Source organism: Lygodium microphyllum, chromosome 12 (assembly GCF_053477565.2).
Source record: "Lygodium microphyllum isolate KBCC chromosome 12, Lygodium_microphyllum_v1.1.10, whole genome shotgun sequence".
Classification (NCBI taxonomy): Eukaryota; Viridiplantae; Streptophyta; class Polypodiopsida; order Schizaeales; family Lygodiaceae; genus Lygodium; species Lygodium microphyllum.
The window spans coordinates 37,230,888-37,302,976 of NC_141146.1; the positions used below are offsets into that span (position 1 = coordinate 37,230,888).

Below are 72,089 nucleotides of genomic sequence, written 5' to 3' on the forward strand. Positions count from 1 at the left end.
TGTAGTAATACACGGGCGGCTAGGCGGAGGTGCCTTTACCCCCAACAACCTCCCACTTAAAGTCTAATCTGCCCTAGTGAGAAGTGAAAAGAAAAAGAAAAAAGATAGCACAACATGTACACATGTACAACAGGATGAGGAAAGTCGTCATCTCATCCCACACCCATCAACCTCCTGAGGAAGGCAAAGCGCTCTATAGAGAGGCTTTTCGTGAGCAGGTTTGCAGGATTTTGGCCAATTAGAATGTCTCATGCACCACCATAAGGACACTCAAGTAGTGCATTGCCTTATTGCCAACATAAAAAGGATGGAAACCATGACAATCCAAAATATGATCCATATCATGATGACAACACAAGACACATCCCAATTGGTCTCATGCTACACCACATGTCATGCTACTTATTGTGGGAACAAATATTGTGAACATTCCAAGTGGCAATCTACATATTTGAAACTAAAAATAGTAAGGATGGGGCTACTCATGCCTTGCTTGAACTTTCTATGCCAATGCCTAAAAAATCCCGTCATCTAGGAAATTTTCCAAAATTGCAAAAACATTCTATCTTGGATGAGTAGAGTTCAAAGAGAAGGCTTAATTCCATACATCAAGCCCAAATGAGGGTATTCACAATCCCATGGGTGTGATCATCTTGCCTTTACGATCAAAAGCAAGACATGATAATGGGTCCTTGGGACGATCTTCAGAACACTCAACATTTGTTTGCAACTTTGTGGGTTGCTTTGAACTAGAAGGATCCATGACAAGCACATGTGGCACATTCGATGATTTTATCCTTTCTATGTATGTATGTATGGAAGGAATCCTAGGTGCCTAACAATGGAGACACAAGCCATCGAATTTCAACCTTCTTACCCTTTTTATATTGAACATCAATCGTCCAAAATCATCAGGATCTAAAGATGGCATTGGCTACTTATCTTGAACCAAATCTTTTTGCAAAGTTCATTTCCCAATGGTTGATGCATTAACCATCATATTAATATCCATACTATGAGAACCAGTATCATCTTTTTTTCTGGACACAGCCATGAAGCGAAATAGCTTGCCGCAAGAGAAGCAGTGGCCAATGGTTGATGCATTAACCATCATATTAATATCCATACTATGAGAAGCAGTATCATCTTTTTTTTTGGACACTTAGCCATGAAGCGACCTAGCTTGCCACAAGAGAAGCAGTGGCCATCAAAGTGCTACCATTTAAGTCTAAACCATAGTGGATACATACTAATACAATTAAGATGCAACCAATTGGATCTTTTTCTTGTGGTATCCCACAACATGCACAATTGATTCATGTTGTGTGCCCTCATACTTGGAGGCACCAAAACAATATGGATGGTTGCCATTGCATCCCTTAGTAGATGCTAATAAACTGTAGGATAAATTTCCACCTCAACACACATTTGACATTCTTGTTTGAGAAAGTGTTGGAAATCAACCATGGGTCTCCATAGCACCACATGCACCAATTGTCTATCAAAGAAGAGTGGTAGCTTGCCCAAAAGCTCATCTCTATTTGTGAGTAACATAAGCAAGACCTCATAGAAGCCTTTGGGGCCCACAAAAACACACCTTGGAAGTCAACCACCAATGGATCTAAGGTATCACCATGATCTTGCTCATGAAAAAAGGATGAACCCATGCTCATAAAAAGCTAAGAAGAGCAAAGCACTTTTTGTTTGTCAACATGAGCATCCACAATTTCTTCTTCATCACAATTTGGAAGATTGCTATGATTATGAACATGTTCACCTAGAAAAGAGTTAGCAAATTCTAGCAAGTGTTCCTAATCCAAGTCAGGGGAATCATCTGAGTGATAAGCAACCTACACATACAAGCATGGTAGAGACTTTGAAGGGATAGAACTCTAAGGGATCATCATGGAAGCATTTGTATTAGGTTTGTTGTGCTTCACACAAAGCTGTGTATCAGAGCATGGAGCCATTTCCTCATCCATCTCCTTAGTACATGGGACCATCTCATCTTTTGCCTCTAAATCTAACCCCAAGGCTTCAACCACCTAATCTATGAAAGTTGTTTGGGCTTAGACATGGTGACAAAAGGGTGGGTTGCATATCTATCCTCAGGGTTCTTACCCTTTGCCCCTTAATGATTTTGTCCTAGATTGTGTTTGTTGTAAAAATGAAACCCTTAAAAAGCATATACAATTAGAAACACACTGTCCATCTCTCTCTCTCTCTCTCTCTCTTTGTGCTCTTTACTATAGGTCATGCAAGTATGTAGTAAGTTACACAAATCTACATCAAGTCATGCAAGTTTGTTGTGGATCACACGTGTATTGTTGGTCATGTAAGTCACTAAGTCTACTCTAGTTCACCTCTTTCTAATCACAAAGATCTACTCCAAGTCACCTAGATTTGTAAGTTGCACAATTTTGCAAGCCAAGCTTATCCTCCGTAGGTCATGCAGATTAGAGCATTGTAGGTTGCACTATTGTATGTCACCTATCCCACTTGTCTATGTTGTTGTTTCTATTGCTTGTTGAATGCGTTGATCCTTGAGTCATCGGTTGACAATTGACTCCTTTTTGCTAAAATGTAGCACATTTTCCCTATTTGACAACCTGGCCTCCCTCCCTCCCTCCCTCCCTCCTTCCCTCCCTCCCTCCCTCTCTCTCTCTCCCCTCTCTCTCTCTCTCTCTCTCTCTCTCTCTCTCTCTCCTCCCTCCCTTCTCTCCCCCCCTCTCTCATAGTCTTTCTCCTTTCTCTCACCCACTGCCTCCTCCCTCCCTCCCTCCTTGTGTGTGTGTGTGTGTGTCACACTCTCCCTTCTTTCTCTCACCCATGCTCTCTCTCCTCATTTACTCTATCTTCCTCTTTTTTTTTTCGTGAATAAGAGTATACTAATGTATGGAAATATTTACATCAGGCCTTCAGGCCAACCAAACAAAAAGGAAAACAACAGTAATGAAGCCATCAAGCTATCAGAACAGTCTCTCTCTCTCTCTCTCTCTCTCTCTCTCTCTCTCTCTCTCTCTCTCTCTCTCTCTCTACATAAACAACAATGTAGAAAAGAAAGGGGAGGGAAGGAGGAAGGGGCAAAGAAAGGGGAGGGAAGGAGGAAAGGGCTTACCTTGAGGCTTAAAGATGCATGTCGGCTCCTTTGTGGCATTTTTCTTCTCCTTTGCGATTTCTTTAGTGCTCCCCTTAGATCTCTCTTCAAGCTCACACACACGCACACTCTCTCTCTCTCTTTGTGGGTCAAAACTTTTGTGATATTTTGCTACAACTATTTGTGCCCTTTTTGTTTCCATAGTATAGTGTTGCTATATTAGTGATGCTTATAGTGGCACCAATAAAATTGTCGCTACTAAATGAGCATTGTTATAGCTTTGTTTCCTTGTAGTGCAAAAAGTCAAGTAATTGTTGAAGTCTTACTTTCTTTTTATAAAAATAATATCACCTTTTGTCAAAGTTTTGAGGTTATGCCTATGACATCATTGTTTGATGATGTAGATACTACTTCAATACAAATTCTCTAATTATAAAAAAACATGGGTTATAGGTTGGTAATAGTATAATACTCTCTCTATATTTTGGCCAATTGACTTGAATATGTGTTGGGGCAGGGGGACTAAAGTCTCTTGTTCGCACACAAGTGATGACTTGTGATGGACCATGGGTATTGATGTCAAATAATAACTTCATGAATTGGTGTAAGTCAAGTGACCTATACATGCCTTAATAATAGTATATTCTCCTTGTGCCACGTAGGCTTGAGAGCCTTCTAGTTGATTCTAAACCCCTAAAGCAAAGCTCTTAATAATAATAATAATATTAATCTTACTACTATATTATTTTGGTTGTAGGTTTGGAAATCCCCTAACCTTTAGAGGGCTTCTCCAACCTCCCCTTTTTAGTTAAAATGCCCTCTCTCACATATTTAATTGCTCCCTCCCTCTTCCCCCTCCCATTTTTAATTAAACTGCCCTTGTCTCTCACATGTAGGGGCTCTTTCTCTCTCCGGCTCTTCTCTCTCATTTTTAAAGTTAAATCAAACTTTTCACAAACATCTCTTTCTCTCTATTTTTAAATCAAAAGTTTCTCCCTCTCCCCCCCTCTCTCTTTTAGTTAGATTAAACTTTTTATTTTAAACTTCCCTCTTTTTTTTTCTCTTTTTATTCATTTTAGTTAAATATTTTTAAAATATTTTTTAATTAAAAATTATTGACATAGTTTTTCGCGCGCGCGCGCACACACACACACACACACACAGATCTCTTTCTTCCCCTTTTAAAATCAAGTCTCTCTCTCTCTTTTAGTTAGATCAAACTTTTAAATTTAAACTTCTCTTTTTTTCCTATTTTAATTAAATATTTTAAAAGTTTTTAATTTTAAATAAATACTTATAAAAGTATTTTTAATTAAAAATTTTTGACATAGTTTTTCACATGCTTTTAGAGAGAGAGAGAGAGAGAGAAGAAAGAATATGAGCACAAAGGGAGAGATTTATAGAGAGAGGAAAGATAATTAGAGAGAGAGAGAGAGAGAGAGAGAGAGAGAGAGAGAGAGAGAGAGGAAAGAATATGAGCACAAAGGGAGAGAATTATAGAGAGAGGAAAGATAAAATTTAAAAGAGAAAGAAAATAAAAAAATTTAAAGAGAGAATGAAGAGAGAGAGAGAAGAATAGGAAAAAAGAGGAAAGGGAGAGAGAAGGAAAAGAGAGAGAGAGAGATAGAGAGGAAAAAAGAGGAGAGGGAGAGAAGGAAAAGAGTGGAGAGAAGGGGGTAAGGAAAAAAGGGGAGAGAGAGAAGAAAATGAGAATTTTATGTTTAATGAGAGAGAGAGAGGAAATATTAAAAAAGAGAGATAAAAAAAAATGGATTGTAGAACTAAGTTGCTATTTCACGCTTGCACTTTGACAATTGGGAAGTGGGCGGAACGCTATTATACTAATAATAACAATAGACTAAATGGGATGTATACATAATACTATACTAATAATAATAACAATCAAGTAAATGGGATGTATGATCTAAACTATTTACCGTACCAAAAATAACTAATAATAATGGCTAACTTACAGCAATATACATCGGATTGTTTGGGCTTTATACAGCGCACGATAAAGAAAGGCGCAATTCTAAGCAGCCTTTGTGGAGTCATGGCTTCGACAAATTCTTCCCTCATAGCGGTCATTGGAGACGAGGTGTGCTGTCAGCGATCTTGTCTTGCTTATAAGTTCCATGATCTGTATCATGTATATGCTTGTATTCTTGCAGGACACCGTGACCGGCTTCATTCTAGCAGGAGTTGGCCACGTTGACATTAGGAGGAAGACCAACTATCTGATTGTGGATAACAGTGAGTCTCTTTGTAACATTGGCTCTAGTTCATCTAGCTATGGCAGCAGTGTAATCCGATCAGCATGGTGCTGTTCTTAGGGTTCAAATACCTGCTTTTTGATTTTTTGCCAAGAAGATCACAAACCTGTAATTACGTACAGAAAGAGCATGTGAGGACATGGCTTGTATTTGAAGCTTTGACATCCAATACCAGAATTGACTAGGTGATGCAAGTCAAGCAGTTGGAGCCGTGACTAAGTGGGTTTGTCACGCTTGTGTAGTGGCACCTCAATTTTTTTAGTAAACGGACAGTTCTGGTTGATTACATTGCGTGTATAACCCAGTTCAATCACGTCATGGTTGACATCCCTGCCGTCTTATTTACAACGGGAATTAGGCTCAGAGAGCTGCTATCTAGAAGAGTCGATAGCTCTTTAATGTCAAGAGGCTAGAGTAGTGTCAGATCTGTCCGTAGAGGAGTCGACTGCAAATGGCAGAGCAGATTCCAGACCTGTTTATAGCAGATCATGAGATCTACGTTTTTACAAGCAGCAGCACTTTTGGAGTGTTTGCTTTGTAATTGGGTCAGATTCGTGCTTTTACCCACCTTGTCCACATGGTTTTCGGTCCAAATGTACAGCAGATCAATAAGTGCCAAAGCTGAGGACCTCATTTTTTCCCCTTTTCCTCTTCATCTTCAGTGTGTTGGAAGGGATTTTCCTAAGAAAGTAGAAAAATGATGGATGAGCACCCAGCGCAAAGATGGAGGAGGAGCAAGAAGCAGCGGCAATTTAGAGTCCTGTAAAGACAACTTTTAAATGTAAAATTAGAGGGCCTACAAGTTCTATGGTGCCCTCCTTCCACAATTGCTTTATGAAGAATCCCTTGGTGCAACAAGAAGCTAGAAGAGCAGTGACATCTAGAGGGAGTTGCATAGTGGCAACTGCTTTTTCTTGGGTACATCTCTTGTTTCTTGGCTCAGCAAGAAATAGACAACAATTGCTACTTCTAGTTGTCAGGTTGAGCACAAAGTAGAGTTCACAACTATTGTGGAGTGTGTTTGTAGGTTACTTGCAAATCTCCATGTGCACTAGACGGCTCCAATCTCTTTACAAAGGCTCTTTCTTGATCAAAGTTTCAGGCTTTTTTGCAATCCTTGAACTCGATACCATTTGTTTCATGATCTATCATACTTTGTACTTTCATAGATTGCTATATCCACGTGGATGAATTTGTGCAACCATGACCTTCTGCATTTTCTATTAGTCTAGGATTTTGTCATCATTTATAGATTAGTTCGCCCATACTATGGAGGGAAATTTCTAGGCCATCTCATTGGCTCTGCATTGATACCCTTTGTTCCATGTTTGAATTTCATTAGTGTGTTTAAAATGTCGCTTACAATAGTTGTTACCTCTAGTTGTTTAGGACTTAAGTGCCACTAGAGTTAGGGTTCCTTATGATGGCTAAGCCATTGTAGGGGTAGGTTTATCTATAAGGAGACACTTTGTGCAACCCTAGTACATTAAGTGTAGCATCATTCATTGTGGTCTTTTTGAGCATTGTACTTTCATTCATTTATTGGTACATTGGCTTTCACTTGTGATTGAGTATCATTGTGTGTTGATTCTTTTTTTGTTTCATAATCAAGTGGCTACCCTAGTGGTAAGCCACTTATTTTCTTCACCCACTAACTTTCTATACCAATACTAGATGACTATGTGGAATGCAGGAGTTGAACCCAAGACCTCTAGTCATCACACATTTGACTTAGCCAACTGAGCTACATCCATTTGGCCATTGTGCCTTGATTCTCTCTCTCTCTCTCTCTCTCTCTCTCTCTCTCTCTCTCACACACACACACACACACACACACACACACACACACACACACACACACACACGCACGCACACGCACGCACGCACCCATGCACGCATGCACGTGTGCACACATCTATCATACAAAATTACTTCTTGGGCCAAGAATGTGTCCAATGTTGGCTTCCCTAAGCTGTGCAATTTTGAAGCAAGTGATTCCTCTATGGACACTTAACTTTGCTACCATGATGAGCAAGATTTTCTCAAGAGAATAGATTATTGCATTTCAATTTCATGCAGCATTGAAATTGCCTGATTTGTGTTATTGGTCTTTGAAATTAGTAGTTTCTAAGCACTATTTTTCTCAATAAGTGAAAAGGAAGCAATATGAATTTATGCATTTGTGATGTTAAAGTGTTGAAGTATGTAGCTCAGAGTTGCTTCTTGTTCTTACACATACATGTGTATAGAGTTGCTTCTTGTTCTTAGTCCTATATGTGTGTGAAATTATAAGCTTTTATTGATAATGTTTTTAATCTGCTTTATATGAGCTTTTTACATCCCTCAAACATGGAAATGACTTGCAGAGACTACGGTGAAAACAATCGAAGACACCTTTAAGGAGTTCACAGCCAGGGAAGATATTGCAATTGTTCTCATAAATCAACATGTAAGTAATCCTTTTGTATGTTGGAAGAATGAAATCTTGTCTACTTGAATGTAAAAGTTGGGCTGTTCAAGAATATTTGGTGACATTATATTGAACTGGTTTGTTGCGAGCTATTTGGTATTTTACAAATTTTTTATTTCTAGGATGGACTGATTTGCAAGGGCATACATTGAGGATTCAAGGACAAAACAAGGATTGATTTACCATTGTGTATTAGGCTTGATAGGGGTGATTTATTGGGTGCACTACTTGTGATTGCTAAAACTGGTATTTGAGCACATAAACATTGGCGAATACAAGCATTTGTATTTTGAATTGAGAGCTTGAGTGATTAAAAGAAATATTGCTAGGGGTACTACGGTTTGGGGCCAACAAGTGCCATATTTTCAATGTCCGAGCATTCTAGCTCCATTGTTTGTGAGGTATTTGTTTGTTGATTTATGCTGTAGTTTATTGTATTTGTTAGTTAATGGTACTAGTATCCTTTAATACATCTAAAGGCCACTAGCTAGGGTATCCTTGCACTGTTAGCTCATAGTAAAATACAAGCCTAGCATGTAAAAACTAGAAAGATACGTGAGAACTTGAATACCAATCCTTTAATGAGATGCGATTTGGTCCATTATAGGCTGAAGGATAAAAAGGAGGATAAGTCAAATTAGCTAAATCGAAAGAAAGGTCTCACTATTGGAGGGTAGGGAAGCTCAAGATGAGATTGAAGAGAGGAAGTAAGAGCAAGAGAGTGCCACAGAAAATAGGATGGACTTGAGCATGTCATGTGTGGACCTGAAAACACACGGTGGGACTAGGATTTAAGTATTGGACAGTATCAGAATCAATTGAACCAACACTAGGAATCCTTGCCATAGTAGGCTTACTGCACTGGACACCCTCACTTGCAGCCTCTACAAGATAGGGAGATCTTGTAGGATGGTAAGGGAAGGGTGGCAACACTCTGCCCCCATGAGATTGAATGGTTGTAAAAGATGGTGGGTTGCTGTGCTTTTGGTTGCTTACTAGAGTCAAATGGGAGTTGGGAGGTGGATTCATCATGGATTTCCTCAAGTGAGACAAGGTGCACTTGGGGTTGAAGGATAAAAAGGGTAGTTTTGCCACCTTAGGGTTGAGGTTAGAGGAGCGGTTCAAGGACCTTGAGATTGCCTAGCCTTGCATTCATCCTCAATATGGCCTTGGTTCATGAAATGTATTATTTGTAGGAATGTATTGCTAGTGGAGCCGTGATTTGGGATAGTAAAGAAAAGAGGATTCCTTTCCATCTTTAGTGTTCTTCCACTTTTTTATTAGAGATTTAGTCACCTCCAGGATGGCCACAGGCTTGGGCAGGACAGTTTAGGTAGCATCGTCTTGTATAGGAGCAGGTTGGGCAATTTGGGCAGGTTGGACAGGCAGCTGAGCAGCAATTTGAGCAGCCTGAGCAGGAACGGTAGGCAGGCAAGCAGTGCCATGTGGCAGTTAGTCAGTTCCAGCAGATGGTGCATTTATTGCAGCAATCATGCCATTATCTGCTGTAGTTGGCCAATTTTTGACTGGCTGACCTGCATTATTTTATTGCTTTTGGTCTGCTGGTTATAGCAGCTTGCCTGATGGTCATTATTACTTCGTACTTGTGTAGGGTGAGAGAGATCTTGGGCTGTATATACTTCCACAGCCGATTGTACATGTTGTAAAGAAATACTCATCTATAGGATAATAAACACAATCATACAACAAAGCACAGATTGATAAGGAACAAAATTAGGGTTAGGGTAGCTTATAGACAATGAACACTGAAAAATTAAAATGAATGAATGAATGCTGGATATATATGATGCTCGATATAGCAAACACACTATGCAAAGTGAATACCGACTTCCGAACTCCCATATCTCTAGGACTTGTAAAGAAATGCTCTAACATAGAAAACACAATATAATCGTAAGAAAAATGCATAGACTAATAAAGAAACATAGTTACAGTTAGGGTAACTTAGAGACAATGAATATAGTGAATGATAATGAATGAATACTGAATATAATACAATAGTAAATGCAACAAACACACTATGCAATGAAGAATATTGAACATCAAACTTTGGTATCTTAGGAACCAGGGTAGAGAGAATGGGCTAGAGAGTATGTTACACTCTAATGGGATTCTGAAACATGGCTGGCAACCTCCGAAGGTGTTTGGTAGCAGCAAACATAACAGTATAATACTGGGCTGGATGAGTGTTAGACGTGCACGAGGTGCAGACCAACACTTTGAGGGCTATTGATAGTTTTTGAATGGATTTGGCTTTAAGCAAGGATTTTAATCATTGTTCGTCCTATTGACTAATCTGTGCCCCTTTTGGGGAGAATAAAGGGACGGTCGTATCCAAGGCTTTCATAAAACAAACAAGCTATTCTAACCACCACTAGGTGTCAGTGATGAGGAAAAAGTGTGCGAAAAAGCTACGGGGAGTGTGCGAGCTAAGCTAAGCAACCAAGAAAGCAAGTGAGACTGCCCTAAGTATAACCAACCTTTTGTATATCAATTATTATGAAGACATATTGGCTCAGTTATTCAGAATAATTTGATGGTCGTATACTTTGAAAGGCGATTTATATTATTTGAGTGTTTCAAAATATGATTAAATGTTTATCTTTCTATTCAAGGGTGTCCAATGGCTAAAATGCCCTATAATTATACATAGGTGATCATTGACAAGGTGCCCAAGAGAAATTAAAAGTTTAGTTAGGCGGTTGGATTTACCAAAAACCTCAGATGACTAAGACTTTTACACTCAAATAGTCACATTGACTAGAAGCCTATATAATGAGTGGTTTCAAAAAGTGAAACCAAATGCTTGATCAAAGAAACAAACCATGAACCGGTAAACCTATATAATGAAGCTCTTTAGAATCTAAAGTTAGCAACTCCTAAAATTTAGGAGGTTACTATTTTTGGAAGTTTCTCAAATGGAAATTCTACTCGCATTGAAGGCTCTGGAATTTCGCAAGAAACAATTTTGTCTTAAGTTGCTATCTCAAATTCTTAACCAGTTGAGGGATTTAAGAGTAGAAGTTTTAGAAGCTTCTTTCTCTAGGTAAGCGACATGTGGCATCTAGAATAGGATATGTGTCATTTTGAAGAGACAAGTGTCCTTACACTTCTCATTGTTTTTAGCTAAATACTTGTCATTTGTAACCTCTATTTTTCACTTTTGAGCACCTAAGCCCCACACCTATATATTGGAGGTCTCTCTCTTCATTTTGAATAAGCTATTCTGCTGAAATTTCAGCCATATGCTTTGTACTCTCCTACCTCTCTCTCATCCAAGAAGTACGCTCTACTTAGCTTGATCTAATCCAAGTACTATAGGAAATATTTGCAAAAGGTTGAGAAGTAAATGATTGTATACCTGGCTTTTGAGTAGATCTAGGAGGTGAAGAAATGGTAGGTTTATACTTTGTGCTAGTTTCCACCATAGGATGGCCAGTTCAAAGTGGAGCTTATGTTCTCCTTGCAAAATCCATAAACTAATGTGCCGGATCTAAAGGAGAAAACTCAGATTTACTTTCGATTTGTTCATCTCGATGGATAAGAATGAGGTCGTTCTTGGCTTATGTGGTCTTATAAGGTTTGGGGACTCCATGTTAGTCCGATGTCTCTTTGGCCACATTGGATTCTTGTAGAGTAATTTGCGAGATTCACTCTTGCTCGTTTCTCGATGTGTTTGGCTCAAGAGTCTAAAGCGATGAAGAATTGTTTGAAGTCATCTTTCCTTTTGTAATTCTTGCTTTTGAGAAAAGCTTTCCAATCGAGGACATAGGTTTCTTCAGAGAGTACCTAGCTATGATACTATGTAAAGAAATATTTTAACTTCGAAAACACAACACAATTGTATGACAAACGCATAGACTAATAAAGAAACATAGTTAGGTTTAGGGCAACTCAGAGACAATGAACACAATGAATGAATACTGAATATAATACAATGTTTAATTCAATAAACACACTATGTAGTGAAGGATACTGAACCTCAAACTTTCATGTCTCAAAGACCCGGGCATAGAGAATGAGTTGGAGAGTGTTTTCTACTCTAATGGATCTTGAAACGTAGCAGGTAGCCTCCAAAGGTATCTGGCAGTAGTAAACACAGTAGTATGATGCATGATTAGGGTTAGATGGGCAAGAGGAGGTGTAGACCAGTAGAATGCAGCAATCTGATGATGTGGCAGTTGATCGACAAGGTCTGGCAGCAAAATGCAGATGTGGAACACTCGTCTTAGGCAAGGGAGCAACAGTCTGGTCAAAGTGCAATAGTAGGATGCCATGTGGTAGGAGGAGCTCTATGGCAGTGGCTGATGATGAGGTGGTAGTAAATGCAGGCTGGTTAAGTTGCAGCATCTATTGCCTATGTTAGCAGAGTATTTGTCAGCTCATGTGTGAGTCTGAGCTTGATTTGGGCTGGGCATTTTTATTAGGTATTTTAGGTATTTTTCTGGTGTGGCATTTTATGCCATTGGGGCATTTTATGCACCAGTCGGCCAGCATTAAATGCTGTCCGACTAGCATTATTGCTCCCCACTTTTTCAGCCTATTTATACTTAGTGGCTCCTCCTCAGTCAGTTACTTCATTTCACCATCTGCAGACTCTGTGGAGAGAGGAGCCAGTGCCAGTGCCCACGCAGCCAGTGACTCACTGTTGTATGCGACTGTCTCGTGTTCAGATATATGGATTCCATTTCCCGTGCATACATCTGAGTTCTCATCTGTATCGTGTTCTTTTCTTTTCTCTTTTTGTCTTGTGTTTCAGCAGTTTATTTCAGCACATGTTTATGCTTCCACCGCTGCTCCACTTCTGACATGGTATCAGTTTTTAGGATTTGTGTTTCTGCTGTGTTTTCTTGCTGATTTCAAGATTGTTTAGTACCCCTGTTGATCAGAGGATTGCTGTTGCAGCCAGGCGACCTGTTTTGGGGCTGTTTTCAGCCTGCGTTTTTTGCAGTTTTGCCATCGCCAGCTGCTTCCGCACCCTCTGCTGCCTACGCACCCTCTGCTGCCTGCGTTTTTCATCTGCAGCTGCTGGCGACAGTTTTCTACCTGTTTTTCTCTAGTTTACAGCCTGCGTTTTGCTGATTCAGCATCTCTCGTGGCTGGGTGACTGTTACTTCAGGCCGTTTTCTCTGTTTTTGGCAGTTTTTGACTGATTTTTTGACTTTCTGTAGCAGATTTTGTCTTCTATTGATCAGATTTTGGGTTCTATTGCATGTGAACTCTCATTTTCTGTAGTCTGTGCTTGTGTTTTGGCTGTGTTTCCTCTCTAAATTCCATCTCTTCTCTACTTCTCTTCTTATCCTCTCCATATGGCTCCTACGTGCACTTCCACTGATGATAAGTTACATGGACCTGATTCTCTCACATGGAGTGCTGTCATGAAAGCTTGGTTTGTGCAGAAGCGGCTATGGTACATCGTCTGTGGAGCTATTGCTCGACCTCTCCGTCCTTTTCCTCTTCCTGAAGATTTTGATGAGGACAACCATGCGACATCCTTGAGATTACAGGGGCGGCTTCCGGCATATTATGGAGGTGAGGCTTATGTAGCTTCAGAGAGGGGTAGCAGGCAAAAGAAGTCGAAGGCCCAGTGTTACCACTGTGGCAAGAAGGGACATTTGCGGAAGGACTGCAAGAAGTTAGCGGCTTCCAGGAAGAAGGAGCAGAAGACGAAGCGGGATGCTGACTCTACCGATGAGTCCTCTCCTTCATCAGACTCCGACTCCGATCCTTCGACCAAGGTGAAGTCCAAGGCGCGGAAGGGATCCTCTTCTTTGGATCGCAGGAAGGGCTTGGTGGCCCCTTCCTCCGCTGCTTTCTAGTGGTGGTGATGAGGTTATCCCTCACGACTCTCTTGTGCCAGAGAGGGAGTGTGAGCGGGTGTTCAGATGGGGCAGCCGTGCCTCATCTATATTTTTATACAGGTGCACAGGTTCCAGAGAGGGACGTCCCTGACGCATCGACTTCAGTCTGGCGGAATCAAATCCTGGAGTTGGGATTGACATCCCTGACAGAGAGCGGGAGGCTTTCGTCTAGAGCTCACATGAGGGGACACTTTGGCGGTCTGGCCAAAGGCAGGGAATCCATGGTCACCTATGTTCAGAGGCATTTTTGACAGGCTGGTCTTGTATGCTACTGCGAGACATTGGTGATGGACACAGAGACATGCTATGATCTCTCTATTTTCAAGTGTTTGGTACGATCGACATCGACATCACGTTCTCTCCGAGGCACCCTGGTGGTGGCTTGATCACCCACTACTTGGGTATCCATGGTTCTCCTTGGTGGTGCTATGTTGTATAGTTTCTGATCACTTTTCATTGTACTATTGTATTGTATCAGATCACTCATGATCTAAGAGAGGGTGTTAGCAGAGTATTTGTCAGCTCATGTGTGAGTCTGAGCTTGATCTGGGCTGGGCATTTTTATTAGGTATTTTAGGTATTTTTCTGGTGTGGCATTTTATGCCATTGGGGCATTTTATGCACCAGTCGGCCAGCATTAAATGCTGTCCGACCAGCATTATTGCTCCCCACTTTTTCAGCCTATTTATACTCAGTGGCTCCTCCTCAGTCAGTTACTTCATTTCACCATCTGCAGACTCTGTGGAGAGAGGAGCCAGTGCCAGTGCCCACGCAGCCAGTGACTCACTGTTGTATGCGACTGTCTCGTGTTCAGATATATGGATTCCATTTCCCGTGCATACATCTGAGTTCTCATCTGTATCGTGTTCTTTTCTTTTCTCTTTTTGTCTTGTGTTTCAGCAGTTTATTTCAACACATGTTTATGCTTCCACCGCTGCTCCACTTCTAACAGCCTACAGTTTTGCAGTGGTAGATAGGGTGAAATTAGTCACGAACATCGGTAGAAGGCTGGTAGAAAGTATGAGTCAGAGAGTGTGTCATACTTTGATGGATCCTGAAATGCAATAGATGACTTTTGAAGATGTCTACTAACAAGTAAACACAACTTTTAGGAGGTTGATCAATGTCAAACAAGGTTGGAAACCCCAAGCAAATGGTGCCTAGCTTAACTTGCTCTCTGATAAAGTGGTAGTACTATCCGACATGCTTCGTTTGTGGATTGATGATGGGGTTATCAACTAGTACTATAGCACTCCAGTCGTTGCAAAAAATCATTGTTGGAATGTCACATGGAAAATTAAGTGCTGCCAGCAAACTCCTCAAGTAGATGGCATCTGTGGTGCCATCATACAAATTTGTGTACTATCCCTCGATTGTGGAAGATTTGCATTGAACAAAGAAGAAGGCTGAATACAACAAGGACTGATTAGCCCCTACATGCAGCCCAATGTGTTGGTGAAGGCACTAGATTAGGATGAATAATGATGACACCACCTTTGATGCTGATGGTGATAGAGATGGGGAGTGTATAGCTTGGTGTCCGCGATGGAGGTGGAGAAGACCGCAACCACTTGACAGAGGATATGGAAGATAGAAACGTGAATAATCTGCCCATTGACTGCGTTTTGCTATATATAAAACAAAAAAACTCAAAAATTCGGCAAGGCAACGCAATTGACAAACACCAAAATTGAGAATAAATACATAGTCAAAGCTCCAAATGTCCTTGTCAGACTTTGACTAGGGCTCACAACTAGGAGATGATAGACTCACAAAATAAGGTAGGCAAACACCTTCTCTCAGATACTAGGAGAGTCGGAGGATGCAACAATCTCATGTGATGAGGCATATAAGCCTTGAGCAAAGGCTTCATGAAGAGATATGCTAGTAGACCATTGCTAACTCGGAATCCACAATCTGCTCTTGTACATAATGATACTAAATCTCTATGTGCTTTGTGCGAGCATGAAATAGCAAGATCCCCACCCCTTTCCATAGAAAAATCTGATCAAACGGGAGGCCACCCAAGAACAAAGGAAATGGAGAGGCCTCGAATGAATCACTCTTGAAAACTCCAATCGGGGATGGGTGAGCCAAGCCTTGAATCCAACTATGAGATGATAGTGAAGAGCTTTCGAAGGCGCCATAAGTTGCACTGAAACAATGGGGATCAAGGACTAAGCAACAGGGAATGGTGGCTCAATGATGAAGAAAAGAGATGGCTACATAAAGGAAAGGCCCAAAGTAGAGTGGGAACCCTGAAGATACTCCTCATGATCCTGGGAAGTTCCTTTAAAACACAAAGGGCCAGAAAATTCACAACCACATCACCAATATCGTCCCTGTCTGGAAGGGATGGGAGATACGAGGGAGCAACTAGAGGAGATGGTGGGGGATGGGATGGAACTTGTGGGATAAATGGTGCACAATTGGGAATAGGTGCGGCTATAGAAAGCTGTTTTGGAGAGCCTTGCACAGTGGAAGGGGAATGGATTATGGATAGCCCTTGCTCTTGCCAACTTGTCACAAAAGTGGCTCTTGGAGAAGAATCCTCAACAAAGACAACCGGCTTGGTGAAGATAACGCGGGTCTCGAGGCTAGGAAGGCTATAAATTGAGAGGATAGAGAAGCTCAAGTTAGGAACATGTAGGGTCTTAAACATGGAGCTCGAGGGATGGGTCAGACAATAGATGTAAGGTGCCTACACCACTAATAGGTACTGAAGAGATAGATGGAGATCCTATAACAAATCACCTTAGGGAGTTGTATGACTCAATGCACCATTATCGGTGAGCCAAGGCTACTTAAGAAACGAGATAGTTGTCGTTGCTCAGAAAACAAGACAATCATAGAAGGCTCTTGTACTTGATAAATGTATAGAAATGAACTCAGTGGTAATAGCAGGTGGCAAAGTAGAGATAGACGAAGGCTCCAATGTAGATCCACCCTTTGCTCTTGGACGAAGGTAAGGGGTATATCTTCCAACACTTCTCAAGGTGCAAGGTCTTCCCATAGTGAAGACATGTGGGATATCCTTGACACTTTTTCATAAAATTTGGATTAGAGTCAGAAGATGACTCCAATCTTTTTCTCTTTGCTTTCTTTCGCTTGGTTGGTCTCCATTCCGCTTGGTTGGTCCTATACTTGGAGATAAAGCCCCATGAGCACGGCCATATGCATGGGCTTCGTAAGAATTTGGCTCACCGTGACACATCCTACTCAAGCACCAATGGGACTAGCTCCTCCCAAGTGAGTGTCTCCCGGCTACAAGACATGAGAAGACTGGTGTAGAACACATCATATGTCGGTGACGGAAGATATGAGAGAAGTGTCATTGCGAGTCCTTTTTGAAGAAATGTTTGTATTAAGGGATACAAGCTCATCCTGTAGCTCCTCCATCTTGTGGATGCGATTCCTCATCGTAGGGGAATTTATGATAGAAAATAAAAAAAGCAATGATGACAGAAAATTGTCTTAGCTTTAACTCAAGAGAGAATCAATGCCCAAATGTTTGGATCCGAAAGAGAGATGTCAATCTTTGCCAAACCTTTGTAGTGGTGCGGATACGTCTAACATGCAGAAGCACATAATTTGTACAACTAAAAAGGAGAAAAGAGCGGGCTATGGCATTCAAGTGATCCCACAAAGTTGCCAAATCCATTGTCACACGATCATGAGGATCCATAGTGGGTCGGGTTACAAGTAGAGTAACAAAATCCCAAAGGTCATAGTTGTGGAGGAGACACTTGTTAGCAGATTAGTCAGCTCATGGTTGAGTCTGGACTTGTGGTCCAGCAGGCTGGGCACATAGATTATTTAGGCATTTTATTTGTCATTATTTATTGAGGTTTGGGCATTATTTGCAGCCAGTCGGCTGACCAATCATATTTTAGGTATTTATTTGCCCTATTTATTGTCAGTCTCCCTCCTTATTCATTCATTCATTCATTCACTCATCACTTGATAGTTTCTGGGGAGAGGGAGCAGGTGCCAGTGCCTTCACAGCTGGTGACTCACATTGTATTTGTACTATCTCATATCTTGGTATATGGATTCCATTTCCCGAGTATATATCTGAGTTCTCATCTGTATTGTGTTGTCTCTTTCTTTTCTTTTGTCTTGTGTTCAGCAGTTTATTTCAGCACATGTTTATGCTTCCATTGCTGCACCACTTCTAACATGGTATCAGTTTTCAGGATTTGTGTTTCTGCTGTGTTTTATTACTGATTTCAGGACTGTTTTCTCTCTTGCTGATTAGGCGGCTGCTGCTCTATACAGGTGACCTGTTTGACCTGCGTTTTCTGCAGATTTGTCATCGCGTGCTGTCCAACACCTCCTGCTGCTTGTGTTTTTATCATCAGGCTGCTGGCGACAGTACCCTACACCTTTTTATGTAGTGTGCAGCCTATGTTTTGCTGTTTTTAGCACTATTTTGGGCTAGGCGACTGGCAAAACAGGCCGTTTTTGCTGTTTCTGGCAGTTTTGAATTGATTTTTTGCCTTTGTGCAGCAGATTTTGGCTTCTTTTGATCAGATTTTGGGTTATATTGTATGTGAACTCTTGTTTTTTGCAGTCTATGCTCGTGGTTTTGGCTGTGTTTCCTCTCCAAATACCTTCTCTTCTAAATCCTCTACAAATGGCTGCTCCATGCACATGCATTGATGATACGCTATATGGAGGTTTAGGTGAGGTTCTTGTAGCTTTAGAAAGGGGTTCGGATATGAAGAAGTTGAAGGCCCAGTGTTACCATTGTGGCAAGAAAGGTCATTTAAGGAAGGACTGCAACGGGTTAGCAGCTTCCAGGAAGAAAAAGGAGCAGACGACGAAGCGGGATGTGGACTCCTCTGAAGAGTCATCATCTGCCTCAGATTTCGATTCGGATCCTCTAGCCAAGGCGTGGACAAGATCCTCTTCTTCGGATCGTGGAAAGGGCTTAGTGGCCCCTTCCTCAGCTGCTTTCTAGTGGTGGTGATGAGGTCATCCCTCACGACTCTCCAGTGCCAGAGAGGGAGTGTGAGATGGTGGTGAGATGGGGCAGCCGCGCCTCATCTATATTTCTATACAAATGCACAGGATCCAGAGAGGGACATTCCTGACGCATCAACCGAAGTCTGACAGGTACAAATCCTGGAGTTGGGATTGACATCCAGGTTCATGATGGGCTAGTTACTTGACAGAGAGCGGGTGGCTTTCATCTGGAGCTCACATGAGGGGACACTTTGGCGGTTTGGCCAAAGATGGGGAATCCATGGTCATTTATGTACTGCAGCATTGGTGACAGGATGGTCACGTATGTTACATCAGGGGCATTGTTGATAGACATTGAGAGCTGCTATGATCTTATTTATCTTCAAGAGCTGGTACGATCGACATCGACATCAGGTTCTCTTTGAGGCACCTTGGTGGTGGCTTGCGCACCCACTACTTGGATATCCATGGTTCTACTCTGGTGGACATTGTTGTATGTACTATGATGCGACATTATCATTGTATATTGTATTGTATCAGATCACCCATGATCTGAGAGAGGGTGTTAGCAGATTAGTCAGCTCATGGTTGAGTCTGGACTTGTGGTTCAGCAGGCTAGGCACATAGATTATTTAGGCATTTTATTTGTCATTATTTATTGAGGTTTGGGCATTATTTGCAGCCAGTCGGCCAGCATTTAATGTTGGCTGACCAATCATATTTTAGGTATTTATTTGCCCTATTTATTGTCAGGCTCCCTCCTCATTCATTCATTCATTCATCACTTGACAGTTTTTGGGGAGAGGGAGTAGGTGCCAGTGCCTCCACAGCTCTCGTATGTAGTGGATCTCGGATGTATTCAGCATGCATCCAAGGTACTGCACTGACAGTATGTCTGCCATGAGGTCACTACTCGGTGTACTAGTCACTGGGAGATACATGTATATGAGTATGGTTGTCACCACGGCTCTGAGACTATACTTATGCATGAGTTTTTGGACTAGTTTGGCATGAGTTTTTGCCTTAGTTTTGAGATCAATTTCTGATTAGTGTTAGCTCAGTTTTTTATCAGTTTGAGAACCGTTTATGATCACTTTGGGATTAGTTTTTCATCAGTTTCTGATCGTTTTTTTTTTACCATCAGCTTGTAATCACATTTGCAGCCATTTGTGATCAATTCTCATATCAGTCCTGTTGGGGGTAAAGGCGCCTCCGCCTAGCCGCCCGTGTATTACTACAGTGACAGTCACCACCACTGCACACTGCAGGTGGCGGGCGCCCGTCACCGTCACTTTATTCTTTATTCTTTTAGTGACAGTTTGAATAAAGGAAGGCCCGGTCACACATTGTGACTGTTGGAGTTCCCATTTCTTGTCTCTCTTTTTCTTGCTCTTGCTCTCCTGCCATAGCTCTCGAGTCCAAGCTTCGATCCTTCTCACCTTTCAATTGGTATCAGAGCTTGGCTTCTCGACTCTTGAGCTTGGTTCGTGGCATTCTTAGCTTCCCATCGACTCCACACTCGTATTGGGTCTCCTTCTCGGCAGCCATATCCGACTCCTTCGAGCTCCCGTCACTCCCCAGCTTCCCGAGCTTCTTCCCGGCATTGTTGGGCACCTTCAGGGCATTATATCAGAGGTATTGCTTTATTCTCCATAGGGTTTTGTATTGTTTTTAGTTCACATAGGCTGTGAATAGTTTGGGGCAACCACCATTGAAGCTCCCTTGCTTCATATCTACATTGCTCTTGATCAAGACCTCTTGAGGCTTGTTGTGTGCCCCCTTGGGCACCTACTTGAGCCCCTCCTCAACCCCATTTAGGCCACGTGGGTTGCAGGCCACCCAGGACAGCAGCACGCTGTTTGCGCCTGATTCGTGCTTACGGCTTGATCATGAAACGGGATTGGTGCCAAGAGAGAATTTGTATCCACCGTGGGAATGTCAAGGGCTAGAATCTTGTGTCTAGTCAAAATCAGTGTAACCTTGCAAAATCGAACCATAGCTATACGTGAGTCCAAAAGAATAGGTACATCGAACACTCAATACACGCAAACAAGCAATCCAATGTGATATCTTAGGTGCATTGAAATACTGACCAAGCAAAGAAATAGAGTAAGCTAAATCTAGCCTAGGATGAGTCAATTAGAGGAGTTTCCCTACTACTCTTCAAAGGGCTGACCATGACTCCATGGGGATCCTTTGAAAGTTTCAGAGTGGGATAAAGAGGAGTGGCAAAAGGTCATGTTTGATTCGTGTGAAATTGCTCAACTAACTAAAGGTCATTCTTTTGCTGGGAGACAAAAATAGTATCCCCAGGTTGAACTATCTCCATCCCCAAATAAGACATATGATCGATGTTAGTCATCTCAAAAGTAGTGCTAAGTTGGACCTTTATATCTCGTATCGTAGTAGAATTTGAGCATGTGATAAACAAGTCATCAACATAAAGAAGGATATAGTTGACCCCCTTTGAGGTGGATTTTATGTATAGATTTGGGTCATATGGGGTAGAATAGTAGCCATAAGCTCAAAGGAACTCATCCATCAGATGAAACCAAGAACGCGGTGCTTGATTCACCCCGGCAAATGAAAGACCTTATCTTTGAGGTCTGCAAGAGAAAATCCAGGATGTTGCTCCGCATAGACTTCCTCCTCCAAGTGACCATTTTGAAAGGTGCTTTTGATGTCCATTTGATAGAGTGGCCAGCCACGGTGAGTAGCTAGTGCAACTAATAGATGGAAAGGTATCAATTGCATAGTGGGTGCGAAGGTATCTTCATAGTCAATGTTGTGCTTTTGGCAAAAACCTTACACTACAAAGTGAGCTTTGTACTTATCCAAAGTCCTGTCAGCTTTCATTTTGGTCCTAAAGATCCACTTAGTCCCAATGACCTTCTTGTGCCTTGGATGATCCACCAAGGTCTAGGTTCCATACTAGTTGATACTCTCAAGCTACTTTTGTGTGGCCTCATGCCACAAATCACCAAGGCATGCATGGATGCATTCGAAGGAAGCCATGCAAATCCTAATCCTTGCTGGTTAAAGACTTGGAACCCATGAAATCCTAATAGCAACACTTTAGGTCCAAAATCATGACCAAATTGCATATGCATCAGGCATGGATGAGAGAGCAGCAGTCTGACCCAAAATGTGCCCCAACAGCAGTTGCTTGTCCTCAAGGCTTAAAAGTTATTCAGCAGTAGTCACTTGCCTTGTAGGGTGTCCCACATGTGGTTGCCATCCCTTGGATGGTCTTCTACTGCTGCTGCCTACTCCTGACAGCCCTTCAGCTACTGTCGCCTGCTGCCCTAGATTGACCATTAGAGCAGGTTGCCTGCTGCCAACTGTTGTGAGTGGCTGTTGGGAAGCGTGAAGATTTTCAACAGCAGAAGAGTGTAGGTGAGTGAGAGTGACAGAGAGAGAGAGAGTACGATATGATTTGGGTGTACCAACAATGTGTTGGTACCCAAAGAATAAAATGTATTTATACTTAGGGCATGTAAGGGTGCATTCACATGTACAACATAATAATACATATGTACGATACACAGAGGTAAATAAAGGGCCTTTACACCCGAACAACCTCCCACTTAAAGGTCCGAAATGAACCTTTAACCAACTCCCACTAGTCGTATGCAATGCTCATGCTGAGCCTTGCTTAGACTTTTAGTGAGAACATCTGCAGGGTTGTGTGTTTTGATTTTGGTCAATGTGATTAGACCATCTTCTAGAATCTGTTTGATAAAGTGATATCGCACATCTATATGCTTTGTGCATGAATGATACATGGCATTCTTAGTTAGATGCACAACACTCTAGCTATCACATCCCAACATTAGAGTACTCAAAGACATGCCGAGATCCTCTGCAAGTCTGCTCAACCATATAGCTATAGTAGTTGATATGTATTCAGCTTCAGTAGTACTCAGTGCTACGATGTTCTGCAACTTGGAGCACCAAGAAACGGCCCCACCGGCAATTGTAAAGACATACCTGCTGGTGGACCTACGAGTGTCCAAGTCGCCTGCCATGTCTGCTTCACAATAACCCTGCAGACTAAATGCACCCTACCCATAGCAAATACACTTTCTTTGTGTACCTTTTAGATATCGAAGAATATACTTGATAGTCTGGACGGGTAGCAACCAAAGCATATATAAGAGAGCCACAAGTTGATGCATAAGGGACTACTCCCTTCATAGCATTGGTTTCCATGTCATCTTTTGGGCTGTTGGCTTTACTAAGCTTAAGATATGGAGGTAAGGGCTGAAGCTAAATCTGTCTAGTACATTTTCAATGTTCTTCTTTTGAGATAAGAACAACAATTTCTACATTCTATCCCTGCGAATCCTCATGCCCAATATATGCTTTTCATTCCCCAAATCTTTCATGGAGAAAGCTGATTTCAGCTGATCTTTGAGAGCTTCCAATCTAGTTTTTCTTTTCCCAGCTAGCAACATATCATCCACATACAAAACAAGTATGATGGGGTTGTTGTCTGTATCCTTTTTCATGTACAAACAATGATCTGCATGGCTGCGTGTAAACCCGTGAGAGAGCATAAAAGCGTCAACCTTTTGTACCACTGCCGTGGTGCTTGCTTCCGCCCATACAAGCTGGGTTTTAGTTAACACACCAATTGCTCTTTTCTAGGAACTACAAAGCCCTTGGGCTGTTTCATGTAGATTTCCTTGTCAATGTCACCATGCAGAAAAGTTGTTTTCACATCCATTTTGTACAACTCTAAGTCCAATACAACAGTGAGAGCAAAAAGCACACATAGAGTGGTCATCTTCACAACAGGTGAGAAGACCTCTTGGAAGTCAATCCCTTCCTTCTATGCATACCCTTTGGCAACTAGTCTTGCCTTCTGCTTGGGTTTCCCATCAACTGTCTTTACTTTGTAAACCCATTTGTTTGGAAAAGGCTTTCAACTGTCTTTAATTTGTAAACCCATTTGTTTGGAAAAGGCTTTCTTCCTTTGGGCAACGACACAAGATCCCAAGTATCATTAGCATACAGAGATTTAATCTCTTCCTGTATAGCTAGCTCCCACTTACTATTGAATTTGCATGACTTGGCCTCTTTATATGTAAGAGGCTCACCCTTATTTGTAAGCATCACATAGTGCAAAGAGGGGTCATATGTATGTAGTTGTCTTCTTAAGTGTGTAGACCTGCATACCCAATGATCTACGTTCTCAGGAATTGGGTCTATATCTGGAGATATGTTATTTTCAGCATTTATTGGTTGCTATAAGCCATTTTCAGCATGTTGTTCATGTTGTACAGCACCTTCATTTTCATTTTCAGCACTTGCATTTTCATAATTAGTAAGTCTATCTTACTGTCCATGGCCTCCTTGTGCTTCTATTTGCTGCCCATCATCATCTGGCTAAAAAATAACCGGTTGATCATAAGTTTCAGTCTGTGGTACAACATCATGAGGCTCATCATTTGAAGTAATAGGTGGCTGCAAATTCTGAAATTTGACATTTTTCATGTCTTCATCAGAGGGTAAAGTACTTTTCAGCAACTTTGCCTCATTAAACACAACATTACGGTTGCGAACAATTTTCTTGGACTGTGGTAACCACACTCTATAGCCAAATTCACCCTCATCACCATAGCCCATGAAAATGCCTTTGGTGGATTTCTGGTCAAGTTTGCTCCTAAGCTCATCTCTAACATGCACAAAAGTATCACAACCGAATATCCATAAATGGTCATATGAAGCCGATCTGCAAGACCAAATCTCCTCAGGAATGCCATTAGTTAAGGACGTTTTTGGAGAGCGGATGTAAATGTGAACCGCTGTTTTAAGTGTCTCTCCCCAAAATTCATGAGAGAGATTAGCAGTGGACAACATGCACTGCACTCTTTTACACAAAGTCCCATTGTATCTTTTAACCACCCCATTTGAAGAAGGGCTATAAGGAGTTGTAAGCTCCCTCTTGATTCCTTGCAAGTCATAAAAAAACTTAAACTGAGTAGATATGAACTTACCCCCATTATCAATTCTCAAGCATTTCAGCTTTTTAGCTATTTGAGTGATCACAAATGCTTGAAAAGTTTTAAAAGCAGCAAACACTTCACTTTTCTTTTTCAATAGATAAACCCAAATCTTCTTGGAACAATCATTAGTAAAAGAGACAAAATATACAGCACCACCCAACGATTTCACGGGCATACTACATACATCAAAATGCACTAAGTCCAAGACATTGGACTTACAGGAGATACCATAGTAAAATGAATTTTTCATTTGCTTTCCAAACTGACAGTCATTACAAAAATCAAGTTTAGAACCTTTTCCATCAACGCTCTTCAAAGAGGCTTTTTGGCTCATATGGCCTAATCTCTTGTGCCACAACTCCAAATGATAGCCAATTTCAGCAACTGCAAGAAACTTGCCATTCAAAGCTTTACAGTGCAGACAATACATAGTGCCCTTCTTGGTTCCTTTTGCAATCAGCATGGAACGCCTTTTCAATTTCCACAAACCACCACCAAACAGTGTAGTGTAACCATGCAAGTCAAGCTGATCAACAGATAGTAAACTATTCTTGATGGCAGGCATATATCTGACATCTTTCAACACAAGCTCTTGCCCATTATCCAAGGACAAGTGTACCTTGCCAATCCCATAAATGCTACAAGCATGGTTATTCCAAGATATACTTTTCTATAACTGCCTGCATTGAACATAGCGAAACACTCCAAGCAAGGAGTTACATGGAAAGAGGCACCAGAGTCTACAATCCAAGTCTGAGTGACACCATCATCAATTGACAAAAGTGCATCAATCACATCAGCCTTGGTAATCTGGATATCTTGCATGTGACATACAAGGGCATCATAATCTATTGCACATAGTACTTTAGCCTTTGCATCCGAGAGCTCCTCCATGACTACATTAGAGGCCACATTGGCCTTTTCCTTGCCTTTGGCTGCCTCAGATACATCTGTCTTATCCTCTTTTTTCTTTTTGTCTCTTTCATTCTTCTCTCTGTCTTGTTCCTTCTTGTAGTACGTGCAATCACGCTTCTTGTGGCCCTTCCGACCACATTGATAGCAAGTAATGTCACTCTTTTCCTTTCCTTTGCTCTTGCTTCTGCTTCTCTGTCGAGCATTTGCATTTTTCTTTTCAACCCTGCCTCTAACATTGTAAGTTGAGTTGTTGCCTTCTCCACTAGACTTATGTCTAATTTCTTCATTCAAGATTGAACCCTTCACACCATCATATAAGAGATTGGGGTTATTATTGAGAGAAACCACCAAGGTCTCCCAAGAATTAGGTAGTTTCATGATCAGAAAGACTGCCCTCAACTTATCATCAAAATCCAAATTAGCATCCTTGAGCTGATTTAAAATACTAGTATATGCACTCAAGTGCTCAACTGCAGGCTTGGACTCATCCAATCGCATATTCACCAACTTGTGCATTAAATGCACCTGATTAACAGGTGTAGTGATCTCATAGGTAGTTTCAACTTCTCCCATATTGCATAACCAGTATCTAAGCCCTTAATGTCTATCAAAGTGTCATCAGTGCCACCCATTTTAATATAAGCCACAACCTTTTTGTTGACTCTAGTCTCTGGCGCAATCTGCATCAAACATTTATGCGGGTTTATCTTTCTGCAAAGCATCCTCACAATCCTTTAAGAACAATATGCCTTGCATACAATCTTTCCAAAGGTCAAAGCCCTAACCATCAAACCGTTTGATTTCTATCAAACTCTTAATGTCAGAACTGGAAGAAGTTGCAGCCATTTTTGTCACAAATACAAGTGTAAATGCAGTGAACTGCAAGAGCACAGGTTGAACCAGCAAATACACTACTGTTCTTACCCAATGAGTAATAAACCTGTGCTGTTTTTACATAAACCAGCCACCACACAGGCAAAAATGCAGAAATTTATCAAAATCTGCACAAAATCCCAAATTTCCTAGATCCAACAGTGCGTAAATGTTATCCAATTTGACCGAGCTGAGAAAAAATTCATCAATACATGAAAAGCCCCAATTTTTCCAGGTCCAATGTCAGGAAATTTTACTTGGATGAGCAAAATTCCGACAAATTTGGCAAAATCCCCAATTTAAATGAGATCAACACGCACAATGTTTGCAGTTTCTCACACAAATTTCACTGTCAAGCATAAACAACTTCAAATTTGGGAAAAGCCCTAAATTTCCAAACCAAATTTGCACAAATTTGAAGACAGTGCTTCCATGCGCGAACCCCTTTTAGAGCCAAAGGGAATAAGTGTGATTGAAAAATTTCGATTTATTTTTATTTTTATTTTTTTTGCCGGGGGGGAAGGCTGTTGACCCTGCCCCCTTTACGTCACATGTGCACCTTTTGCCCGTTGGCATCGGCCCACTAGACCCCGTCCCATCAGCTGCCCGTCACGCTGGTCACCATGACTCCTTGCAGCTATCGCCACGACTCCACGCTGCTGCGTGGTTCCCATGTTGACTTGCCATCACCCAGCTTGTGAACACCTGTGCTGGTCAATAGCCGTCAGCCGTCGACTACTGGTGGATCTCTGTCGCTTGCGCCTGCAGCCCCGTTGACGTGTTGGACCCTGATGACTAGTCCTCATTGCGAGCAAGTCGTTTGACGTGTCGGTCTCAATGACGACTACATTGTGTGCAGTGACTGCCGGCTTGTACCATCAGCTCTGATACTAGTTGTTGCGAGTGGCTATCGGGAAGCATGAAGATCTTCAGTAGCAGAAGAGTGTAGGTGAGTGAGAGCGACATATAGAGAGTACGATATGATTTGGGTGTACCAACAATGTGTTGGTACACAAAGAATAAAATGTATTTATACTTAGGGCATGTAAGGGTGCATTCACATGTACAACATAATAATGCACAGGTACTATACACGGAGGTAAATAAAGGGCCTTTACACCCCAACACTAACAATGGTCCAGCTATTGTCTCTGCTCCCAAATTGCCCAGAATGGCCTTCCTTAGCCTTGTTTGGCCCTATTCAATCTGCTTGCCAAGTGTCACAAACCTGCCCATGCAAAACTTAGCCTCTAGACATGAATTTCCAGCCATTATTAATTTAGAAAATGAAAAGTACTTGGCCTTGCCAAGTATTGGCCATTTCCTAGCCTCAATTTTAAATTCCTAACCTCTTTGAACTCAATCTTGTTGAAACTTTCCACAAACCTTAGTCCAAGACATTAAATGATCTAATTCTGCAAGCCCTGTGATACCAAAATTCATCTCCAAGGGGCTACCCAATGTCTCTGACCAAGATTTGTCCCAAGTAGCCATTGGCACTTATCTACCACAACTTTTGCCAATGACTCCCGTTGCCCAAGCTAGGGTTGTTTTTCACTATGACTCACATTCAACTTAATCTCACATATGCACAAAACGTGCACACTGTTGGGATAAAGGCCCATTTGACCTCCGTGTAAAGTACATGCACGCTACTTAGTTGTACATGTGAATGCACCCTTATGTGCCCTAAGTATAAATACATTTCATTCTTTGTGTACCAACACATTGTTGGTACACTCATATCGCATCGTACTTTCACTTGGCTCTCTCTCTCTGACTTACTCTGACCAGCCGTCACTCTCACTCCTCGAACTGCTACATCCAGCTTAGCTCCAACAATTGGTATTAGAGCACAGAGTGCATGCTTCCCGAGATCAAAGGCAGCTCGCGAACAGCTGGAGGCAGAAGGTCAGTCGAGCAATTGTCGGGGCGCTCAGCAGGCAACCAATCGACAGCTGCTGAGTGTGTGATCATCGGGCAACAGGCGCTGAGCGTTTCGGGTACAATCAGCAACAATCAGTCTAGGTGCTGAGCATGTCAGGCAACAGGCAGACTCAGCAACGTTAACCAGTTGGGTGTTCAGCGGCGGGTAGCACAATGTCTGGCGTGCAGGCGACTGGTTGTGTGGTGACGGGCAGCAGCAGGCGCAATGACCAGTCGTGGCAGGCAGACCTGTGACCAGCGTGGATTAGCAGGCCGGCAGTGATAGGCATTGCCAGTCCCGCGATGTGACCCCCCCTGTTTTTTAATCAGAAATCTGTCATTTTTAAATCATAAATCTCTTTAATTTCTGAATTTCCCCTTGTCTTAACGGGGGTTTGCGCATTGGAAGCACAATTGGCAATTCTGTTTAAATTTGAGCGCCTGAAAATTTGGGGCTTTTCCTAGATTTGACATTGTTTATGCCTGGCAGTGATATTCAAGTTAGAAATTGCAGACATTGCGCGTGGTGACCTCAATTAAATTGGGGATTTGACCAAATTTGTCAAAATTTTGTTTTTTGAGTAAAATTTCTTGACATTGGATCCCAGAAAATTAGGGATTTTCATGTGTTGATAAAATTTTGCTCAGCTGGGTCAGATTGGTTGACATTTATGCAATTTTGGACTTGAAATTTTGGGGGTTTGTGCAGAATTTGGTAAATTTCTGCATTTTTATCCGTGTGGTGGGTGGTTCATGTACAAACAACAGAGACCTATTTCTGATTGAGGAAGAACAGCAGCGTATTTGCTGGTTCGTAGTTTGTGCTTTTGTAGTCCAGGGGCATTTACTCGTATTTGTGATAAAATGCCTGCAACTTCTTCCAATTTAGACGTCAAGAGTTTGATGGAAATAAAACGGGTTGATGGTCATGGCTTTGACCTTTGGAAAGATCGTATGCAGGGCATATTGTTCCTAAAGGATTGTGAAGATGCTTTGCAGGAAGATAAACCCGCACTAATGTCTGATGCGGATTGGGCCAGAGTCAACAAAAAGGCTGTTGAGAAACCCTTCACCCTTCACCCGCAGTTTGCATTTTTTGCGTTTTTGCGTTTTGTGTTAAGGGTTTGTAGCCCCAAAAACGGGCGCTATACTAGACTGACTATGCCTATTTATAGGCCACTCTCTCATTCATTCATCACAGCTGATTCATTCAGTCCGTCACCTCTTCTCTCTAGCCTCTCCACTACCCTCACACCCCTTCAGGAGGACCTTGCGGTTTGTGGTTCGTGGCTGTCTTCATCATCTTCTTTGTGCTACGGCACCCTCATTCACTTGCAGCACATTCACTCCATGATTTGGAACTTCATCATTTCATTCATTAGAGTTTCTTCTCTTCTCCATGTTTGCTGAGTTCACTCTGTGTTTCTCGCCGCCAACCCTACTGTCTCACTGGTACGCCATCTTTTGACATGGTATCAAAGATGGATCCGCTCACCTAGCAACGAAGATCCTCCACTCCAGTGAAGGCAAAGACTGGTGGTGGGTTCGGTATCCACTTCTCTTCTTCTTCCATTGCATCAAAATCTATTTTTTGCAGATTTCAAGTGTTTCAGCTTGCTGTCCACACCCCGTTTGCGGAGGACATCTCAGCCGAAGCTGTCCATTGCTGTCTCCATCAGTTGGCGCTTGATTTCCAGCCCTCTTCACGTAGTTTGGAGCTGATTCCAGCTAGGTGACTGCTGTTTCTGCGCCGATCTTTTGCCATACAGCCTGCCACGTCATCATAGTCTTGCTGCCTACGTTTTTAGTCATTCTCTCTCCTATAGGCTGTCTTGCTTGCGTTTTTAGTCTTTTTCTCTCCTACAGGCTGTCCTGTCTGCATTTTTAGTCTTTCTCTTTCCTCACTTGCGTTTTTCTACTGGTTGCAATCTCTTACTGCTGGTTACATCCTCCTCCCACTGGCATCTCACTTCCAGCCCTTCAACTACCCTCCCATCCCTTGAGACGGACATTGCGGTTTATGTTTCACACTGTCCTCATGCCCCTTGGGCCTTGAGGTGGACATTGCGGTTCGTGGTTCATGGTGGTTGATCTCTTCCTTCTTCAGCAAGGCACACTGGTATCCATGGCTTCTTTACTAATAGATGGTTAGACTACTTGGTGCTCCTACTATGGTATCACCGGCCACACCACCGATGCTTGCTGACTTCAATCTTTGCTTCCCACCCCTCCGGAGTATATGCGTCTTCCACTAGACACTTCTTGTGCCATCTCTCCTTTCTGGGCCACAAAGATTGTTCTACATCAGCTATCAGAGTACTTTGCTCAAGGCAATAAGACGCATCCGATGCGCACTAAGTCCTTTCGAGTACCTGGAGGATCGATTGGCGCTACGATCTCCCGGAGATTGTTGCAATGCCAACAGCAGTCTTCTCCCACTTATTTTTAGGTACAGTGGCTTCCACGACCTACGGATCTGCAGTCTACTCCATCAGGAGACAGTGATTGTTTGATACCGTCTCCTCGTCAGTGTACTCCTTCGAGAGACAGTGGCTACTTGACTCCTTCCCCTTCTTCGGCTACCCAGTCCGCTCCACTAAGAGACAACAATTGTTGTCCACCTCTTGCTCATTGTGAGCGCCACCATTCCCCACCCTTGACTACTTAGGTTCGAGAGGCTATCTCTGGGAGCTCTTCGGCACCCCAAATACCTTCTTCAGTATGACCGGCGGTACTTCCTTCGTCTCATCAGACATTTCGGAGTTCGTGATCTATGAGTTTTTGGATTCCCTGTCTACTTCAGAGGGGAATTCAGAGGGGGGTGTTATTTCTTTGCCCTCAGAGGGGGCATCTACTTCTTCTTCGACTTCAGTGGGGGCCCCTCCACCTTCCACCTCAGAGGGGAAACCTACTCCACATGAAGTTCTTCACCCATCCTCTAGTTTCTTGGGGTGGCTATCTTCGACTAGTCATCTCTTCTACTGATACCCAGGATCTACCTAGAACGGGGCCCTTGGATCTTCAACACGACTTGGTGACTAGGCCTTCGTATTCCTTCTAGCATGGATGCCCGGAGCTAGTGGCTTCTCTCTCGAGGTTGAGTTTCGGGTTCTCCAGTTCACTTTGTCTACTATTCTTTACTGCAGGTTTCCTTTCAGGTGGAAATCTTGGATCTTAGGGATCCTCTTCATCTTCTTCCTTCTCTTCTTTTTGCCTTCATCCCTTGGTCAACATGGAGCCACCTCCCGAGATCGAGTACGGGCATATCCTTATGTGCACCACACAAAGTCTGACATTCCTCCTATGCATTGCATGTTTTCATTATCTTTGTACCAGGGCGCTTGGGCAAGTGAACAATTTTCCCATGAGGGACACTGTCCAAGTGGCACCTGCTGCATATGCATTGCATCTCCACCTCACTCTTCTCTTGTTCCTCTTTTTGGGCCTGAGAGGGGATGTTGAGAAACCTTTCACCCTTCACCCGTAGTTTGCGTTTTTTGTGTTTTTGCGTTTTATGTTTAGGATTTGCGTTTAGGGTTTGCAGCCCCAAAAAGGGGCGCCATCCTAGATTGACTATGCCTATTTATAGGCCACTCTCTCATTCATTCCTCACGGCTGATTCATTCAGTCCGTTACCTCTTCTCTCTAGTCTCTCCACTATCCTCACCCCTTCAGGAGGACGTTGCGGTTTGTGGTTCGTGGCTGTCTTCATCATCTTCCTTGTGCTATGGCATCCTTGTTCACTTATATCACATTCACTTCATGATTCAAAACTTTATCATTTCATTCATCAGAGTTTCTTCTCTTTTCTCTTTTCTTCTCCATGTTTGCCGAGTTCATTCCTTCCCGCCAACCCTACTGTCTCGCTGGTATGCCGTCTTTTGACAAAGGTTGTGGCTTACATTAAGATGGGTGTCACTGATGACATCTTGACAGACATTAAGGGTTTAGATATAGGTTATGCAATATGGGAGAAGCTGAAAACTATCTATGAGATCACCACACCTGTTAATCAGGTGCATTTAATGCTCAAGCTGGTGAATATGCGACTGGATGAGTCAAAGCTTGCAGTTGATCACTTGAGTGTATTTACAGGCATTTTAACTCAGTTGCTCAAGGATACAAATTTGAACATTGATGATAAGTTGAGGGCGATCTTTTTGATCATGACACTAGACTCTTGGGAGACCTTGGTGGTTTCACTGAGCAATAACCCTGATCTCTCATATGATGGGGTGAGGGATTCAATCTTGAATTAAGAAATTAGACGTATGTCTAGTGGTGAAGGCAACAACTCAGCTTATAATGTAAGAGGCAGGGCTGGAAATAAAAATGCAAATGTAGAATAGAGAAACAGGAGCAAGAGCAAAGAAAAGGAAAAGAGTGACATTACTTGCTATCACTATGGTCGGAAAGGCCACAAGAAACTTGATTGTAGGTATTACAAGAAGGAACAAGAGAGAGAAGAATGCAGGAGGTAAGAAAAAGGAGGATAAGATAGATGCATTTGAGGCAGTCAAAGGCAATGAAAAGGCCAATGTGGACTTTAGTGTGGTCATAGAGAAGCTTTCAGATACAGAGGCCGATGTATTATGTGTAGTTGATAATGATGCCCTTATATGCCACATGCAGGATATGCAGATTACCAAGGCTGATGTGATTGATGCACTTTTATCAGTTGATGATGGTGTCACTCAGACTTGGATTGTGGACTTTGGTGCCTCTTTCCATGTAACTCCTTGCTTGGAGTGTTTTGCTATGTTCAATGTAGGTAGTTATGGAAAGGTGTATCTTGGAAATAACCACGCTTGCAGCATTGATGGGATTGACATTGTACACTTGTCTTTAGACAATGGTAGAGAGTTTGTGTTGAAAGATGTCAGATATATGCTCGCATTAAAAAGAGTTTACAATCTGTTGGTCAGCTTGACTTGCATGGTCACACTACACTGTTTAGTGGTGGCTTGTGGTAGTAAAAAAGGGTTCCATGCTGATTGCAAATGGAACCGAGAAGGACACTTTGTATTGTTTGCATTGTAAAGCCTTGAATGGCAAGTTTCTTGCAGTTGCTGAAATTTGCAGTCACTTGGAGTTATGGCATAAGAGATTAGGCCATATGAGCTAGAAAGGACTTGATGTCCTTACCTCTTTGAAGAGGGTTGATGGAAAAGGCTCTGAACTTGACTTTTGTAATGAGTGTTAGTTTGGAAAGCAAATAAGAAATTCCGTTTACTCTGGTGTCTTTCGTAAGTCCAATGTCTTGGACTTAGTGCATTCTGATGTATGTAGTATGCCTATGAAATCGTTGGGTGGTGTTGGATATTTTGTCTCCTTTATAGATGATTGTTCCAAAAAGATTTGGGTATACTTGTTGAAAAAGAAAAGTGAAGTGTTTGTTGTTTTTAAAACTTTTCATGTGTTTGTGACCACTCAAACAGGTAAAATGTTGAAATGCTTGAGAACTGATAATGGGGTGAGTTCATATCAATTGAATTCAAGTCCTTTTGTGACTTGCATGGTATTAAGAGGGAGCTTACAACCCCTTACAACCCTTCTTCAAATGGGGTGGCTGAGAGATATAATAGAACTTTATGTGAAAGAGTGCGGTGTATGTTGTCCACTACTAATCTCCCTCATGAATTTTGGGAAGAGGCACTCAAAACCGCGGTTCACATTTGCAACCGCTCTCTGAATAGGTCCTTAAATAATGGCATCCCTAAGGAGGTTTGGTCTGGCAAATCGGCCTCATATGACCATTTACGCATATTTGGCTGTGATGCTTTTGTGCATGTTAGAGATGAGCTGAGGAACAAACTAGACCCAAAATCTACCAAAGGCATCTTCATGGGCTATGGTGACGAGGGTGAATTTGGCTAAAGAGTGTTGTTACCTTAGTCCAAGAAAATTATTTGCAGCTGTAATGTTGTGTTTAATGAGGCAAAACTACTAAAAGGTACTTTAGCCTCAAATGAAGATATGAAAAAGGTCAAATTTTAGAGTTTGCAGCCACCTATTACTTCAAAAAATGAGCCTCATGGTGGTGTACCACAGGCTGAAACTGATGATCAGCTGGTTATTTTTGAGTCAGATGATGATGGACAGCAAATAGATGCACAAGGAGATCATGGACAGCAATATAGACTTGCTGATTATGAAAATGCAGGTGTTGGTAATGAAAATGAAGGTGCTGTACAGCACGAACAACATGCTAAAAATGGCTTACAGTAGCCAATAAATGCTGAAAATAATATACCTCTAGATGTAGATCCAATTCCTGAAAATGTTCATAATTGGGTACGTAGGTCTATACGTGTAAGAAGGCAACCACATAGGTTTCACCCCTCCTTGCATTATGTGATGCTTACATATGAGGGTGAGCCTCTTACATACAAAGAGGCCGAGTCATGCGAATTCAGCTGTAAGTGGGAGCTAGCTATGTAGAAAGAGATTAAATCTCTATATGCAAATGATACTTGGGATCTTGTGTCATTGCCCAAGGGAAGTAAGCCACTTCCAAACAAATGGGTGTACGAAGTAAAGACAATTGATGGGAAACCCAAGTATAAGGCAAGACTAGTTGCCAAAGGGTATGCACAAAAGGAAGGGATTGACTTCCAAGAGGTTTTCTCACTTGTTGTGAAGATGACCACTTTACGTGTGCTTTTTGCTCTCATTGTTGTATTGGACTTAGAGCTGTATCAAATGGATGTAAAATGGTGACATTGATGAGGAAATCTACATGAAACAGCCCGAGGTCTTTGTAGTTCGTGGAAAAGAGCAAATGGCGTGTAACTAAAACACAGCCTGTATGGGCTGAAGCAAGCACCATGGCAGTGGTACAAAAAGTTTGATACTTTAATGCTATCTCACGAGCTTACATGTAGCCATGCAGGCCATTGCTTGTACATGAAAAAGGATACAGATGGCAACCCCATCATACTTGTTTTGTATGTGGATGATATGTTGCTAGCTGGGAAAAGAAAGACTAGCTTGGATGCTCTCAAAAATCAGCTGAAATCAGTTTTCTCCATGAAAGATTTGGGAAATGCAGAGCATATTTTGGGCATGAGGATTTATAGAGATAGAATGCAGAAATTGCTGTTTTTATCTCAAGAAAAGTACATTGAAAAGGTACTGGACAGATTTAGCATGGCTGAAGCTAAGCCTTTTAGGGTACCCTTATCTCCTTATCTTAAGCTTAGAAAAGTCAACAGCCCAAAAGATGACGTGGAAGCAAATGCTATGAAGGGAGTCCCTTATGCATTAGCTTGTGGCTCTCTTATGTATGCTATGGTTGCTACTAGTCCAGACATTGCTCATGCAGTGGGAGTTGTTAGCAGGTTTATGTCGAATCCTGGCAAAACACATTGGGAGGCTGTCAAGTGTATTCTTTGATACCTAAAGGGTACACAAAGAAAGTGTATTTGCTATGGGTAGGGTGCACTTAGTTTGCAGGGTTATTTTTATGTAGACATGGGAGGTGACTTGGACACTTGTAGGTCCACCAGCGGATATGTCTTTGCAATTGTTGGTGGGGCTGTTTCTTAGTGTTCTAGGTTACAGAACATTGTCGCACTGAGTACCACTGAAGTTAATACATATTGGCTACTGAAGCTTCTAAGGAAGCTATATGGTTGAGCAGACTTGCAGAGGATCTTCGCATGTCTATGGGTACTGCAATTTCGGGATGTGATAGCTAGAGTGCTGTGTATCTGGCTAAGAATGCCATGCATCATTCATGCATAAAGCATATAGATATGGGATATCACTTCATCAGACAGATTCTGGAAGATGGTCAAATCGCATTGACCAAGATCAAAACACAGGACAACCTTGCAGATGTTCTCACTAAAATCTAAGTAAAGCTCAGTATGAGCATTGCATACGACTAGTGGGTGTTGGTTAGAGGTTCACTTCAGACCTTTAAGTGGGAGGTTGTTGGGATAAAGGCCTGTTTGACCTTCGTGTAAAGTACACGCACATTACTTAGTTGTACATGTGAATGCACCCTTATGTGCCCTAAGTATAAATACATTTTATTCTTTGTGTACCAACATATTGTTGGTACACTCATATCACTTCGTACTTTCACTTGGCTGTCTCTCTCTCTCTCTCTGACTTACTCTCACCAGCCGTCACTACTCTCACCAGCCGTCATTCTCATTCCTCGAACTGCTGCATCTGTTAAAAATTCATGATCCAATGACAGCTATTAGAAACTAAGTATTTACGGGTACCCCCACTAAGAGTATCAGCCACAATATTCAAATATCCTTTGTATAACAAATCACAAAGCATAATCTTGCTACAAGTTTTACCCATCTGGCTTTCATTTCTCTCAAATCTGTATTAAATAGATGCTTGATTGATCATTGGATGATGATCAATTGATATCTCAAACTAAGAGCTGTACACATAATGTCTCTAGAGAGAGAGAGCACAAATAATGACAGATAACTCTTATCTAGTATAGGCCAACACCATTGCTTATGAGTTGGCTTTCTGCTCTTGAAATTAAAGGTCTATCTTCTTGGAATAAAGGCAGCATTGGTCTTTATAGTGGATTGTACAACCAAGATCAGGCAAAGCAAGTAAAAAAGCTTTATGAGTCTTCAATTTGAGTTCTATGAAAGGTTGGTCCATCTGACTATTCCAATAATAGGTGCTAATTGGGGTAGACACTTGCTGCCTGGCAGCCTCAAAGTGGCAATGATAATCAGCAATGAATTGCTCAAAGAGCGGGTCCCATCTTAGAAAGCAACCCTTGATACTAGATTATTGAAGAGAGAACAGTCTTTTATGTTGAGCTCCACTTGTTCCAAAGTTGATGTGACACATACCTGTTTGAAAGGTTTGGTTATTCTCACTTTACTTTCAAAACCAGTTGAGAATTCAAAAATTGCAAGGGGTTTTTGGAGTAACTATAGGTCCCGATTTCACATTATCATAAACTCATTGGGTATTCTGGAACTTCAATAAAACACAAGGGGCAAATACAAGGAAAATTTTTCCCTTTTTCCTATTATCATCTATGATCATAAATGTTATGTTGCTTTTGAGTTTTTGGCATGGATTTTGAAATTTTGAGGTCAACCTTGAACATGGAATATTAGAAATTCTAAGCTTTTGTGTATGATTGCTTTGTTTTTGCACGTTCTATGGCCATGAGTGCAGATCCATGCACATGAAAATGCAAGGCTAATGGATGCTAGAAGAAACTTTTACTTGCAAGTTTGCATCTATTAAGCATAGGGTATATGCAGCGTGCCCTTTCCTAATACAAGGGTTTTAGCTTTGGACGAGCATTCTTGATGAGCCCTGAAGTTGCAACATGCATGTAATTTTCTGTGTAGATCTGATGCCATTATTGATAGACTTTTGTGAAACAAATTTCAACAGATTGCAAATATGATACGGTTCCTGGTCGACAGTTACAACAGGCCAGTGCCTGCCATTCTGGAGATACCTTCCAAAGAGCATCCATATGACCCTGCTCAGGACTCAATTTTGGCACGTGTGAAGCATATGTTCTCTAGTGATCCAGCAGGTCCTACCAGTAGGTGGTGATCAATTATTGACTTGATCGTTTGTAGGCAAGAAGTTACCTAGTGTACACAAATGATTTTGAGATATGGCAGCTGGTTCAAATATTTCAAGGTGAGCTTTAGGTCCACAGTACTTTTGCATTAATGATCTTCTATTCATTTTTCACAAAATGGGACTCCAAATAGCAGGTGGCATCCTGCTCTTTGTTCATTTTACACTTGGCTCGCTAGCACATTGGAATGCTTTTTTGCCCTGAATGTGTTGGTCCTATTCGGTATTCTGGTTGGTCTTGTATATGCTTACAATCTCTTTTGCTAATATTGTGATAGCTGCTTTTGGTTTGTAGCCAATTCTATGAGTGGAATTTAGAAGTTAGACAATTTCTATGTTGAATTTATGAAGACTTTTACTTAATAAGATAAGTTGCATGGGGACAGCATAGTTTTCATGCAGCTGACTCCAAATGACGAGATGTGTGACACTTACGTGCAAGACCATGTGTACGTCAGCCATTTAGGCTATGCTGTCCTTGTGGCATTGGGACATTATAGCATGCAGCTGAGCTTGCTTGGTTTGTGTGGTTCATGCCTCTGGACAATACTGCAAATAACATATGCAGGATACTGCAAACTAAGTTTTTTTGTGAGAAAGCGGAGTGATGGTTGCAGAACAAGGTGCAACGAGTTCTTTTCACCCTGCATTCACTATGAAAATATTCTTGCTAGAAAAATTTATCAGCAAGCAAGCTGCAATGTGCGCTGTAAGTCCATTTACACCATCTAGTAGACATGTTTTTGCTAGTGAACAACCCTCATTGTGGATATGAAAGCTTGAGAATTAACACCCAATATTGATACTAGCTCATATGATTGCTATACCTACAATCCTTTCATTTGAGCCACTGCATAGAGAATTCTTGCTAACTGTTCCTATGATGAGTGGATAGTCAAGGATATAATATTTTGGATCCTTTATGGGCTTTTTTAAGAGCCCAAGAAGCTAGAAGCAAACCTAAGGTTTGGTGGCTGTCCATAGTTTTTAGTATGATTGTTTATCAGGCTACAAAAGTAGTCTAGTCTATTGTTTCATTGTGTTTCTCAAAACATCAATACTTCTTTGAACTCTTGAAAGCATAGGTTACTAGAGGGAGGTCAAAATCATTAGTGAGGGATATGTGAAAATGTACAGTTTACTTGATCATACTTAATCTTTTAGTAATGTACAAATATGTATAATAAGAGTCCATGTATCATCTTGTGAAAACCACAAATCTTACTTTATCTTTATTGGATTGACCAAATACACCAAGCAATTAAGTGATGATATGAGACTGCAAGGAGACAACTTACGTTGAAGTTGGAGCACATGTTTTGGCCTCCTTATTGCCTAAAGGCAAAGCCATTGTATTTGTTCTTGGGGTTTGTTCAATTCTAAGATATTTGCTATTTGGAAATTTAAAGAACTATCTATTTACAATGTTATCATCCTCTTCATATTTGTGTGCCATATTTTTCCAATTAGACACTTTACTTCTATATGCATGCGGTCGTGGTGATACTACATCTTTTCAATAGGGAAGTCCAAAACTGAAGTTCTTTCTCTTCCTTTTATCTTCATCATTTTCCTATTCATCTTTCTCCTCTTCCTTTCCTCTCTAGATTGGCCAACCAATTGGGCAATTGAGCGATACATTCCATTATTGCCCTTGCGAAGTGTGGTGTTCAACCCTCTTCTAGAGAAGTTAGTACGAAATTAAAATTGGGTAGTTATAATACTTGGAAAAAACAAGCAAATACATGGGCTTACATCATAGTTGGAGCTAAAAGCTTGTAGCACATGAGTGCAAGGTTTCTTAGGGTGGTTTGGGGGCAATGGTGGGAAGAAGCCAAGGTAGGGGATTGTAGCAACATCAAAGGTTACCATTCTGTGGTATCATGAAGAAGCAGCTATGGTACCTCACTCCTATTGACGCAAGAACCTCCCTAGATATGGTGCCCCACTTCTATTGACGTTGAGAGCCTCCCTGGAGCTACTTTTGAATGCTAATGAAGGAAGTGAATGATGGAGAATCATAGCTCAATCAATGTGATGTACATTGAAGGGCTCTCTTGGTTGTAAGAGCGGTTTTGGCAATGAGCCGTGATGTGGGCCATAGTCAATGTCATCCATCATAATATATCTATTGAATTGTCCCATGTGGGAAAATAAACTATTTGGGGTCTAGAAAATTGAAGAGTTAGTGAGTCCCTCTCTCCTAGTTCCTAGTCTAGCTCATCAGGGTGCAAAACACACATCCATAGCCTTCACTTTTGAATGTCCTTCCAAGGAAAATGTGGGTCTGGCTTCCATGACTTCCCTTGAAACCCAATGGTATAGAACCTCTTTATGCGAGGTCAAAGAAGGCTATGACCTACCCTTATGCTATCTGTCCTATACCAATTTGTGAGCCTCTTAAACTATAGTAGAAATCCATCTCAAAAAGAGCCTTCACTAGTCCCTACCAAGGTGTGCTCAACATTCTTGAAGATCCCTAGGTTTGTCTACCCAACTCAAGACCTTGAACCACCCACCAAGGCCTACTTTGATATGCTAGGTCTATAACCCCCAAGCCATCCTCTATTGCATGAAATTATACTATGCCACCTTAGTATGGGAGTCCTTGGACCCATTGAAACTCCAAATTTCATATTGTTTGCCCTTTGCTCACCCATTTGAAGTCCTAATAAACTCCCTAATTTATACTAGAGTCAAGATATATAAGAAAATGAATTGACTTGTGCTAGTTGCTTCTACACAAAACACCTCCAAGACCAACCTCACTCTCTCCAACATCTCAGTATCATCCTTGATATACATATGTTCCATTTTACATCCAATGATGCTCTAGATCATGACATTATCTCCACACATCAGATCGAGAGATGGGATGGGGGATCATTCTTGCTATGTGAGTGTCCTCTCAAGGCCAATCTCATTCTTCCACACATTTATGATCATCTTATTGCTAGTTGACCTATATTGTATAGACACACCAATAATACACTATTATGAAAATCATATATGGTCCATGGTATCCTCAAGAAAATCCCAATCAACCATGTCATAGGCTTCCTTGAAGTCCAAGAGTAGCACAAATATCCTTTGCTCACCATGTTGGGTCCAATTCATTGCGCTAAAGAAGGTAAATATATTATCCAAGATGCTCAACCTAGAATAAGCTTGCATGAGTGTCGTGGGTGTTATTTGGTAAAATGATATGATATCTAAACTTGTGAATTTTTTTTGGCTTCTTTTAAACTCTCAATTTGCTTAGTAGATTCAGGCAAGGTGTAGTTGGTGGGTTGTTTCTTTAGTTTTCAATTTTGTTGTGAGGCCTTTGTTGACTACAACTTACAACTTTCTTATGTGAACTTGAAACTAGTATAAAAGTGAAATAGACAAACATGAAAAAATAGTACCTAAAGACATGTAACCAACAATACACCAAATGATTGTAGCATATGATGCTAAAAAATGTTGAAAGTTCATTAATTTTATCTTTTCAATAAGAGGAGCTTTAATGAGACTTCCTTTAGTTAGTATACTTCACTTTCTCCCATTTTCCATGTCAAGAACTTTTAAATCAAATTTGGACCTTCACATTTGTTAAAAAGTGTGCTTTAGAATTTAGCTTGATTAATGGAACTTCAATTATTAGTTTGCAGTTAACAAAATCTATGTCTTTAGAGCGCCTTGAATCAAGCATTTTTCCACTATCCTTGGCTTGTCAAATCCTTCTATTTAGAATGGCTAATCATGAAATCATGAGCATAGCTTGGCTTGTAACAAAGCCACCTACCACATACTAGTCATGGCACAAAAATATGGTTTGGGTGGATAATTACCATAAATATCCTTTCATATAAAGCAATGTTATAAATGAATGCCTTTTATTATTTACACAAGTCAAATAGGATCTTTTTTTAAATAGAAGCGAAAGCGCATGAAAACTATGTTTTGAGAAGAGAAGTCCAATATTTTGCACTGAAGGACGTTTGTGACATAATAACTTAAGTATACTCGAGTAACATTTAAGAAGTTTATATCCATTCCATGCCTTCGATATAAAATTATGCCAAGATTGCTATAATATTGATTACTTCTTTGAAAATAGATAAACTATTTTATATTCTAAAATCATAGAAGAATTGAGTATTTGTGGCTTTTAGATAATGATATGCTTTAGTTGGATTCGATTTATGCTTTATTTGTTTTGGAAAGAGCTTATTTTTTGCTCAACCAAACTTGCTTTATTTAGACTTGTCTCTTATTTGCATGCAATTAATGGAAGCATTAGGTACCGTGTAATTATAGCTTTAATATCATCTTTTTATTCAATTCATTAAATTTGGCGCTCTTTGATTTCTAGTTGTTACAAGGATGGGAGATAAATAAATAAATAAATAAATAAATATATAGTAATCATTATTAGTTTCTATTATGATAAGAATCTTCACACGCATTCATTGTAGTCAACCAAAAATTGATAGATGACAAAAGAGTAGTGGAATATGATGAACAAGAATGCACGACATGATTTGTATTTCTTTGCTTCTTGCACTTAAAAATCATGAAAAACATCATTTTTTGTTTTCCTCGTTTGAATGACTTGATTTTGTGAATAGTTTCTAGGGCCTATCTAATTATTGCTAAGGCTTAAAATCATATTTCTAAACTTGATTAATAGTTGTTTTACCCTGAGGCCATAATATGAAGGTGAGAACGGCAATAAATAATTCGAGGGAATCAATTGGTAAGCACAACTCGGAGTAGAGCTAGAGTCTACAACATCCTCAACAGTGCCTCTTTCTGCTGTACTTGTAGCTTCCAAAACACCAAGGATGCTTTTCCATTCCATACACAATGTTCCAAAAGGCCCTTTGCAACCAATACATAGCACATCATACAAGTCCACAATGGATAGTTGGTTCCATCCTACTTGTCCTCAATAGCCAATATGCGAAACATCACATCATTGTTGCCAGCCATAGCCATGGAGTGTAGTTGATACAAAAGTTATCTATGTGGGGAAAAATATGCACAAAACCAACATGTGGTATACAACATAGTACAGGGCTTAGGGTAGGGTTTAGGGTAAGGGATGTGGAGACATTGTGGTGAATTTTGTAATGTCATGCTTTTCCAACGAAGGGGCTGATAGATGTGACAAAAACAAGGCCCCCTTACCCTAGTGGGTGGGTTTATATTGGTTGCCATGATGGAGAGAGAGGCCGAGCCCCATTGTGTGGAAAAGCTAAGCGTAAGGTGAAAATGAGTAGGGTGGCTTGCTGAGGCAACGCGTACAAGCCGTTAATGAATTGGCAGGCGGGGAGATTGTCGAGTACTGTCCCTCCGGAGACCTACAGGCTACGACACCACTCCCTCCCCTCCCAGCTGGAGTATGTCGGAAGATTTAAGAATCCGATGGAGGGAAGAGGGCTTTTGCTGCGTAGATTGTTTGTAGTTGGAGTAATGCATATGCAATGCAACGCTACTCTTAAGCAGATTTGTTGGGATGGTATATATGTAGAGACTCATGCCTTAATTGCATTGTCTGTTAAATGTATCCTGATCCAACACATTCTCTCATGTAACATAGCTATAGATGCTTGGGATATACTTATACGTTTATGCAAAGGAAGAAATGAGGCATCTGTTACTTACTTACACAAGTAATTAAAGAGTGAGTATATGGATGAAATTGACTTTTTGGATAAATACAGTAAATCTTAAGAAGCAATTGATTGCTGTACATTAGATTTTTCCAAACAATTCATTTCTGTAAACTATCCTCAATGGCCTTCAAAACTTTTTTCAGAGTTTTGTAACTACTCTTTGTCTGAAGATGAAAAGCAAGTCGAACGCTTTGTCATTTGATGAGTTGGCTTTTGTTATTTTTTGCAAGAAGAACAATATCTGAATTATTTAGACATTGATAAGGATGAGAATAAACATGAAAATAATATTTATTACAAGGATTGCAAGGAAAAAGATAATATCATTAGGGACTATCTTAAACTGGTGTTGCGAAACAAGCTAGGAAGAAAAAGGTTAGTATGGTTATTGTAGATGCCTCTCCTTCTAAATCAAAATTTATAAATATTGTGCAAGATATAAAGTAGTCATTTAGTAATAATGCAGTTATGACATTTCTTTGTATGTTTCTTGTACATATATTGTGGATTTAAATATATGGTACCACTAAGCATGTTACTTTTCAATGCAATTTGTTTACTACTTTTGAGCTAGCATAAGGACAAAATTGTCACATGTGCCAATAACTTTTCAATGGAAGTACTTTTTTATACTTATAGATACTTTGTATGTACCAGAGATCAATAAGAATTTGATATCAAATTTTTTACTTACCAAGATTGGCTTGATTGTCAAGTTTATTAATGGTAGATACACAATTCATGATCTCTCTTGTGGCAATATAATTATTGTGTCTTGGCTCATTATATATCGTCGATTATACAAGTTCAATAACTATGCTTAATATATGGAAAATATGGTATGCGTAGTTGCAAATTTGCATGATGTTTTAGATGCTAAACTTTTGTATGCACATTTTAGTTATCTAAATTTTGCTAGTCTGTTGCACTTGTAGAAAATCTAATATGGTGTCTTCATTGCCTACTCTTAAGTCATCTATAAAACACATTCATGAGGGCTACACACTAGATAAAATGTCACGTGTTGATCGTTCAATGAGAGTTGTTCATAAGTTGTAGCTTGTACATAGTGATGTTTGTGGTCTAATGCAAACATAATCTTTTGGCAACTCCATGTACTTCCCAACTTTCCTTGTGATGATTACTCTAGACATACATGAGTGTATAGTTTGAAAGCTAAGTCCAAAGTATTTTAACACTTCAACCAACTCATAAGTATGACTACAAATTTGGTAGAGTGTAAGGGGGGAGAGAAGTGAGGGATATATGTCCAAGGAATTTAATGCACATTTGGTTGAATGTGGGATAAACACCAATACATAGTACCATGTATATTGTAGCAAAATAGTGTAGTTGAAAGAAAGAATGGATCTCGCATAGCGATGGCATGATATATGATTAAGAGTCAAACTTTGCTACAGTTTCTAGCTTGAGATTATTTTGTGTTACACAACTTATGCACTTAACATGTGTCCCATGAAGGCAAATAGTCTAATACTTCATATAAGGCTTGGCATGGCAAAAAGCCATTTGTTGCTTACTTGTGCATATTTAATTACTTGGCTTATGCTTTGGTATTAGTGCAACAATGCAAGACATTGGATGATAAGATGAAATGCATTTTTCATTTTTTAGAGTATTAAAAGTAAAGGTTATAAGTCATACTATCCACGAACTATGAATATTTTAATCAATATTTATGAAAGATGTCATTTAGTATTTTTCTTTCATGTATAAAAGAGATAGATATACACTCACATGATATCTATGACACTTTATTATCCCTTTTCACTAGTACAGAGTCATATATAAGACAAAATGAGATAGTTTTTCAACCTATTCAGATTTATCATGTATCTCCAAATTAGCCTATTTTTCATGATGCACTTCTAGACGAAGAAGTAGAAATTGGATAGTCTAGAACTATGCCAAAATGGTTGGTGAAAACATTATTGTTGGGGGTAAAGACTCCTGTGCCTTACCGCACGTGTATTCATTACATTGACAATACCCGCACACTTGTTGTTGGGGTAAAGGTGCCTATTCATAGCCGCTCATGTACTAGTACACTAAGAGTACCCACACACCTCTACACTACAGGTGGCACGCCCCCATCATTGTCACTTTGTTCTTTATTCTTTCAGTGACATTTGAATAAAGGAAAGGCTAGGCACACATTGTGATTTTTGGAGTTTCCACATCTTGTGTGTCTCTTTCTCTTGCTCTTGCTCCTTCCACCATTGCTCTTGCTTTCACTTTGGGCTTACTCCCTTCAATTGGCACTAGAGCCTTGGCATTAACATTGAGGAGCTCTTCCTCTTTAGTTTGCTTTAGCCTGTGAACACCTACAACAATTCATTTTAGGACAACCATGGATCCTTCACTCCAAGGTATGTGTTGAGCTCCATCTCTTCCTGGCTTCTTCCTATCACTTGAGGCTTGTTCCAGAACTTTTATGATATATATTGGAGCTTCCCTTGCACCTCATTCAACTCAACATTAGCAGTAAACCACATATCAATAATCAACGTGATTGCTTCTACAAATCGTGTTCTTGTCCCCCTGATCAGTATGACCAACATAATTAGCTCTTGAAGCTCTCTTGCACTTAATCACACTCTTAGCAACTTCCCGAAGAATTCTTGGTTGCATTGGAGCACTCTTTTGAGTAGTACATGCTCAAACATTTGCGGGATATTTAGACATGCATGTTGTCTACAGGTCTGAACATCTTGTAACTCATTCTCATGTACTTCTGTGATGCTCATGGTATTTACCTTTGATGCCTAGATTGTTATCTAATGCTTGGGAGTCCCTTGTGGATTTGATTGAGCTCAAATAGATCGGTTTTAGTAGGGATTTCCCTGCTATAATACAGTGATCAGTAAGCTTTTATCATGGAATACTACATATATATTGCTCTTGGATGTCATTCGGGTGTTTCATATACATGTATTCATGCTTAGCATTGTTCTATACACTCAAATATGCTATGGGATGCTCTTGAGCATTGGTTTTGACCTTGGCAACATGCATCTTGATTGTGGTTCAAGCCTTGGTTGCTTTAGTGGCTTATGCAGCTACTACGAGCCTGAAAATTATATTGGGTTTTATGCTTTCAGATGTATGCTATATGGATCTTGGATGTATGGACGCCATCACCATGATGTTTTTAGCCTTACTTGCTCATTTGGCAATCGACTTTTGTTTTAGTGGGAGCTATTTGGCTTTATGTATTGAGTCACATTTAATACTTGGATGTACTACAGAGCATTTGGTTTATCCAATAATTAAGCTTGAACTTGCTATAGGGAGACAATGGGACTCAGTGTGACATGTACATGCTCTCTTCATACTATATGTATGCATTTGCTGCCTAGTGGCATTAGGGGAGTTTTGAGGTCTCGAAAATGCCCTGTAAGAGATCCTAGAGAGAGAAAACAATTTAAGAAATAAAATCATTTTATAGAATTTTTAAAAGGTTTATATTTTGGTAAGTTAAAATATCAAAATTCGTTAATAAGTCATTGTCGTGATATTCTCGTGGTCACATCAAACCTAGAAATCTAGGTCGCCATAAAGTTGGCAAGGTTGTCATAATGAAGATCTTACCTCTCCTCATTAAAGTGAAAAGTAATATTCAATTTGAATTTTGGTGGATACTCGATTGCCTCCCTCCATCGTTTCTCTCTTCTTTTTTTCTCCTCTTTAGTAGTCTCTTCTTTGTTTTCGTTCTTGCTTCTAATCATAGCCTTAGCTATGGATCAATCACCCAATGATCTCTGTAACTCAGCTATGGATCAATCATCCAATGATCTCTGTAGCTCTCATAAAAGATCTCTCTATTATCTTCATATTGAGTTGGATAGTGAGTATGAACCAATAAGAAAGAGAATAAAATCTATCACGGTTACAGAGTCTATGAAACATATACTGAGGTTTGAAGGAAAGAAGAATATTGATCTTTGGTTAGATGGAAAGCTATATCCTACAGATCCTAGCAGAAATAGCACTCCTCCTTTCTATAATAGCTCATCATTAATGAGGTTTATTGGTAATGGCTACAATGGATTTTTAGGTTATACACTTAACCTTATTTGCAGAAAAGGATATCCTTGGACTAGAGAATCATCTTTTGATGAAACACAATATAGAGTTGTTGCAGAAGCTAGAGGATTGTCAACAAAAAATTCATTCATTGGAAAAGCGTATCAAAGCTTATCAACGAAAGCAAACTTTATTAGGCCTTCGAAATCGACAAAGAGCTCTTAAAAATATTGAGAATCTCAAACGAGGAGGAGGAGGCTGTGGTGAAAGAATCCAAGCAGCAAGGTATATTTTTTTTCACTTGAAAAATCTTAAATATGGCTTTATTTAAATTACTTGCATTGATTTGTGATGTTAATTTTGCTTAGATCTCTTCTACAACCAAATGCAAGTGAAAGAGATTCTTTAAAAGCAGCTCAGTTTTATTATCATCTTCTTCCTTCAGTAGTTTCAAAGGATATTTTGGAGAAGAAGAAATTTAAAAAGGCAAAGAAACAATGCTTGGAGTCATTTGTAAAGGATCATTCTTTGGATTTTGAGTTAGTACAGAAGACACTGGATAGTATTGGTATTAATCGACATGCTTATATGCAACTTTTCCAGCTTTTACGATCAAATATGAAGTAAGGACAGGTACACAATTGCATACTTTCGAAGCCATTTGTGGTTAGGACTATCAGACAGAGAGTTAATAACAAAGTGATGGGGATTCTAGGTGAGCCTTTTCATATCAAGGCTACCTTCAAGGGCAAGAAAAAGGAGGTTACATTCAATGAATTTAACAATATTTTCCTTGACTTGCCCACCCTACAATGCTTAATGATCAAATTTTATGACTTGTCAGTAGCAAAGGCACAGGGAGTGGCTAGATTTGTGATTAAACTTGATGAAAGTGAGATTCTGAAATGTAAAAAATTGGAGAGAATCTCTATCACCTCGATGAATAGAGCACTTTTGTCAGGTCATTGCAATCACTCAACATCATTTAGTGTTCAATCTGAATATAACATCTGGTGGCTAGAAGCATTTGAGGTAGATACTGAGAATTTTGATATATTATATTGGATTTTTCATCAAACATCAATACCTAATGTTATTCAAAGGCAACAAGTAGGAGAAGAGCTATTTGTTGAAGGATTTGGGAACTACAGGATTGAGTGGCACATAGCTGGTGACCTAAAGACACTCAAATGTATGTATAGTGTATCAAAGGGAGCCAACTCGAGATATCCTTGATTATATTGCATGTCACTAGCTGCAGAGTTAAAAGCAATTGGAATAGAGCTCCCTTTAGGCACAATAAGGATCCACAGTTTAAACCAGTCTTGGACATTCCTTTAGCGAATGCCCATATTTGCACACTTCATGCACTTTGCAGGATAATTGAAAAGCTTGTTTATCTCTATATAGGATTTGCATGGAAGCTGAAGCCATTATCAACTAGAACAGATGCTATAACAAAGGTTGAAAAAGTTCTCTTTGCAATTGGTTTGCATGGTGGCAATGTTGTTATTGAACCAGATCTTCAGGAGTCTAAGGATGGTAATTGTGTCCCAAAAAAACCATCTATTGGTGGAGTGAAGGCTAGAAGGTTTCTAGGCTTTCATGGGAGATTTGGCAAGATAAACTCGAGAAATGGTGGCTCAACTATTAAATTTAATCAGTGGAAATCCCTACATAATGTAGTTAAGGATCACACTGATAATGGACAAGCTCGGAATAGAAAAGCTAAAGTTTGGGAAACACTAGAAAAAGTGTTTTTTTATTGTGATAAGACAATGGAATGACGATGATTTCAAAGACTTTAAAAACCAATTGAACCTTTTCAAAAAGGCAATGACAGAAGCTTGGGGTGATCAACACTTTACTCACTATATGGTAAGAAGTTTGTATATGTTTGTTTCTTCATTGTCGAACTCATATAATGTTTTTTAATAACTTTCTTTATTTGTTGACTATGCAACATATTTTATACAACCATGCTTCATACTTTATTAAACAATATGGATCTCTATCTATCTGGTCAACCCAAGGTATGGAAAAATCACATTATCAAGCAAGAACAAAATATTTCAAACACACAAGACATGGAGGTGGAAGACACAAAGCCAATAGTTTATTAGAGGTCTTTCAATGGTTCTATCGACAAATCTGGCATAAATTCAAGCTTAAAGATACAACCACATCAAGCAATACATCATCTTTAGCAAGGACTATACAAATTGTTACCCAAAGAAGAAAATATAGATATTTAAATTCTTGCGCAAAGCAAAGATTTACAGAATGGTTACAAGCCAAACAAAGAGTTGGGAAAAGATGGGTTTCAAGAAACCCTTGATCTTTGGTATCTTCTAGTCTGATTGTGTTGCAGAAGAGCCCTTAGTTTCAAGCACCTCGATAGGGCCTCTAGAGGAGTCCTCAGTTTCACGCACCTCAACAGGGCCTTCAGAGGAGTCCTTGGTTTCAGGTAGTTCGGCAGGGCCTCTAGAGGAATCTTTTGTTTCATCCCACTCAATAAGACCTCTGTATTTCAAAAACTCCTGTTTTCGATAGCTTGGAAGAAGCTTCAAATTCTTACTATCTCCTACATAAGAGAGCAAATAGGAGCCAAGAACTCCAAAATATCCAGCTCTAGATCCACTGTATCCAGGCATGAAGGCAAAAACTCTTATGGCTTCTTCCTTCTCCACTAAAATGATCTTGTCCAAACCTCTGCTGAAAACTTGAGATCCAATTCCCTTTGAGATAGCTCTCAAAGCCATCATTGGTAGACTTGGAGAGCTTGACAATCTACTATGATATATTACAATTGTTTGATTGTTTAAGTTTCCAATATAATGTCCAAGGCTTTGATTTTTCCCAAGCTTCATTGGCCTAGAGCCCTTGGCCCTTCCAAGAAAGTTGTCCAGATCTTCAATCTCAATCTACACAACAAACCACAACAATATAAGATATAAGATATTTATCTATAATGCATACATAATAAAGTCTAACATAAACTCAATGGGTAACTTCGAATTATATTTCATATCTTAGGGCGTTCATCTTCTTCGAGAAGACTATCATCATAAAGATTTATTGAACTCTTGGGTTTCTCATCTGATGGAGACTTCAATCTCTCTTCATACCCTACATCATCAATATGAAGTTTCTTCTGGACCTGCAAGAACTCTTCTTCTATAGGTAGCCCCCCCTTTTCGTATTCTACGATTTGATTAATACATGTATGTAAGGCTATAGAGCTGTCTTGGAAATTCTCTCCCTCAACATCAAGACTTGCTAGTGGTTCTTATTCATAACCCATAAAATTCATGTCATTTTGGCCCCAACCTATAAAGATTGCTAAGCAATAATCTTCTCTAAGATAAAAAAGATGTTGAATATCATTTAGCAACACATATCTCTTCTTGTTGATAAGATAAGTGGGAAATGTTGAAACACATGCAAGAGGGCCTTCTTCATCAACCTGTGCACTCGGCTCAATCTCCTTTTCTTCCACCATTGTGATATTATCACTCTTGAACAAACCTACATCAAAACCTTGGACAAGTTGATTCTCAATATCTTCTTGGAACATCTCCTCATTCTCTTTGACCTCCTTATCCATACTTGCAATATCCTCTAGCTTTCCCTGTTGGTCTATATCTAGAGAAGAATTTTCCATGTATTGAAGATACACAATAAATTCAATGTCCTTGTGGATCAGAAGGCATTGGTGTTGATACCTGTGGAAAGGGCAACATGTTTTTCTCTTCCTGAATTCCTCATCAATGAGGTTGAACCTGCCTAGCAAAGTTGACCTGGCTGTATTGGTGGCTCCCATGACATCACTATAATGAACAAATCCATTGACTTCTAAACCTTGCACATGTCTATCATAAAAATATATGTACTCCTTAAGTTTATCTTCAAGATCCTCCAATAACTCCTTCAAATCAAAAGGAACATTGAAAATTTCCTTGATATAGCTAAACTTGGAAGAATTTCCAGTTGTGTGTAAGAAATCAAAGAGCCTATCATCAGAAGTCTCCATTAGCTCCTCCTCATCCATTCCTTCCAGAGATAGCTTTCTCTTTGTCATCTTGACCAACAAAAGATTTATCCCTGAAAACAAAGCAGAATGGCAACAATGTCTAATAAAACACGATGGAACCATGGAAAGAGGCCCCAAAATTGCATTTTTCAAGACAAAAAATAAGAAAATGAGATTTTTTTTAAAAGTGACCGGTGAAACGCAAAAACAAGGTATCCAGAGGCAAAAGCCGGTGAAGAAACGTGTTTCATCGGACACTACTTGAAAACAAAAGTTATTTCAAAATTTCACCTATAAAACGCGATAGTTAGCAACATACCACTAACCAGAGACATTATTTCGCATTTCATCGGTCAAAAGATGCAGAACAAGAAGAGAAACATGAACTATGAATTAATTCTATTAAAACAAAGAAATTTATGATAAAATTCTTTTTGAAAGTGCCATGCTCTTTTTAAAAGACACAAAGCACATGCCATCTGTAATTTTTCAAGTGTTATTAAAAATTCTTTTTATACTAATCAACAAGATTTTGTTCAAATACTTGTAATAACAAAATTTTGTTACCTATCAGAAATTGTTGAACTGCTCTTCAAACAGGAAGCAAGGACCTTGAAGGGAAATCGAAACAAAATTTCGGGAGAAAGAAAGACAATATCGGAGAGGATGACTTCGAAAAGCTTTTATATTGATTGTCAAACGTGTGTTGATAGTTCCAACGAAAAAGTTTAAGTAATGATGGAAAAATAAACGCGACTGCAAATTTAGACGAAATTTCCAATATTTTTATACGCATGAAATACCTCAAAATACGTGCGCACGTGTCTCACTTAACACATCGTATCAAATTTCTCAGAAGACGTGCGCACTCTCTTTTTTCGAGAATACATCGCACGTGTTTTACTTAACACTTTGCCAAGTAATGCATGTACCATCGATTTTAAAAAAATCCCCCAATAAAGGAAAACAACGGCCAAATTCGTTTCATATTTTTATGGTCGTGGAGCACATTTTCGTGGTCATGCAATAGGGTCTTCGAGCTGTGGTTGTGAAGAACGTATTCGCGTTTCACCAGAGCTATTGACAAAATTGGTTCTAAACAGATTTTTCCCAGCAAAGCGCCAAAGAAGGTATGGTTTTTTGCATCCCTCCTTCTCAATGCCCAGGCATCCATTCAATGCATTTTTTTGATACTTTTCCTTAATGTTTTATATTATTATAAGCCTATGAGCACTATAAATAATTATTTTTCCTAATGTTTTATAACATTGCTTCTACGGCTTTAATGTTGTGGAGATTTTTGGTAATTATAATAGCATTCCTTAGATTAATGTTTTGTTTTTCTTCGTTTTGTTGATTCTTTTGCTATTTATGTGTTGTCTGGTGAAACGCGAAAACAACATGCTGCAAGGAGGTCTCTTATCTGAAACTCGCATTTTCACTGGACACATTGGACAAGAAGTAACATGTCTTTTTTTGGCAGATGGCTAGGACTAAAGCAACATCAAGGAAGGAGAAGATTGATCCTAGGGGTTTAACATCAAAGATTCATCAATCTTCAAAGCCTCAGAAGCTCTCTAGAAAGTCAAAGCCAAAGAGAAAGTTTTCTCAAAATGTCATGTGCCTAAGGGAGATTAGGAAGGCAATAAAGGCTCTTAACAATGCAATTCCAAAGTTGTCTTTTCAAAGGCTTGTCGGGGAGATTTGTGACAAATATAGTTTGGATAGTTTCAGATGGACAAGTGCAGCCCTTAATTGCATACAAGAAGCCACAGAGGATTTTTTAGTTGAGTTTTTACAAGATGCCTATATTTGTGCTGCTCATGCTCATAGGCTCACACTCATGGACAAGGACATGGTAATTCTTAGGAGGCTAAGATATAGATTTTCAAAGGTCCTTGAGCCAATTCCCCTCACTGATGAGAAGACATTTAATATCCTTAATGTGCCCCCAGCTAGGAGAAAGAAAGATGATTCTGGTCCCAAGGTTGAGGATGTCACCCATGAGAGGGATACAAGGCAACATGAAAAAGAGAAGAAAGCTAAAGAGGAATAGGTAGATAAATGGAGAGAGTATAGGAGGCAAAGGGTTGAAGAAAGGGAAGTAGAGCAACTAGAGTCCTTTGAAAATGAGTTGGCCACCCTTCTTGAAGCAGCTAATCCAAAAGGATTCAATGTGTTTTGTTTCTTACCTGGTGACTTAGGCAAAAGAACTGAGATTATCTCCTTTAATGCTGCATGTGTTCAGATTCTTAAGGATAAAAGAAGAGAAATAAATGACAGTATTATTCTTGCTAGCCTAAGGTATAACCACCCATAATTACTTCTACTTTTTGATATTTTTTTAACAATAAGATTTTTCTTGTTTATACTCACTATTTCTATGCCTTTTCTAGGTGTGTAATGCACGAGTTTCCTTTGAATATGCAACAAAAAATTGAGGTTCTTGATCCATCTATCTCATTCTTTATGAGGAACGAGCTTGATACAAGTTTTGTTAAGCAGTGGTTCAATCTGATTGACTTCGATACTTTGGAGCTCCTTATAATTCCATATAATGAAAAGTAAGTGATTCAATATTCTATTAGAGTTTTTGAGATTTTATCATACTAATTTGTTGAGATATGATTGTTTTCAGTTCTCATTGAAGCTTGATTGCAATAGACTGTGTGGATAAGCAATATTTTTAAATCAATTCTATGAAAGGAAGCCATGGAAATGCTAAATTGTAAGTTATATTATCCAAGGGCTCCTTGATATTTCAATTCTTTTTTTTTTTGTAAGTACTCTAAATTTCAATATATTTCATATATAGAGGTGCAAAAAGATTAATTGAAGAGCTAGAGAAAAGGCCCCCTATGCCGTCTGATTTGCTTGCAACAATGCAATATAGACAAGTTGCGGTAAGTTATTGATTAAAATAATTGAAACATAAGTTTATTCTATGAACTATCATCCGTAAATTTTATAGTTTTACTTTGTGTTGGCGGTTGCAGTGTCCTCATCAGGATGATAGCCATTCTTGTGGTGTGGCTGGAGGGTGATTGCAAATGCTAGAAGAATGGTTAACTTTTTTTATCTTAATGATGATAAACATGTAAAGGTAATATGAAAGATGCTAATTTTTAAGATAGATATTCATTGTAAATAGTCCATCGATGATAAAAATATAGTCTATTATAAGAACAATAATGAACTAAAACTATTTTTTCTATAAATGTGTGACAGTTTTTGAAGGATTGCTATGCATCTGAGCATGTTTGGTACGTTAGAGCAAAGCTCTTGAAGTATATAATGGTCAATTGTATACAACCAACAACAGAGATTGGTGGGGATTTGCACCATGAAGGAGATGCGGTGCCTATAAGCACGTAAGGTGAAGCCACAACTTCAACACCTTTACCCACACCTTCTATACCCAAGACATCAAAGAAAGGCAAAAGGACTCCTAGAAAGGATAGTTCTCAAAAAAAGAAATAGCTTTGCCATATCGCCTTGTAAGCCTTCATATATAGAAATTTGCCCTTCAGCCCTTGTATATCTCATAGAGATGGCAGATAAACATATGCTACAAAATTTGTACATATATTTTATATTGATAGTAAAGATATCTTTTCTTGAATGTCCTTGCAGTGTATATTATTTTCTCTCCTTTTCGATATCTGCAGAAAATAAATTACAAATGTTTGTTAGTTAGGAAGTGAGATCTTGATATACATCTAAGTAGATATGTGTTTAGCATATATTGATAAATATATTAATAGGCATAAACAAAGTAACTTTGCTTAGCCTACTTGAGATATTAGATTTTAGTGCTTTCTGGATCTCAGAAAATATCTTACATATATAGCCCTCACTAGTAGAGCTGGACTTGGCAAAGGCCACTCAAAGCTTGAAAAATCTGGCAAAGAAAGGAGGTTTATTGATCCCCATTGGCAACACCGCATAGGAATAACATAAGAATGGTCATAAAAGAATATTCTATTCTCTGCAAGCTCTGTCTTCTTTCTAACTCTATACATTTCTTCTCCAATTGAACCATGTATAACATCAATAATAGACTCCACTGGTTGCCATTCCTCAAGAAAAACAAATATTATAATGGAAAAACCTAAACCATGTTTAAGAAATGAAAAACTTTAAGAATCAAATTCTTATAATTTGGTCTATGCATTGGAAGCTTTGAAGATCCAGGTTCCAAACATAGCTCTTTATGCATGAACACATGTTGCACTAGTACCTCTTTGATGTTATTCTTATTTGCTCCAAGCTTAAAATCTCAGATTCTGCCCTTCCAAGCAGAGATAAATGAGCTCTCATGTCTTTGCCTTTTTCCACATTTTTCTTGTTGCATGGTGATCCAATTACCTTTGCTAATGATAGTAGGAATTCATCTTCCATCAGTTTGGAATGAGTTAAACATTGATATGGATGTGATTTGGGAGCTTGGACGCCTTGTTGAAGGTCGAATTTTTGTATCCATGGTAGAAGAGAGAGAAACACGCACAGAGAGAGAGAGAGAGAGAGAGAGAGAGAGAGAGAGAGAGAGAGAGAGAGAGAGAGAGAGAGAGAGAGAGAGAGAGAGAGAGAGAGAGAGAGAGGACTAGGCTACCATAACGAAGGGAAAAACAATAGAGGAATAAAAGAAAGGAGGGAAAAAATTGAGCGCCATGCTTTTCACTAATTTGAATTTTGATTACATCAGTCATTGTCATTAATCTAGATATATCATTAAATAAAAGTAGCCGAGACTCTAGGCCATTAATGCAAAAGATGTCATAATCACAAATACAAGAGACTAAAAATAGATAATAGAAATACAATTTTGTAATATTATTATATTTATATGTTTTTGTAATTTTTTTAATTTTTTAAATAGAAGTTTCGTTATGGAGGCTTTGCTCTTATTGGTCTAGAGCACTCTCTCTCCACATCCTAAAAGGCATTTTCGAGACCTCAAAACTCCCCTAATGGGTTGACTTTTGTTTTGGGTATGCATCTATCGCTGTCACGTTGTTGTCAGTGATGTATTCATCTTACATGGATATGTATTGAGCTTATGTTGTCATTGCTAAGTCAGTTGTGCCTTTAGGGCAAGTCTCTTCTGTTATTTGTGAGACCTATTGTATGCATGATGGCTATGTCTATGGGATGTATCTCAATCTGACACATTGCCTTTAACAATTCTTGGCACTGGTTGTATATTCACTCACTACTAGTTGTAGCTCTTCCCTAATAGTTGCAGTTTGCATTTTATTAGTGATAGCTCATACTTGGCTTTGATTTCTTACTAGTGTACTCTATGTTCAGCATGCTGTAATTGTAGCTCTTTGCACAGTTTATGAGCGCAATTACCTTGTCTTGATAGTCTTTTGCTTATAATTTATGGATCACTCATTACTTTGGTAGTATCTCTTGTCTCCCACTTGATTTAGCAAGTGATTTTGGGGCTGATTTGCAGGCTATTACACTAGTCCATTTTTCCCTTTTGTGCACTTGCTTGGTCTCATTATGGCTAGTGGCTCTCGCAACAATGCTATCTTCAATATTGAGAACTTGGATGTGACCAACTACAACTCTTGAAAGACTAATATATTGTAGGTTTTAATGTAGAAACTGGAGGTTAAACCACTCAAAAATGGGGGTGCCAAACCCAAAACACTGTGCCTGAGGATTGGGATGAACTGAATGAGCTATGTAAGTCCATAATCATTTCATCACTCTCTAAGCAAGTTCACTATAGTGTTGAGATGAAGAATCTTTATGACTAGTAGAGTCTTGCATCTCAAATGTATTGGCTGAAACAGTTAATGGACCTTTGCATGAAGGAAGGTACTTCCATGTTTGCACACTTAAATGATTTTCACTCCATCATTAGTGATTTAGCTTCATAGGAGATTGAGTTCAAGGATACTTTATATCCTTTATTTCTCCTTGGTACTCTATCCAAGTCGTGGGACACTTTTCATATGGCTTTATGTGCTAAGGATGGGTTGAAATTGCATGATATTGAGAGTGCTCTCTCGACAAAAGAGGTGAACAGAAACAATGTGGATGCTTCCTGTACATCACATATATTGACTATGAGAGGATGCCATGATGAAAATGGCCGTGGTAGAGACTCTAATAGGTCGTGATCTAGGACTCATGGATAGTCTTGCAATAAGTTCTATGGTTGTAAGTTTGGTCTTACTTATCATTATTCTGGGAAAGTAGGTCATGTTTGGACATAGTATCAGTCTTTTCTCATGTGGTCAAAGTGATGATCTTATGCTTGGTACTAGCATTGGTTGCTCAACTAGTTTTAGACCTTTATCAAATGGATGTAAAGATGACTTTCCTCCATGGAGACTTGCATGATGAGATTTATATAGGGTAGCTTAAGGGCTTTGAAGAAAAAGGTAGGGAACACCTAGTGTGTAAGTTGAGAAAGAGCCTTTATGGCCTTAAGCAAGCACCTCGGGAATATTACAACAAGTTTGATGCTTTTATGCATTCACAAGGATATAGCCATAGTACTATGGATTCGTGTTTATATATAAAGAAGGCTCATGATGGAAGCCTTATGATTTTGGTACTCTATATGGACAATATGATTATTTTTGGGAGAGCTCATGATGAGCGGATGCCTTGAAAACTTAGCCCAAGAAAAGCTTTGAGATGGACATGGAATATGCCTTGCATATTCTTAGGATGCGCATCATGCATGATCATTCTAAGGGGCTTCTTTATCTATCATAGGAGTATATCCAAAAAGTTCATATGTGGTTTCATATGCAGGATGGTAAGCCTATTAGTTGTCCTCTACCTTCTCATGTGAAGGTTAGTTATGCAGATTGCTGTTTGTTTGCAGTTTGACGAGTAGAAGGTCGGGACCTTATGCATCGGCTGTGGACACCTTGATGTATGCCATGATAGCCACAAGTCCTGACATAGCATTTGTAGTGGAAGTTGTTGCACGCTATATAGCTACACCTAGTAGATGACATTGGCATGCAATGAAGGGTATCATGAGGTACCTAAAGGGCACCACAGCTATGGGCATATGGTATGGTGGCCAAGATACAAGAGTCATGGGATACACTAACGTTGATTATGTAGGACGTGCATATAGTAGGAAGTCCACCTCTAGCTACATGTTCACCTTTTTTGGAGATGATGCTTCTTGAATATTAAGGGTGCAAAAATGCTTGGCCCTCTCTACTACTGAGATCGAGTATGTTGTAGCCACGCTCAGGCTTGCAACGAGGATCTCTAGTTAGGCTAGTTGGTGACAGACCTTGGTATTATTGATGTGGTCCTGATACTACATTCAAATTTATAGACATCACTATTTTTGAAAGGGAAAAGAAGAGCCCATGATTAAGTTTTGATTTTTCTCTTGTATCATCACTACAAATAAAAATAATACGGTAGTTTAAGATGATGGATCAAAGATTCCATGAATTATTCATTGGCCCAAATAAAATGAATTAGGAAGTAACGAAAACATGCAAATACAAGAATCGAAAACATATTTTCTTATTTAAAAAAAATATGGGTTTATTGAATTCTATGAAGCTTTTGGAAAGTGTTATCCAATTAGCCAAGAATCTAGTCTTCTATGTGAAGACAAAACACATAAGGTGCGTTACCACTTCATCAGAGATTTCATTGAGGATAGGTCTGTTGACCTTCTTAAGATCGCAACTAATCAAAATCCTGCAGATTTGCTCACGAAAAGTCTCTTAGCGAAGCGTTTTTCCTTCCTTAGGAAGTTGATGGGTGTTGGATGAGATGACGTTTTTCTCATCTTGTTGTACTTATGTACATTTGCACTTTGTCACTTTTTGCTCGTTCTCTTCTCACTAGCAGGAGCACATTTGCCTTTAAGTGGGAGGTTGTTGGAGGTAAAGGCGTTTGTGCCTAGCTACCTATATATTACTACACTAATAGTACATGCACATCTATACACTACAGGTAGTGGGCACCTATCACTGTCATTTAAATCTTTATTCTTTTAGTGACATTTAAAGGGAAGGCCGATCACACATTGTGACTATTGGAGTTCCCATATCTTCTCTCTCTCTCTCTCTCTCTCTCTCTCTCTCTCTCTCTCTCGTTTCTCCTCCTTCCACCATAGCTCTTGGTTCTGCTGGGCCCTATTCTTACATAGGGGTGGCTCGCACATGGATGCACACACATGCATGCATACACATGTGTGTACGTGCATACACACACACTTGCTGGGATTAAGTTTAAGTGTACAAGACAATACTAGTTTTCCACTGGGGCCAATTTTAAATACATAAGACATAGTAGCTTCCCACATACTCATTCACACACACATACACACCAAGATGGGTGCTTGTAGGTTTGTGAGCAAAGGACATTTAAAGGTTGTAGGCTTGTAACCAAGATGGGCCAATTTGAAATTTTATTTAGATTTGCAAACACTCACTATCTCTAACTCAGTTTCATGTTGAGATACATTAACCTAGCATGAACCTAGGATCTAGAATGTAATGTGGATTAATGAGCCAATGAATATAGTTAAGTAGAACATGATTCACATGACCGCATGAAATATGACATTAAAATATCCTTGGCTTATAATATCACACTTACAATAATGCTTAGGCATTGGGCCTGCTCTTTGAGTACATGAGCTAATAAGTGCCAAGGCAAATAGTTCCTTTTTGTTGTGCATGAGTTCTACACGCAATCTCTATGTGTGTGCATCTCTCTCTATTCTCTACAAAAATTGAATTGAGTATAGTAACCTTAACTCTATACTTGTCAAATGCACCATTGATTGAGACCTAAAGAAGGTATACACAAGTTATGTCTTATAGGAGCCACTATTTCTTATGCTCATTGGATGACAACAAAATGATCTATCATTTTAAGTGTGTCTAGACTTGGTTGATCTAAGCTTCTATTTCTTAGACTTGGTTAACCTAAGGTCCTATTTTTGATAATAGTAAATATATCAAGAAGTTAATGTGGCCTCTTCTAACTCAAGGCTTAAGTTCTTTTCTAGTGACCAATATAAGCCTTTGTTTGTGGTAGATATGCAAATGTAGTCATGTTGTGATACCATATACCTTATTTTTAAAGTGACATATGCAATGGACATGATAGGATCTATGTTGGCATCAAGCAGAATTGTAATTTGGCTTTAAATGAGTACATTGGAATACTTTCCAATGATTATAACTTTTTGTGTTACCTCTTACTTCTTTTGGATGTTACTAGCTGCTACATGAAGGTATACTTGGCATACTTAAAAACATAAGCCTTTATAGGTCAACTTGTTTGGTCAATGAAGTAGTCAAAGATCCACCTTGAGTGGGGATGTTAGTCACGCCTACCACATCATAACTCCACATGTGAACTAGCAACTTAGAGTTTATGCACCCACCACATTATGACTTTTTGTGTGGACTAGCAACTTACATGCAACCACCATATGATGACCTGCATGTGAACTAGCAACTTAAAGTTTATGCACCCAACACATTAAGACTTTCGATGTGGACTAGAAACCTATGTTCTATGCACCCACCACATGATGACTTGCATCAAGAGTGGTTATGTTAGTCTATGTACCCACCACATGATGACATGTGCATGGACTAGCAACATGGTAGTTGGTGCACCCTCCATATCATGACGCGCATGTGGCCTAGCAACTTATTAGTCTATGCACATGCATGAGGAAACATTCTAAGGGCTAGAACACATGCAGGTCAATTAACCTCTACAAATTGCCATAGCCATCACTTACTTTGATGTCTTACACCATTTGATGTCTATAAGAAATGAGGGACTTTACATAGTCATCAAATTATCCTTTAAAAATGAGAGTATTACATCAAGTGAATGAAGTTAATATGACATGCCATTTAACCATTGCTCTTTTGCTTTGTATGCATCTCTCTCTATCTATCTCTCTCTCTCTCTCTCTCTCTCTCTCTCTCTCTCTCTCTCTCCTCCCTTTGCTTTCCCTAGTTCTCTCTCTTTTTCATAGCATAACGCCATCGATTTGAGCTATGGCTCCACCATTGTTTTGACTTGCAATTGGCATTTAACCTCGAGTCTATTCACTAGCATGTGCAAGTGTAGTGGGAGCTCACGCTCAACGTTCAAGCGTTTCAAGTGAGCTCTAATGGGTATCTCTCACCTAGCTGATGTGCCTCCAATCCCACGGGTGTAATGAGCTTACCTTGATGCCCAAATGAGTGGCCTCCTCCCTCGAGCACTCCGGTAGCTCCATGATCCTAGTTGCGAGCTCAAGCAACCTCAAGCCTCAACTGGAGGAGTGAGCAATAGTTTGAGGAGTGAGAGTGACTCAAAGAGAGAGTGAAAGTACGATTAGATTTGGGTGTACCAACAACATGTTGAAACACAGAGAATAAAATATATTTATACTTAGGGCACATAAGGGTACATTCACATGTACAACTAAATAATGTACATGTACTATACACGGAGGTGAAAAAGGGCCTTTACCCCAACAACCTCCCACTTAAAGGTCTGAAGTGAACCTCTAACCAACTCCCACTAGTCGTATGCAATACTCATGCTTGTTGAGCTTGGCTTAGACTTTTAGTGAGAACACGTGCATGGTTGTCTTGTGTTTTGATCTTGGTCAATGTGATTAGACCATCTTCCAAACTCTGTCTGATAAAGTGATATCTCACATCTATATGCTTTGTGTGTGAATGATACATGGCATTCTTAGCCAAATACATAGCACTCTGGCTATCACATCCCAATACTGTAGTACCCATAGACATGCCAAGATCCTCTGCAAGTCTACTCAACCATATGGCTTCCTTAGAAGATTCAGTAGGCTGATATGTATTCAGCTTCAGTAGTACTCACTGCTATGATGTTCTACAACCTAGAACACCAAGAAACGACCCCACCAGCAATTGTAAAGATATACCTGCTATTGGACCTACGAGTGTCCAAGTCACCTACCATGTCTGCATCACAATAACCCAACAAACTAAGTGCACCCTGCCCATAGCAAATACACTTTCTTTGTGTACCCTTTAGGTATCGAAGAATACACTTGATAGCCTCCCAATGTGTTTTGCCAGGATTCGACATAAACCTGCTAACAACTCCCACTGCATGAGCAATGTCTAGACTAGTAGCAATCATAGCATACATAAGAGAGCCACAAGCTGATACATAAGGGACTCCCTTCATAGCATTTGCTTCCACGTTATCTTTTGGGCTGTTGGCTTTACTAGTTTAAGGTATGGAGGTAAGGGCACCCCAAAAGGCGTAGCTTGAACCATGTTAAATCTCTCTAGTATCTTTTCAATGTACTTTTCTTGAGACAAAAAGATAAATTTTTGTATTCTGTCCCTGTGAATCCTCATGTCCAGAATATGCTATGTATTCCCCAAATCTTTCATGGAGAAAGCTAATTTCAACTAATCTTTGAGAGCATCCATGCTAGTCTTTCTCTTCCCAGCTAGCAACATATCATCCACATATAAAACAAGTATGATGGGGTTGCCATATGTATCTTTTTTCATGTACAAAAAATGATCTACATGGTTGCATGTAAACCCATGAGAGAGCATAAAAGTGTTGAACTTTTTGTACCACTGCCATGGTGTTTGCCTCAACCCATACAATTTGCGTTTTACTTTATCCACCAAGTGCTCTTTTCTAGGAAATACAAAGCCCTTGGGCTGTTTCATGTAGATTTCCTCATCAATGTCACCATGCAGAAAATCTATTTTTCACGGTATAGCTCCAAGTCCAAGACAATAATGAGAGGAAAAAACATACGTAGAGTGGTCATCTTGACAACAGGTGAGAAGACCTCTTGGAAGTCAATCCCAACCTTCTGTGCATACCCTTTGGCAACCAGTCTTGCCTTGTACTTGGGTTTCCCATGAACTGTCTTTACTTTGTAAACCCATTTGTTTGGAAGAGGCTTCCTTCCTTTGGGCAATGACACAAGATCCCAAGTATTATTAGCATATATAGAGATTTAATCTCTTTCTGCATAGGTAGTTCCCACTTACTGCTGAATGTGCATGACTTGGCCTCTTTATATGTAAGAGGCTCACTCTCATATGTAAGCATCAGATAATGCAAGGAAGGGTCATACCTATGTGGTTGCCTTCTTACGTGTGTAGACTTGTGTACCCAATGATCTACATTTTCAAGAATTGGGTCTACATCTGGATGTATGTCATTTTTAGCATTTATTGACTGTTGTAAGCCATTTTTAGCATGTTGTTCATGCTATACATCACCTTCATTTTCATTTCCAGCACATGCATTTTCATAATCAGCAAGTCTATCTTGTTGTCCATGACCTCATTGTGCATCTATTTGCTGTCCATCATCATCTCACTCAAAAATAACCGGCTAATCATCAGTTTTAGCCTGTGGTACAACATCATGAGGCTGATCATGTGAAGTAATACATGGCTGCAAATTTTGAAATTTGACCTTTTTCATATCTTCATTTGAGGCTAAAGTACCTTTCAACAATTTTGCCTCATTAAACACAACATTACGACTGCAAATAATTTTCTTAGACTGAGGTACCCACACTCTGTAGTCAAATTCACCCTCATCACCATAGCCCATGAAAATGCATTTGGTGGATTTCGAGCCAAGTTTGTTCCTCAGCTCATCTCTAACATGAATGAAGGCATCACAATCAAGAATATGTAAATTGTCATATGAGGCCTATTTGCCAAACCAAACCTCCTCAATGATACCGTTATTTAAGGATCTGTTTGGAGAGTGGTTGCAAATGTGAACCACGATTTTAAGTGCCTCTCTCGAAAATTCATGAAGGAGATTAGCAATTGACAACATGCACCGCACTCTTTTACATAAAGTCCTATTATATCTTTCAACCACCCCATTTAAAGAAGGGATGTAAGGAGCTGTAAGCTCCATCTTAATTCCATGCAAGTCGCAAAAAGGCTTGAATTGAGTAGATGTGAACTCACCCCCATTATCATACTCAAGCATTTCAACTTTCTACCTGCCTGAGTGGTCACAAATGCATGAAGTTTTAAAAACAACAAACACTTCACTTTTCTTTTTCAATAGATAAACCCAAATGTTCTTGGAACAATCATCAATAAAAGAAACAAAATATGCAGCACCACCGAACGATTTCACAGGCATACTACATACATCACAATGCACTAAGTCCAAGACATTGGAGTTACGAGAGGCACCAGAGTAAAATGACATTTTCATTTGGTTTGCAAACTGTCACTCATTACAAAAGTCAAGTTTAGAGACTTTTCCATCAACCCTCTTCAAAGAGGTAAGGACATCAAGTCCTTTCTGGCTCATATGGCCTAATCTCTTGTGCCACAACTCCAAATGACAACCAATTTCAGCAACTTCAAGTATATTTCCATTCAAAGCTTTAGAGTGCAAACAATACAAAGTGCCCTCCTTGGTTCCTTTTGCAATTGGCATGGAACCCGTTTTCAATATCCACAATCCACCACCAAATATTGTAGTGTAACCATGCAAGTCAAGCTAACCAACATATAGTAAACTCTTTTTGATGCCAAGCACATATCTCACATCTTTCAACACAAGCTCTTACCCATTACCTAAAGACAAGTGTACAATGACAATCCCATCGGTGTTGTAAGCATGGTTATTTCCAAGTTATATTTTTCCATAACTGCCTGCATTGAACATAGCAAAACACTTCAAAGAAGGAGTTACATGGAAAGAGGCACCATAGTCTACAATCCAAGTCTGAGTGACACCATCATCAAAATTGACAAAAGTGCATCAATCACATCAGCCTTGGTAATCTGCATATCCTACATGTAACATACAAGGGCATCATAATCAACTGCACATAATACATCATCCTCTATATGCGAAAGCTCCTCTATGAGTACACTGGAGGCCACATTGACTTTTTCCTTGGCTTTGGCTGCCTCAGATGCATCTGTTTTATCCTCTTTCTTCTTTTTGTCTCTTGCATTCTTCTTTCTCTCTTGCTCCTTCTTGTAGTACTTGCAATTAGGATTCTTGCGGCCCTCTGACCACAGTGATATCAAGTAATGTTACTCTTTTCCTTTCCTTTGCTCTTGCTTTTGTTTCTCTATCAAGCATTTGCATTTTTCTTTTTAGCCCTACCTCTTACATTATAAGTTGAGTTGTTGCCTTCTCCACTAGTCATATGTCTAATTTCTTCATTCAAGATTGAACCCCTCACACGATCATATGAGAGATTCGGGTTATTGCTAAGAGAAACCACCAAGGTCTTCCAAGAATTAGGTAGTGTCATGATTAGAAAGATTGCCCTCAACTTATCATCAAAATCCAAATTTGCATCCTTGAGCTGATTTAAAATGCCAGTAAATGCAATTAAGTGCTTAACTGCAAGCTTTGAGTCATCCAGTTGCATATTCACCAACTTGTGCATTAAATGCACCCGATTAACAAGTGTGGTGATCTCATAGGTAGTTTTGAGCTTATCCCATATTGCATAACCTGTATCTAAACCCGTAATGTCTGTTAGAATGTCATCAGTGACACCCATCTTTATGTAAGCCACAACCTTTTTGTTAACTTTGGCCCAATTTGCATCAAACATTTGTGTGGGTTTATCATCATGCAAAGTATCCTCACAATCCTTTACGAACAATATGCCTTGCATACGGTCTTTCTAAAGGTCAAATCCATGACCATGAAACCATTTGATTTCCATCAAACTCTTGATATCTAAACTCGATGAATTTGCAACCATTTTTATCATGAATACAAGAGTAAATGCATTAAACTGCAGAAGCACAAGCTAAACTAGCAAATATACTACTATTCTTGCCCAAACAATAATAAATCTCTGTTGTTTATACATAAATCAGCCACACACGAGCAAATACTGCAAAAATTTACCAATTTCTGCACAAAATCTCAAAATTCCAGATCCAATAGTGATAAATGCCAGTCAATCTATCCCAACTAAGCAAAAGTTCATCAAAATATGAAAAGCCTCAAACTTGTAGGGTCCAATGTCAGGAAAATTTTACTTGAAAGAGAAAAATTTTGACAAATTTGGAAAAATCCCCAATTTGATTGAGGTCACCATGCATAATGTCTGCAATTTGTGACTTGATTGTCATTGTCTGGCATGGATGAGATTAAATATGGGAAAACCCCTAAATTTTTGAGCCAGATTCACATAGATATGTGACATGATTGTCATTGTCTGGCATGGACGGGATTAAATATGGGAAAACCCCTAAATTTTTGAGCCAGATTTACACAGATTTGTGACATGTGCGTCTACGTGTGAACGCCAGTCAAAAGAAAGGAGATAAAATAAATTTGAAAGGAAGAAAAGTTTTTTGATTTTAGAGAAAATGACAGGGGGATTCGTTGACACGCTAGGGCATCACATCACAGGACATGTGATGCCTGTCCTGTCGCGTTGCGCTTGCGTTGCTTGCTGTTGTCACGCCTTGTTGCCTCGAATTGTCATCGCTTGCCACCGCTGGTCACAGGTCTTGCCTGCTATTGTCACCTCCTATCATTCGTCTCTGTGTTGCCCACTGCCACGCACTTAGTCACCTACACTACTCCACATGCTTGCTGGTCGTCCCATTCCTGCAATGTCGCATGGTGCTTGTGTGTATTTGTAGGTCATCTCTGTAGTATCACCTACTTGTGACCCACGTCATGAACCCGTTGACCTATTCATGAGATGACTATCACTTGTCAGCCTTGCAACTAGTAGCTAATGCCTGTGGTCTCGAGAAGCGTGCACAACCTGTGCTTTGATATTAATTGTTGAAACTCAATTGGAGGAGTGAGCAACAGTTCGAGGAGTGAGAGTGACTTAGAGAGAGAGAGAGTATGAAATTACAATTAGATTTGGGTGTACCAACAATCTGTTGGTACACAAAGAATAAAATGTATTTGTACTTAGGGCACGTAAGGGTGGATTCACATGTACAACTAAATTATATACGTGTACTATACACAGAGGTGAAAAAGGTCCTTTATCCCAAAAAGCCTCCTCCTTTGAGCTCCATCCTCCATAGTCGTGTGCAAGAGAAGAGAAGAGAAGAGAAGAAAAGAGAAGAGAAGAGAAGATGGACAACTTCTCCACCATGGTCCCTCACCCTTAGTCACTCACTCCCTCACACTCTCACACTTCCTGTCTCAAGCACAAGTACACACAAGCAAGAAGGAGAGTAGGAGAGAGGAAGAAGAAGAAGCCACTTTAGCCACACACCAAAGAATGAGCTTCTCATTCACTTTTTGAGTTTATACACAAGCCTTAAATCCCTTGGGTACCCATTCTCTTTTTTACATGACCGGGCATCTTGCCAAGGCCTTCTTTCCTTATTCCCTTCTAGTTGCCTTATCCCTTCACCTTTGCTCGTCTAGATTTAACAATTTGCATAGGAGGGAGCCTGATGCTCTTTTACAAAATTTTGGTGACTCCTATGCATTTTAAAGTGTGCCCTTACCTTCGGCTTTGCACTTTTGGCCTTTCCTCTATTTTTGGTCTATCACTCTGTCTTTTTTTGCATTATTTCTTTTTTTTAAAAAAAATTCAACTCGCGTCAGGGTTAACATTATCCCCCTCTTAGTTGAGTGCTAGTCCCATGGCACTTATGGGTCTTTGTTGACGAGGGCTCGACGATTTGAAGGGTGGTCATGTGAGTTGATGATAGGGCCTTGTGGGGATTGGAGAGGTCAATTGATTGCGATGGTGGAGGTTGAGGATATGTTGAGTGGATGGCGGGGCCTCCGATGTCACTAGTTGGGAGCATTCGAATGTGTTTGCAAAGAGAAGAAAAGTGCACTTCCTAGGGTGTATCTACCTTACATGCGATGTGTTGTGCTCATGCTAGTGGATTTGGGAGTTGGGAAGCCGTGTTTTGTCTCGTACTTAAGGACTAGTTCATGTGGGAGGGAGATGTGGTGGGTGTAGCTTAGGGAGATAGGTCTAGCCACATAGGGTTGAACTCCCTAGGTATGCCTTGCCCTTGATGTGCCCTAAGCGTGGAGTGGGGGATCAAAATGGGCTAGGGGGTTAGGGACGGGGCCTACCGACCGAAGCCACTAGTGAGTTTCTTGCTTTTTCTTGTGACTTTCTTCTCTATTCTCTTGCTCTTGTCCTTTCCTTTCTCTCTATTCTCTTACCTTTGCCGTCTTTCTTCTTATTTTTTCTCTATTTTTTTTTTGAAATAAATTGTGATAAGGAGCTAATATTTGTCATCATGGTCATGAGAGGGAGAAGTGGGGGATTAAAGGGACTTACTAAGAAAACTTTTCCCCTGCATGTATCCTTTTAGGCTCAGCCAAACATTGAGAGGGGTTGTGGACAAAAAGGGGTGGTTGTAGCTAGTGAAACGGCTGTCACTCATGTCCTCTACCTCTAAGAGGGCTACGCAAAAAGATGGTAAGAGGGCAGCACACATAATTAGCCTAGCCATTGCATAGCTATCTATGCCGGCATTGAGAAAAAAAAAGTGTGGCAAGAGACAATATTCTTGCGGAGTAGGGTCTTGCCTTAATAATACTCTAAGGAGCCTAAGGTAATTACAAGTTGTGAGGAAAGCGGGGTTTGGGCAAGAGTTGAATTAATTGAGAGAGTGGTCAATAGAGGCATAAAAGTCAATCTAAAAAAAGGTGAGCGCTTCGTCGGGCTTAGTGGCGTTGACATTATAGATTTTTACAAAGTCACATCAGTCATGGACGTTTAGATTGAAATCCATTCCTACCCTTCTAGGATATGGCATGTAGGTGGGTTTATTCCTCTCAAAGGGTAGGGTGTTGCAGAACTACATTCAAGCATCCATGTTGCCATCCCAGATGCGCCTTCTCCACCTTGGCTAGCACCCGTAGCCCTTTACCATTCTGGGCACTTCCATGACCTTGTTCTCCCAGTAGAGTTAGGATCCTCTATTCCTCGTAATGTAGGATTCTTCTCTCTTTTGGCAACCCACCTGTCTCCCAGTCTTTTTCCTACATTAATCACCTCTTCCACCACCTTGGTTGATAGAACTACTCAATTAGTGGGGAATCAGAAATTAAAGTCGAAGGGCTCACGGCCGTTCTCCTTTTGCTCCCATACTATGAGTTCTACATTCCAATCTATTGGGAAGTATTTTTCTCTTGGAGGGATGGGCACTTCGTTCTCCTCTTTTTTATCTTTGCTTTTCTTGCCGCAGTGGTGTCTACGTCTTGTGCTTCTTGCGGTGGAGAGGGAAGTTGTGGGACTAACTCCTTGTCTTGCTACCCCATTTCAAATCTTGGCCCTACTTCTTCAGTTGGCCTTTGCATCTCCTCTCCCCTGTGCTCTTGTGGCTTTGCTTCCTTGGGCCCCAGAGAGTCTGTTTCTTGGACAATCAAGCTTGCCCTTGGTAAGTATCTTCTTTGATCCTATGGGCCTTGGGGGATTGGTTCTTGTTGCTTGTGGTTGGATGTGCAGCCCATGTCTTAGAGTCCTGTGGGTGATCTCGGGTTTTCTCCTTAATGATTCAACGGCCTCCTACTCTTCTGATTGTGTGGCATCTAAGAGAATATTAAGAAAGTTGCATTACTAGGTTTCCAAGCTTATTTGCACGGCCTCTGCCCTGCTGTTTGCTAACACCCTGCCACCTTTTGTAAGGGTTGCCCACCCATTCATCTACTCTTCTTTTCATCACTTCCAAGCTTTCATTATGCCTTTGAGCTAAAGCCCTTATTCTCTGCTCATGTTCCTTAATTTCTCTTTCTAGTCTCTTTTGCTCTTCTAGTTCCACAACCATCCTCTTCTCCAACTTGTGGTCTCTTTTGCTCTTCTAGTTCCACAACCATCCTTTCTCTTTCTAGTCTCTTTTGCTCTTCTAGTTCCACAACCATCCTCTTCTCCAACTTGTCCATGTTTTCTTGATATTTTTGGGCCCTCTCTTCTTCTCCAACTAAAAACTTCCTCCATGGCATGCTAGACCCTTTTCATTATTGGGATAAAAGGCAGTGCCCATGTTTGACTGTAAGGGCCAGTAGGCTGTGCATAATACATATGCCTATCTAAAACATTATTGAGGTACAATCTTCAATACCACAAATTGTGTGTCTCTATCTCTTCTCTCTCTCTCAACCTGCATCTCTACACAGAAGCTCCATTGCAACTATCTCAACAAACTAGTATCAGAGCTTGGTTCAGGCAATTAGGAGCTTGGCATTTCTTTAGATGCAGGATCTTGAAGTTGAAGAAGAGTTCACTGTGAAGACTTTGCGTGCAGGGCAGCAAGGTTTGAAGCTTCTTCTTGAAGCTTAAAGCTTCCCTCTTCATTCGGGCTTGTTGGTAGCCATCATTGGCCACTTGGGGACCCTCCCCATCATCTCCAACACTTGGACTAGAATTTTAATCCCTTTAGGATTGAAGGTGCCATCAACATGGGTATGCAGATTTGGTTTTCAGCATGCTCAGGACCTACAATAGTTTCTCCTCTTCATTTGGCATCATGGCTATGCTCCAAAATTTGCATCTAATGCTTAGCATTGAGCATTAAAGTGTAGTATTACACTTGGGACTGATATACATTCAACTTCAAGCCTGAAATACAATGTTTAGATCTGTAATAAATAGGCCAGCACACTTGCTCTCTTGAGATTGATGCTCGTTTGATGGCTATTGGATATCTTGATGCTTGATTCTTTGGGAATCATGTGGCATTGTCTTGAGGCCATTTTGAGCTAATCTTGGCAACGATTTGACTCAGTTTGCAGATGTGCTTGTGGCTGGAATACAGAGTCCATAACCTACAATTTATAGGTAGCTCTCTGTCCTTTAATGACATTGGTCCTTGGACATGCATGTTGATGCGTATACATGCTCTAGTGATGGCAAGACACTGAGGAATGATATGCCTATGTATTGAAGTACATTTGGGCTGATTTTGACTGAGATTTTGCTTAGTTTTGATAGAGATTTGGCTGTTGGAATAACATGGCTGAATGACATTTTGAATGCGTATGCATTATGTCTTGCTTCTAGACTTGGTCTCGGGCATTCTATACCATGTATTCATGCTTATGGTTGATATAACATGCTTGGATTTGATTCCAAAATGCACTTGAGCAGTGATTAGAGCTCATTTTTTGGATTAGCTTTACTTATAGGTCTACTGTTGTACATTTAATAAAATTTCCTGAATTGCATGACAACCACTTGTATTGTCGGGAATTTCTAGATTGCACTCCTGAATTGCAAGATAGCTACTTGTATTGTCAGGAATTTCAGGATTGCACTTCTGAATTGCAAGACAACCACCTGTATTGTCGAGAATTTCAAGACTGCACTCTGTTTTTGTCAGGAAATTG

At 40.0% G+C, this 72,089-nt stretch overlaps 1 protein-coding gene across 1 annotated transcript; it reads left to right on the plus strand.

The window, feature by feature from the left end:
• Nucleotides 1-5,036: 5,036 nt before the first annotated feature.
• Nucleotides 5,037-38,306, plus strand: LOC148027650 (V-type proton ATPase subunit F-like). The gene is made up of 4 exons (XM_087688928.1): nt 5,037-5,195; nt 5,269-5,350; nt 7,737-7,819; nt 37,815-38,306. Exons 1-4 carry the CDS (start codon nt 5,058-5,060, stop codon nt 37,980-37,982), a joined length of 471 nt encoding a protein of 156 aa, XP_087545054.1. The 5' UTR covers nt 5,037-5,057; the 3' UTR covers nt 37,983-38,306.
• Nucleotides 38,307-72,089: the final 33,783 nt, after the last annotated feature.

Bases quoted from the DNA above. Each gene is read 5' to 3' on its own strand.
- LOC148027650 (XM_087688928.1), top strand. From the start codon at position 5,058: ATGGCTAACTTACAGCAATATACATCGGATTGTTTGGGCTTTATACAG. The intron at 5,196-5,268 runs GTGTGCTGTCAG...GTATTCTTGCAG, and splicing joins TAGCGGTCATTGGAGACGAG to GACACCGTGACCGGCTTCAT. The intron at 7,820-37,814 runs GTAAGTAATCCT...AAATTTCAACAG, and splicing joins TTGTTCTCATAAATCAACAT to ATTGCAAATATGATACGGTT.